Source organism: Mesoplodon bidens (assembly GCF_964165515.1).
Source record: "Mesoplodon bidens genome assembly, chromosome: 6".
NCBI classification, from domain to species: domain Eukaryota; kingdom Metazoa; phylum Chordata; class Mammalia; order Artiodactyla; family Ziphiidae; genus Mesoplodon; species Mesoplodon bidens.
The window spans coordinates 106,070,142-106,142,230 of record NC_138162.1 but is presented as its reverse complement, the minus strand read 5'-3'; positions in this window follow the sequence as shown (position 1 = coordinate 106,142,230).

The window sequence follows — 72,089 nt, the reverse complement described above, 5'->3', positions numbered from 1 at the left end:
AACCTTAAATGGACATCATTGCTGACAGAGTTCTCAGGTCATGCCTCTCCTTGGGGGTTTCTCCTGATCAGCTCTATCCTTAGCCCTTGGCTTGGCACCAGGTACTGTGGCCAGTCCACCCTCCCCAGTGGGGTTGTCTTGACCATGCCCACCTCATCAGGGTTGTTTTTTTCTATGGCCTAAAGAGAGAGAAAAAACTTCTATCCATTTCAGGGCCTCCTCCCACCCAGCCTGATAAAAATCTGCAGAAATGCAATTCTGCACACATGAAAACACAGCAATAGGGCTCCATGTATTCTCAAACTTTCCATTTCTGAGCAGGCAGTGGGCTTTACTTCTTAACCAAAAGGTCCTCCAAATTGAGTTCCCAAATCCTCCTCGAACAAAAGAGCAGAAAACTTCTCCCGGTTTTATTTATTTAGTTAGTTTCCTTTTTTTTTTGGCCACGCGGCATGTGGGATCTTAGTTCCCTGACCAGGGATCGAACCCATGTCCACTGCATTGGAATCACAGAGAGAGCCTTAACCATTGGACCGCCAGGGAATTTCCTCTCCCAGTTTCAGATTTGCAGGTTTCAGAAAAATTGAGATTCGTTGATATTCTTTGAGGCTCTTTGTTGTGGTGCTTGGACTTCTCTCTAGTTGTGGCACGTGGGCTTAGTTGCCCTACAGTACGTGGGATCTTAGTTCCCTGACCAGGGATTGAACCCACGTCCTCTGCATTGGAAGGTGGATTCTTTACCACTGGGCCACCAGGGAAGTCCCTAAAATCCATAGGCTTTTAAGACAAAATTTCTGCTTTCAAACATATGTAACCTATTTGAGGAGCAATGACTTACTCACAAAATACAGCAGGTTTGAAGATGTTTTTCCCCCTATGTGCTGGTACTTCACATTTGTACCTATTTCCAATTGGCTCTTGCTTCTCAAAAAATAAGTTTTAAATAATAACAGCCCAGGGGCCTCCCTGGTGGCGCAGTGGTTGAGAGTCCGCCTGCCGATGCAGGGGATACGGGTTCGTGCCCCGGTCTGGGAGGATCCCATATGCCGCGGAGCGGCTGGGCCCGTGAGCCATGGCCGCTGAGCCTGCGCATCCGGAGCCTGTGCCCCGCAACGGGAGAGGCCACAACAGTGAGAGGCCCGCGTACCGCAAAAAAAAAAAAAAAAATAATAATAATAATAATAATAATAACAGCCCACTTTGCTAAGGCATTAGATAGAGACAATAATTTCACATAGTGATACAGAGGCTGACCCATGTGACCCCCATTTTCAAAGGTCAGATCACATGGGCCCTGGCCCATCCCTAGTTTTTTTTTTTTTTTTTTTTTTTTTGCAGTATGCGGGCCTCTCACTGCCGCGGCCTCTCCCGTTGCGGAGCACAGGCTCCGGACGCGCAGGCTCAGCGGCCATGGCTCATGGGCCCAGCCGCTCCACAGCATGTGGAATCTTTCCAGACTGGGGCACGAACCCGTGTCCCCTGCATCGGCAGGCGGACTCTCAACCACTGCACCACCAGGGACGCCCCATCCCTAGTTTTTGAGATCTGCTGGTAACTGTTCCCATTAAATGGCTGCATCACTATAAAATGGTTAATTTGAGTGAATATTTCCCTTCTGTATAAAACAATTTTGGAGGTAACCTAGGTCAGGTGGATGACTCAAGTTCCAATACCATTAGTGTTTTTGTTTTTTTTTTGAGAGATCCCATTCATGCTCATGGCTTCAATATTTATCTATAGTAACGTCAAGTCTTATTTCCAGCTCAAATCTCCCCCCTGAGCTCCAGATTGTTTTCAGTTCAGATTCCAAACAAGAATGGTATATAACACTTATATGTGAAACCTAAAAGAAAACTCAAACTCATAGATACAGAGATCAGATTGGTGGTTGTCAGAGGTGGAGGATGGTAGGTGGGTAAAATGGATGGAGGGGATCAAGAGGTAAAAAACTTCCAGTTCTAAGATAAGTAAGTCCTGGGGATGTAATGCACAGCAATGGTGATGATACTTAACAATAGTGTATTGCATTTTTGAAAGATGCTAAAAGAGTAGATCTTAAGTGCTCATCACAATAAAAAAGATTTGTAACCGTGGACGGTGATGTATGTTAACGAAACTTATTGCGGTGATCATTTTGTAATATATACATAGAGAAAATCATTATGTTGTACACCTAGAACTAATATGATGTTGTAAGTCAATTATATCTCAATTTTTAAAATAAAAAACATTTAATTTAATATCTCAGAAAAGTCATCTCCCATGTAAAACTTTGTTTCCATAAATAACATGAGTAAATTCATCTCTTGATACTGTTAAAAAAAATGATACTACAATCCATCCAGTTCCCTTAGCCATAAATTTGAATGTCACCCAAGACCCTCTCCTATCCCTTAATAAGCATTGTTGATTCTTCCCATAAACCTCTCAAATACACCCCTTACCCTACAACTCTTCTTGGCACTGCCCAAGTTCAGGTACTCATCATGTCTTGCTTGAACTGTTATAATAACTTTGCTTTTAATCTCTCTGCCTATAATCTTCACCTTGTCTGATTTATCCTCCAATCCAGATTACCCTTTCTAACACTTAAATCTTAAATTCCTTCTCTACATTTTAATAGCTTCTATCTCTTACAAGCAGCGATTCTCAACTTTAGTAAGGGTATATCTTCTTGTAAGTTAAAAAAAAATAATTCCCATGTATTAATTTCCTAATGCTGCAAATTACCAGAGTTACAACTACAAACTACCACAAACTTGATGGCTTAAAACAACACTAATGTATTATCTTATGGTTCTGTAGGACAGAAGGCTGAAATTGGGTTTCTCTGGGCTAAAATCAAGGTGTCAGCAGAGCTGCCTTCCTTCCGGAGAGTCTAGGGAAGAATCCATTTCCTTGCCTTTTCCAGCTTCCAGAGCTGCCGCATTCCTTGGCTTTTGGCCCCTTCTGTTTTCAAAGCCAGCAATGGCCGTATTCCTCATGCTGCTCACTCTGGCCCACTGCTGTCATCACATTTCCTTCTCTAACTCTGACCCTCTTGCGTCTCTCTTTCATTTGTAAGCATCTTGTGATTACATTGGACTCACCAGATAATTCAAGATAATCTCTCCATCTCAAGATCTTTAATGTAATCAGGTCTGCAAAGTTCCTTTTGCCACATGTATTCGTTTGCTAGGGCTGCCATGACAAAAATGGCACAAACTGGATGGCTTAAAACCACACCACCTCGAGTGCTTGCTTATTTTAAAGACTAAACAAGGGCTTCCCTGGTGGCACGGTGGTTAAGAATTCGCCTGCCAATGCAGGGCACATGGGTTCAATCCCTGGTCTGGGAAGATCCCACATGCCGCAGAGCCACAACTACCGAGCCTGTGCTCTAGAGCTCTCAAGCCACAACTACTGAAGCCCACGTGCCACAACTACTGAAGCCCACGTGCCACAACTACTGAAGCCCACGCGCTTAGAGCCTGTGCTCTGCAACAAGAGAAGCCACCACAATGAGAAGCCCGCGCACCACAACGAAGAGTAGCCCCCGCTCACTGCAACTACAGACAGCCTGCACACAGCAATGAAGCAGCCAAAAAAATAAAAAAGACTACACAAGATAATTCATGACTTACTAGTGCCAAACACACAGTATATACTCAATAAATGACAGCAGATTAAAATATTTAAATGAAAATGTAAAACTAGAGTAATATGCTCTGATTCCCTACTTTATATTTGATTTAAGCTGTTCTTTGGGAGTGCTTTAGTACAAGCATTGGGTTGGCATAGAAGAGAAAGAGGAGAAATCTGAACCTTAAAAAAAAAAACCTTAAAGAGAAAGTATAGGTTTTCTTTCATCAGTTTTGGCCTAAGAAAGTGAAAAGCAGACTGAGACCTTCAAGATGGCGGAAGAGTAAGACGTGGAGATCACCTTCCTCCCCACAGATACATCAGAAATATATCTACACGGGGAACAACTGCTACAGAACACCTCCTGAACGCTGTCAGAAGACCTCAGACCTCCCAAAAGGCAAGTAACTCCCCACGTACCTGGGTAGGGCAAAAGCAAAAAGATAAACAGAGACAAAAAAATAGGCACGGTACCTGCACCAGTGGGAGGGAGCCGCGAAGGAGGAAAGGTTTCCACACACTAGAAGCCCCTTCGCGGGCGGAGACTGCGGGTGGCGGAGGGGGGAAAGCTTCGGAGTCGCGGAGGAGAGCACAGCAACAGGGGTGCGGAGGGCAAAGCGGAGAGATTCCCGCACAGAGGCTCGGTGCCGACCGGCACTCACCAGTCCGAGAGGCTTGTCTGCTCACCCGCCGGGGCGGGCGGGGCTGGGAGCTGAGGCTTCGGCTTCGGCTTCGGTCGAAGCGCAGGGAGAGGACTGGGGCTGGCGGCGTGAACACAGCCTGAAGGGGTTAGTGCACCACGGCTGGCCGGGAGGGAGTCCGGGAAAAAGTCTGGAGCTGCCGAAGAGGCAGGAGGCCATTGTTTCCTGGTGCGTGAGGAGAGGGGATTCAGAGCGCTGCTTAAAGGAGCTTCAGAGACGGGCGCGAGCGAGCCGCGGCTGTCAGCGCGGACCCCAGAGACCGGCATGAGACGTTAAGGCTGCTGCTGCCACCACCAAGAAGCCTGCGTGGGAGCACAGGTCACTCTTCACACTGCCCCTTCCGGGGAGCCTGTGCAGCCCGCCACTGGCAGGGTCCCGGGATCCAGGGATGGCTTCCCCGGGAGAACGCACGGCGCGCTTCACGCTGGTGCAACGTCACGCCGCCTCTGACGCCGCAAGCTCGCCCCGCCTCCGTACCTCTCCCTCCCCCCGGCCTGCGTGAGCCAGAGCCCCAGAATCAGCGGCTCTTTTAACCCCGTCCTGTCTGAGCGAAGAACAGGTGCCCTACACGCAGAGGCGGAGCTAAATCCAAAACTGAAACACAGGAGCAGTGCGAACAAAGAAGACAAAGGGAAATCTCTCCAAGCAGCCTCAGGAGAAGCAGATTAAATCTCCACAATCAACTTGATGTACCCTGCATCTGTGGAATCCCTGAATAGACAACGAATCATCCCAAAATTGAGGTGGTGGACTTTGGGAACAACTGTAGACTTGGGGTTTGCTGTATGCAACTGACTGGTGTCTGGTTTTATGTTTATCTTAGTTTAGTATTTAGAGTTTATTATCATCGGTAGATTTGTTTATAGATCTGGTTGCTCTCTTCCTCCTTTTTTTTATATATACATATTTTTTTTCCTTTTTCTCTTTTTGTGGGTGTGTATGTGTATGCTTCTTTGTGTGATTTTGTCTGTATAGCTTTGCTTTTACCCTTTGTCCTAGGATTCTGTCTGTCCATTTTGTTTGTTTGTTTATTAGTATTGTTTTTAGCACTTGTTATCATTGGTGGATTTGTTTTTTGGTCTAGTTACACTCTTCTTTCTTTCTTTTCTCTTTTTTTAAATTACTTTACAATTTTTTAATGTTTAATTTTTTAATTTTTTATTTTAATAACTTTATTACTTTTTAGTTTTTTGTTCTTTCTTTCTGGTTTCTCCCTTTTCTTCTGAGCCGTGTGCCTGACAGGGTCTTTGTGCTCCGGCTGGGTGTCAGTCCTGTGCCTCTGAGGTGGGAGAGCCAAGGTCAGGACATTGGTCCACCAGAGACCTCCCGGCTCCACGTAATATCAAACAGCAAAAGCTCTCCCAGAAATCTCCATCTCAATGCTAAGACCCACCTCCACTCAACAACCAGCAATTGCCAGACTCATCGAGAAAAAAAGGGAGAAAACTCAAATCGATAGAACTAGAAATAAAAAAGGGGAAGTAACAACTGACACCGCAGAAATACAAAGGATCATGAGAGATTACTACAAGCAACTATATACCAATAAAATGGACAACCTGGAAGAAATGGACAAATTCTTAGAAAAACGCAGCCTTCCAAGACTGAACCAGGAAGAAATAGAAAATATAAACAGACCAATCACGAGCACTGAAATTGAGACTGTGATTTAAAATCTTCCAACAAACAAAGGCCCAGGACCAGATGGCTTCACAGGCAAATTCTATCAAACATTTAGAGAAGAGCTAACACCTATCCTTCTCAAACTCTTCCACAATATAACAGAGGGAGGAACACTCCCAAACTCATGCTACAAGGCCACCATCACCCTGATACCAAAACCAGACAAAGATGTCACAAAGAAAGAAAGCTACAGGCCAATATCACTGATGAACATAGATGCAAAAATCCTCACAAAATTCTAGTGAGCAGAATCCAACGGCACACTAAAAGGATCATACAGGGCTTCTCTGGTGGCACAGTGGTTGAGAGTTTGCCTGCCGATGCAGGGGACACGAGTTCGTGCCCTGGTCCGGGAGGATCCCACATGCCTCGGAGCGGCTGGGCCCATGAGCCATCGCCGTTGAGCCTGTGCATCTGGAGCCTGTGCTCCGCAACGGAAGAGGCCGCAACAGTGAGAGGCCCGCATACCGCAAAAAAAAAAAAAAATAAATAAATAAATAAAATAAAAGGATCATACACCATGATCAAGTGGGGTTTATCCCAGGAATGCAAGGATTCTTCAATATATGCAAATCATTCAATGTGATAAACCATATTAACAAATTGAAGGAGAAAAACCATATGATCATCTCAATAGATGCAGAAAAAGCTTTCGACAAAATTCAACACCTATTTATGATAAAAACCCTCCAGAAAGTAGGCACAGAGGGAACTTACCTCAACAAAATAAAGGCCATATATGACAAACCCACAGCCAACATCGTTCTCAATGGTGAAAAACTGAAAGCATTTCCTCTAAGATCAGGAACAAGACAAGGATACCCACTCTCACCACTCTTATTCAACATAGTTTTGGAAGTTTTAGTCACAGCAATCAGAGAAGAAAAATAAAATGAATCCAAATAGGAAAAGAAGAAGTAAAGCTGTCACTGTTTGCAGATGACATGATACTATACATAGAGAATCCTAAAGATGCTACCAGAAAACTACTAGAGCTAATCAATGAATTTGGTAAAGTAGCAGGTTACAAAATTAATGCACAGAAATCTCTTGCATTCCTATACACTAATGATGACAAATCTGAAAGAGAAATTAAGGAAACACTCCCATTTACCATTGCAACAAAAAGAATAAAATACCTAGGAATAAACCTACCTAAGGAGACAAAAGACCTGTATGCAGAAAACTATAAGACACTGATGAAAGAAATTAAAGGTGATACAAACAGATGTTGAGATATACCATGTTCTTGGATTGGAATAATCAGCAATGTGAAAATGACTATAATACCCAAAGCAATCTACAGATTCAATGCAATCCCTATCAAACGACCAATGGGCATTTTTCACAGAGCTAGAAAAAAAAATTTCACAATTTGTGTGGAAACACAAAAGACCCCAAATAGCCAAAGCAATCTTGAGAAAGAGAAATGGAGCTGGAGGAATCAGGCTCCCTGACTTCAGACTATAGTACAAAGCTACAGTAATCAAGACAGTATGGTACAGGCACAAAAACAGAAATATAGATAAATGGAACAGGATAGAAAGCCCAGAGATAAACCCACACATATATGGTTACCTTATCTTTGAAAAAGGAGGCAAGAATATACAATGGAGAAAAGACAGCCTCTTCAATGAGTGGTGCTGGGAAAACTGGACAGCTACATGGAAAAGAATGAAATTAGAACACTCCCTAACACCATACACAAAAATAAACTCAAAATGGATTAAAGACCTAAATGAAAGGCCAGACACTATAAAACTCTTAGAGGAAAACATAGGCAGAACACTCCATGACATAAATCACAGCAAGATCCTTTTGACCCACCTCCTAGAGAAATGGAAATAAAAACAAAATGAAACAAATGGGACCTAATGAAACTTAAAAGCTTTTGCACAGTAAAGGAAAACATAAACAAGATGAAAGGACAACCCTCAGAATGGGAGAAAATACTTGCAAGTAAAGCAACGGATTAATCTCCAAAATTTACCTGCAGCTCATGCAGCTCAGGATCAAAAAAACAAACAACCCAATCCAAAAATGGGCAGAAGACCTAAATACACATTTCTCCAAAGGAGACATACAGATTGCCAACAAACACATGAAAGGATGCTCAACATCACTAATTGTTAGAGAAATGCAAATCAAAACTACAATGAGGTATCACCTCACACGGGTCAGAGTGGCCATCATCAAAAAATCTACAAACAGGGGGCTTCCCTGGTGGCGCAGTGGTTGAGAGTCTGCCTGCCAATGCAGGGGACACAGGTTTGTGCCCTGGTCTGGGAGGATCCCACATGCCACGGAGCAGCTGGGCCTGTGAGCCATGGCCGCTGGGCCTGCGCATCCGGAGCCTGTGCTCCGCAATGGGAGAGGCCACAACAGTGAGAAGCCCACATACTGCAAAAAAATAAAAAATAAATAAAAATAAAAAATCTACAAACAATAAATGCTGGAGAGGGTGTGGTGAAAATGGAACCCTCTTGCACTGTTGGTGGGAATGGAAATTAATACAGCCACTATGGAGAACAGTATGGAGGTTCCTCAAAAAATTAAAAATAGAACTACCATACGACCCAGCAATCCCACTCCTGGGCATATACCCTGAGAAAACCATAATTCAAAAAGAGTCATGTACCACAATGTTCATTGCAGCTCTATGTACAATAGCCAGGACATGGAAGCAACCTAAATGTCCATCAACAGATGAATGGATAAAGAAGATGTGGCACGTATATACAATGGAATATTACTCAGCCATTAAAAGAAATGAAATTGAGTTATTTCTCGTGAGGTGGATGGACCTAGAGACTGTCATACAGAGTGAATAAGTCAGAAAGAGAAAGACAAATACCGTATGCTAACACATATATACGGAATTTAAAAAAAAAATGTCATGAAGAACCTAGGGGCAAAACGAGAATAAAGACACAGACCTACTTGAGAATGGACTTGAGGATATGGGGAGGGGGAAGGGTAAGCTGTGACAAAGCGAAAGAGAGGCATGGACATATATACACTACCAAACGTAAGGTAGATAGATAGTGGGAAGCAGCCGCAGAGCACAGGGAGATCAGCTCGGTGCTTTGTGACCGCCTGGAGGGGTGGGATGGGGAGGGTGGGAGGGAGGGAGATGCATGAGGGAAGGGATGTGGGAACAGATGTATATGTATGACTGATTCACTTTGTTATAAAGCAGAAACTAATTAAAAAAAAAAAAAGAAATCTAGAAACAATAAATGCTGGAGAGGGTGTGGAGAAAAGGGAACACTCTTGCACTGCTGGTGGGAATGTGAATTGGTACAGCCACTATGGAGAACGGTATGGAGGTTCCTTAAAAAACTACAAATAGAACTACCATATGACCCAGCAATCCCACTACTGGGCATATACCCTGAGAAAACCATAATTCAAAAAGAGACATGTACCAAAATGTTCATTGCAGCTCTATTCACAATAGCCCGGAGCTGGAAACAACCTAAGTGTCCATCATCGGATGAATGGATAAAGAAGATGTGGCACATATATACAATGGAATATTACTCAGCCATAAAAAGAAACGAAACTGAGCTATTTGTAATGAGGTGGATAGACCTAGAGTCTGTCATACAGAGTGAAGTTAGTCAGAAAGAGAAAGACAAATACCGTATGCTAACACATATATACGGAATTTAAAAAAAAAATGTCATGAAGAACCTAGGGGCAAAACGGGAATGAAGACGCAGACCTACTTGAGAATGGACTTGAGGATATGGGGAGGGGGAAGGGTGGGCTGTGACAAGGCGAAAGAGAGGCATGGACGTGTATACACTACCAAACGTAAGGTAGATAGATAGTGGGAAGCAGCCGCAGAGCACAGGGAGATCAGCTCGGTGCTTTGTGACCGCCTGGAGGGGTGGGATGGGGAGGGTGGGAGGGAGGGAGATGCATGAGGGAAGGGATGTGGGAACAGATGTATATGTATGACTGATTCACTTTGTTATAAAGCAGAAACTAATTAAAAAAATAAATAAATAAACTTAAAAAAAAATGGAAAAAAAAAAAAAAAAAAAAAAGAGTCATGTACCACAATGTTCATTGCAGCTCTATGTACAATAGCCAGGACATGGAAGCAACCTAAATGTCCATCAACAGATGAATGGATAAAGAAGATGTGGCACGTATATACAATGGAATATTACTCAGCCATTAAAAGAAATGAAATTGAGTTATTTCTCGTGAGGTGGATGGACCTAGAGACTGTCATACAGAGTGAATAAGTCAGAAAGAGAAAAACAAATACCGTATGCTAACACATATATATAGAATCTAAAAAAAAAAAAAAAAAAAGTTCTGAAAAACCCAGGGGCAGAACAGGAGTAAAGACGCAGACGTAGAGAATGGACTTGAGGACACAGGGAGCGGGAAGGGTAAGCTGGGATGAAGTGAGAGAGTGGCATGAACATATATACACTACCAAATGTAAAATAGATAGCTAGTGGGAAGCAGCTGCATAGCACAGGGAGATCAGCTCGGTGCTCTGTGACCACCTAGAGGGGTGGGATAGGGAGGATGGGAGGGAGATGCAAGAGTGAGGAGATATGGTAATATATGTATATGTATAGCTGATTCACTTTGTTATAAAGCAGAAACTAACTTACTAGTATAAATGTAAAGCAATTATACTCCAATAAAGATGTTAAAGAAAAAAAAGTGAAAAGCAACATAAAGAATATGAAAAAATAAGCATCACTTTTGGTGTGATGGAACAGTTCTGTATCTTGTTTGTGGTGGTGGCTCCATGGGTATGTGATATCTATCAAAATTCATCAAGTTATGTACTTTAACTGGGTCCCATTTATTGTTTGTGAATTATTCCTCAACAAAAGGTGTTAATATCTACATATTTGTATCAAGGATTTAAATTATTTCGATGCTTAAAGACAATTATTTTCAGCCTATTAAAAATTGATAAAAATAATTCTGTGCAAAAACAAAAAATGGAATGCTACCGTGCCCATTAGGACTCTTCCCGTTGCAAGTGACTGAAATCCCAAGTCAAGCTGACTTGAGACAAAGGGATTGTATTGATTCAGGTAAATGAACCATGATTTCAGGCATAGCTGATTACAGGTTCAGCTGACATAACCAGGATCTGGTTTCTCTCTGTTCTCTCTTTAGTCTTAACTGGATGTGGACCAAGTCACCAAAAGTCAATACCATTACACAATGCATTGGGGAGCCAGGAAGCACACAGTTGAACTTTCTTTATGGTGCTAGCTGGAACACAAAATCAAACAAGTAAACTGAAACTAAACCACTAAAACAAGGAAGTAAATGTAGGAAAATGGTTATCTCATGTTATGGGCTGAATTGTGTCCCCTCAAAATTCATATGTTGAATTTCTCACTGCCTGTACCTCAGAATGTGACTATTTGGAAACAAGGCCTTTAATGAGGTAACTAAGGTAAAAGGAGGTTATATGAGAGAGTCCCAGTCCAATACGACTGGTGTCTTTATAAGAAGAGGAGATTAGGACACAGACACACACAGAGGGAAGACCATGTGAGGATACAGGGAGAAGACAGCTGTCTACAAGCCAAGGAGAGAGGCTTCAGGAAAAACCAGCCCTGCAGAATCTAGATCTCAGACTTCTAGTCTCTAGAATCATGGGAAAATAAATTTCTATCGTTTAACCAACCCAGTCGGTGGTTCTTTACTATGGCAGCCCTAGCAAACTAATACCTTTAGCAAACTGGCCATTTGGCCAATGTGCTGTCAGTGGTCACCTCATTCCTAGATGGGGTCTGCCTTCTGGCATCGAGATGGCTGCCAAAGACCCTGGGTACATCCTTCCCAGTTCACAGCCCAATTCCAGCTAGTCCTGACAGTCACTCTAACTAGAGGGCATAGATCACATGTGTCATGAAGTAATATTTTGCATTTATATTAAAATTACTTTTTTTAGTTATTCTTTCAATGCACACTTCTTTACTAAGCTTTTTTTATTTTCTTTTTTATTTATTTGGCTGCATCGGGTCTTAATTGCAGCACATGGGATCTTCATTGTGGCCAGTGGGCTCTTCATTATGGCACGCAGGCTTCTCTTTAGTTGTGGTGTGTGGGCTCAGTAGTTGCGGCGCTCAGGCTTAGTTGCCCCACGGCATGAGGGATCTTAGTTCCCTGACCAGGGATCGAACCCAAGTCCCCTGAGTTGGAAGGTGGATTCTTAACCACTGAACCACCAGGGAAGTCCCCTATATTCAAATTACTTTGGTTTGGTTTTTGGTTTGTGCTTTCTTGTTGGTGACCTCCCCACCTATTTTATAAGGAAGAATTGCAGTCCACTTTTTGACTTTCAAAAGAGGCTCTTGGAATCCATGGACCATCGTTGTAAAAAGTGAAGCTTTTGCTTTGCATGAGCCAGACATCATAGAAGGAAAGAATAAGGCTCTTTCCCTCTAAAGGCAAAGCTTGAAAGGAGTGGGGCATAACATTTATTTGCTAAACTAGACTGAATATAGAACTTCATAAAAAGCCATCCCTCCATGCTTGTGGGAGAAATTGAAGGTTTCCCTGGCTGGGAGGAAGGAAGATAGAAGAAGCAAGAAGAGGGGGGAGATTGGAGCTTCCTGAGCTGTGAGCACCACTTGGAGAGGTGTGGAGTCAATGTCAAGGACAACCAAACTCTGACAGGTGAACACCCTCAGTCCACAGCACCAGGAGGCTCAGGAGCGCTGTCTCAGAGACCACGGCCAGTCCAGGGGAGACCAACATGGTACCTGTTAGGGGCAGCATTATCAGTGCTGTCCTTCTTGTTCCAGGCAGAGAGGCCACAGGGACTGCCAATTGTGTAACAAAAGTGGCACCTCTTAGAGCTTCGGATTTTGGCCAGCTCGTGCAAACTTTACTTTAAGGACAATGTCCATTTCGGGATCATTTTAATCCCCCACCACCACCAAATAGAGGTGATGCCTTGGACACTCAGGGAAGGCAGAGATGTTAGGCAGAGATGTTCGTGACAGGAAGGTCCCAGAGCACATACTTTTCTGAGGCTGAATAAAACTAGCTGGAGATTTCTACCCCAACATCCTCACACAGCAAATCCCTTTATAGGGATGCACCACTGGCCCAGGAACTACTGCAGTGTCCTCATTCACTTGGGACTGGCCTTGTGCCCCACCAACCCTTTCCTCAGAATGGGGAGCAGATCTTCTAAGTGCAGGGACCAAGGATGGCGGAATCCCCAATGCCAAGGAGAGGCTGGTGATGGAATGAGGTAAATGACTACTTTAGCAGAAATGTAAGTTTAAGTGGCCAAAGCCACTGTGGTCCACTATACCCTGTAACCTCTTGTTCCTATATTTTAGATTTTCCCAGAAAAAGGAAACATTTTTCCCCCTCTGAGGTTCACACACACTGCCCAGGAGCTCTTGACTTTCCCTAAATCTTTGGTAAACAATTGCAGTCAGTGCACAGTAACTGCAAACCACAAATAAGATGCATTCCGATAGTTGGATAACAAGGTCAGAAAGGGTCAGTTTTATAAGGATTAACAGGAATTCGTACAAAGAAATGGAGTTAGCTATTTGTGTAAATATTTCCAGTGTGTCAACCCCATTAAATGATATTTTGCAAATATGACTAGGGAAATTAGTATGTCTTCCACAGATCTTCAAACTACCAAGGATGCCTGCCCCAAGTCTTGTCAAGAAGAAACAGATAAGATACATCATGGGTAGTGACTGGGAAAAGATATGAGGCCAGCTTGTGGGGTGCTGGTAATGTTCTGGTTTTGGATCTGGGTGTTAGTTATCAGATGTGTTCCATTTATGAAAAGTCTTTGAGCTGTACATTAAGACTGTGTCGTTTTCAGTATCTCAAAATAAATTTTAGAAAGAACTAGAGAGAGATAACCTTGTAAATTAAGCTACCATCCAATGTCTAAATATTTTGAAGGCGTTCCTCAAAGTTAGAAACTTTGGTCATTGGTAGGGAATATGGACACATAATGATTTCATAGTAGGAAAGTTTTAGGGTTTATCCAGGTCTTTGTATGGGAAAAACAGACTGACAGATTGAGTGGTCTGATTATAGAGTAGTCTCTGCTCCTACAAGAAAGGACGATTCTCCTGGATTCCTCACAACGAAGAGCCTCAACGAATATCCTGAGTGCCGCAACTAAGACTCATGGCAGCCAAAAAAAAAAAAAAAAAGCCTATGGATTTTCAAGCTGTTCTCCTATAGACTATTTTGTGACATGGGCTCAGATGTTTCATTCACATATTACTGGGGAAATTTCCCAATTCTTGGAAGAATTTAATCAATCAATAGAGTTTTTGCAAGTTTTTCTCTTATATTTTTACTAAAACTTTTGTACCTGCTACCTTTGTGGGATAAAATGAGTGAAAAAATAACACACACACATCCACACACACACAAAGCAAGAGACTCAGAAACACCTAATTAGTCTTTGTCTGAGGGCTTGTTTTGTTTTGGAAATAAGAGCTTATAGTTGTGATTTTTGTTTGTTTGTTTGTTTTTGCGGTATGCGGGCCTCTCACTGCTGTGGCCTCTCCCGTTGCGGAGCACGGGCTCCGGACGCGCAGGCTCAGCGGCCATGGCTCGCGGGCCCAGCTGCTCCGCGGCATGCGGGATCTTCCCGGACCGGGGCACGAACCCGCATCCCCTGCATCGGCAGGCGGACTCCCAACCACTGCGCCACCAGGGAAGCCCTATAGTTGTGATTTTTGATTATTATAATTAACAGTCATGTTTCCTGCTAATAAAGTTGCTCCCAGTTTAGAGGACGAAATTAAATCTATCCTTCAATATATACTTTGCAGCACACTAATTCCGTGGGATTTTTGTCTCACAGTCAAATAAGTCTGGAGAACACTGGATTAAACAAAGTTAAACTGTTTTCTCAGAGTCTGTAAAATGAGAATGCATCCATATATCTCCAGGAAAGAATGGAGTTACAACATTTCTCAAAATTATTTGACCTCCACTTTTTCTCCACTCTGTCCTGTGGAACTGATGTTGCATGGGACACATCTTTTGAAACATTGATATTGAGCATCTTACGTTCACATTTGGGTCATGATTCCCCGGTGCTTTACTTCCTCAAACAAGTTTGAGAATCACTGTTCTGTGTCACCCAGAAAAAGCCGAGAGATTACTAAACAATTGATGTAATATGGCAAAGACTGCTGATTTTCCCCCAGTATCCATTCTCACCCTCTCCCTTTGATAATAGAACTTGTGAATTTTAACTGTGAACAGAGCTGCCCAGAATACAGTCTGCCTTTCAAATCCTCTTTGTGCTAGGTGAGAACGTTGACTGCATTCTGGAGGAACTGATATGAGAAATTGCTATGTCATGCCCTCAAAAGAAAGGGGCATATTTTCAACTCCCTCCCTGTTTCCACTGGCTGGAGTACAGTTGTGATGGCAGGAGTCAGAGCAGCCATATTGGGATAGGAGATGAACACCTCAAGTTGAAGATGGCAGAAAAATATAATAGAAACAGCCTGGAACTCTTATGATTATGAAGACACTGTATCTGCCCTGCCTAGTGTTTTACATGAAAGACAAACTTTAATCTGGTTCAGGCCATTTTTTATTGTGGGAGTCTTTGTTATAGCAACTAAATTTATATCCTAACTAACCACTGAGTAAATGGATCAGGAGGAAAAATGAACATACAGAGAGTGTGACAAGCCTGGGTGCTAAACACACTTGGAACAGTTCTAGTTTGCTGGTTAAGGAGCTGTATGGGGTGCTTTTCTTTTCTGATTATGCATGCTTCTGTCTTATTGCCAAAACTTCCCCGTAAACAGTATGCATATTAGCTGTAACTTTTCTTTCTCCTGAGGCTGTTGTTAAGTTTATTGAAAGAATTCACTTACATTCACTTAAATTTCTTTTACAGCTCCTTTCTTCATAGTTCAAGGTGGATAATTTGACATACTGCTTTTTGGGGGTTTTTTGGGCAGCAAATGAATTCTTTTCTCAGACCAATTTTCAGAAGAAATAAAGAACAGTTAAGAAGTGTGAAAAACCTGAATTGTCATTCCCATTTTCATATCACCTGTGGCAGAAGTTCAATTAAGCATGCATCTATCAAAAAGCTATTATATACCCAGCTTTATGCTAGAAGCTGTGGAAGACAAAGGCCTCACCATCAGACTACAGACTGGTGTTCCTGCTCTGCATTCATGGGGCTTTTTTTTTTTTTTTTTTTTACACAGATGTGCTATATATGGCTCCCCTTTCCATGTACAATGTTTCCAACATGGGACTTAATCAGTCAACAAGTACTGGACATCTATTGTGTACCTAGTGTTGTGTAGGTATTATGGATGTTATGAGATACAGAAAACATGATCCTTTAAGCCTAATGAAAAGATCACATGTAACAATTAGCAAACAATATAATACAGTATATAATTAATTGGTCCTGATATGATGGCTGTGGGCATCCACATGGTCAGTGTCAGCCCAATGTATGACAGATTTCTAATAATCTCCCTGGCTAAAATTTCTGTAGTTCTCTGTCAAAGAATTAATTTCCTTATAGAGGAAAGAGTCAGGAAGAGTTAGGTGTGAGAGAAGATTGTGATGTGGGATGGAAAGTGTTTCCCCTACTCTTTACCCTCCAGGGCTCCCGTTTTGTTACAACCCATTTGTCATTTTCATTGTTTCCCGAGTTTGTAAAAGGACTTAATGGTGTCAGAACTTGTTCGGATTGGATCGTCAGAAAAGAGAAGGCAACCAGCTTTGATGGAGATAGATAAGCCCTTTCAATAAACAACTTGCTTGTGCCTGCTGGTGGTGTCTTTGTGATTTACTGAGATGTCTGCTCCAGGGCAAGACCCACATTTTCTAGATGAGGGAAGCTCATTTAATATTGACTGCATCACCTGGAGGCAGAAATAATCACAGATTCCTGCTTCATAGTCATTTATATCTCCCAGTCATCTCTAGTCACCAGGCATCCCGCAGATTTAAGGCAATTTTCCCTGGATTCTCATTTTTCACAAGATCGCTACAGATGTGTGGAGTTCCAGGATTCCAGGAAAGAAATGATGCAGCAGAATTTTAGATACAGAATTGCGATTTTTTTGAGGTTAAAGTTGACTCTTTTGTATCTCAAGAATGTGCACTGTGACTTTTCTCTCTTGGCTGCTGTTAAAGAAAAAATTATTTTGATTCTTGTGAAAACAGTAAGGCAGACTTTATTTAGGACTGTCGCCACTGGTGTAGGGACTACCGCAACGGGGTTTTGCAGTCAGGGAGAGAGATTGGGCTCAACTCCAAATATAACAAGGAAAAGTGGGGCCTTAGAGACGGGAACTGTAGGTGGGAGTAAGGGAAGGGACCGGTGGATGGAAAATTGCTAAGGGGTAGAGTAATTCTTTGCTAAACTGACCTAACAGGATTCTTACCGAAGGCAGGCCAGATGGTAGAGGGTGAGGAAGCTGATCAGATTCTGGCTGAACCGAGTTAGGAGGATTCTGGCTAAAACTGGGCTTCTGAGGACAATGCTCAAGGATGGGGACGGTCTGGAGTTTGATCAAGCAGTAGAATGCTGGGGACCAAGTAAGAACAAATAAGCGTAGCATGACTGGAGTCAGAGGTTTTATGAAAGGAAATGTGGAAAGAAAAGGCCTCTGAACATCCACTTTATGTCAGGCACAGACTTCTCTCCCATTTACTTCACTTAATCCTCACACGAAGTAGATCGCGTGATTTTTTTTAAATACATTTATTTATTTATGGCTACGTTGGGTTTTCATTGCTGCTAGGTGGCTTTCTCTAGTTGCGGCGAGCAGGGGCTACTCTTCGTTGCGGTGCGCGGGCTTCTCATTGCAGTGGCTTCTCTTGTTGTGGAGCACGGGCTCTAGGTGCATGGGCTTCAGTAGTTGTGGCATGTGGGATCAGTAGTTGTGGCACATGGGCTTAGTTGCTCCGCGGCATGTGAGATCTTCCTGGACCAGGGCTCGAACCCGTGTCCCCTGCATTGGCAGGTGGATTCTTAACCACTGCACCACCAGGGAAGCCCCAGATCGAGTGATTTTATGGTGTCAACCGAAGAGTGATGCAGAAAGTGACAAGTAAGAAAATACCTTATTTGGGGTCTTAAGAATTGCAATTTGGGAGGCAAGGAAAGAGCGTTCCGGGGGAGAGAAAGAGTCAGGGGCTTTTAAAGACAAAAAGCCACGAGGCTGTTAAAAGTTTCTTGCGAGAACTGTGGTTGACTCTGAGGTGAGTGAGGAAATATTTGTCCTTAAGGAATCACGAGTTGTTTTAGGGTAGGGGTCCAATAAGTAGATAGGCTCTCACGGGTTATTTTAGGGTAAGGCTCCGAGTTTCTGGCAGATGTTCTGGATGCCTTCATTAGGACAATAAGCGGTCCAAAAGTCAGATTCCACCCAGGCTAAGCGCGTAAGTCACCTTCCTCGATGGCCTCTTAGCTCCATTTTAGAGAGCTCTCTTAGCAATACTGATTCCATTTTGAGTTTCCTTCCACAGTGGAAAAGGAAATTGAGATTTAGGGAGATTAAGTATCTTGCCCAGCTGACAGAGGTGGGGTTCAAACCCTTGTCTGTCTGTATCCTGGACAATGAGCAAATCAGAGATGGCCTATTTGGGCTGAAAAAACGGGGGGGGGCACTTTTCTTACTGTCCTGTATTATCTAAGATCTCTTGAGACCTTCTCAAACAATAGGTTTTTTTTTTTTTTTTTTTTTTTTTTTTTTTTTTTTTGCGTTACGCGGGCTTCTCACTGCTGTGGCCTCTCCCGTTGCGGAGCACAGGCTCCGGATGCGCAGGCTCAGCGGCCATGGCGCACGGACCCAGCCGCTCCGCGGCATGTGGGATCTTCCCAGACCGGGGCACGAACCCGTGTCCCCTGCATCGGCAGGCGGACTCTCAACCACTGCGCCACCAGGGAAGCCCCAAACAATAGGTTTGAGAGCTGTACAGAGAGAACTCATATAATGACTGAAATAGAATTTTTCTGGCAATCTGAAGGGATGGTGGATCACATCAGATTTTTTTGGATTTAGCGGGGGAAAGGTGACATTTATTGCACACTGATGTTGTAGATTACAATTCAAACTGTAGTCATCATGAGTATTCACACAACGTCGGCGCCATCGTCAGGGAATAGCTGATCTTCCCCTTGTCAACTCTAGAGGTCACTCTAAGATCGTGAGTTAGATGCACCCAAATCACTGCAGAGGCCCTGGCTTCTCTGCATTCTTTTTAGCTGACTCATGCTGCAATTCTGTTTCAATCACAGCTATTTGAGGCAGGAACTGATGCAAAGGAAAATACCTGTTAACACAGCCGTTCCAGATACCCCTAAGAGTAAGATCAGGAAGTTGAGAGTTTTCATGGAGACTCACGTATCTGAGCTATTGCCCTGACTCCCACTAGGGAAGGTCAGCAGAGCACAAAACAGTTAGGGCTTTATGACCTGCAACCAGCTTTAACAGGGCAGGGCTTTTGTCCTGCAGACAAAAATTCTCTAAGAAAAAGATTCCTCTGAGAAAAAAACATTCCTGTAATGGTCACCGATGGTGTGATATATTTGCTTAACTTCATGGTAGGTTCATTCTGTGTTTTATCCTGGTGTGAATGCAGATACATGATAATGATGGAGATGAATAAAGATTCCTGAGATTCCTGGTTTCAGGGAATCAGTTCTTTGCCTCCGGTTCTGTTTTCAGGCACTTGCCTCGGCAAAGGTTGCTTCCTGCCACAGTAGCCAAAAGCAGACAGTTGGAGAGAGCATGAAAGGCCAAGTATAGGAGGGAAAGGGGACTGCTCAGCTTCCTCCTTCCCTCTATTCTTTACAGCCTATAAGTATTCTCAATATGGCAGGCAAAGGGTGCCTCTTCCTTATTCGCTGTGCACTATGGTCGTTTCAAATCCTCTCTTCTACTTTTTTTTTTTTTTTTGCACTGAATGTTTGGTTGAGAAGAACTGCAGCAGACTGCAAAAAATTTTGTTCTTTTGATTCACAAATGGGATGTTTTGAAGTTAGCATTGTGAATGTGTTCAAACAGTTTGCAAATTAGGACCTCGATGATGGAATAGCTGAAAACATTCTGGTAGCACCATTCTGCCTGGGATTTAGCTTAGAGTATAGAGCACACTAGTGGCTATAGGACCAGACTGGACAACACTGGGGTGGACCTAGGGGGATGGGGAGCTGTGAAGGAAGGCAAGGAATTTCTGTGAATTCTGGAGCAATTCAAACCCCTACAGCTTCAAAGATCACTAACAACTTCCTACGAACTAGATTTGCTGGAAAGTCTTACTTCTGAGACTTGAAATCATCCATACCACACAACTCCTTTACGTGAATGTAACTGTTATTCATCAGTCTTCACCACCATAACTTTCCTTGTCTCCTGTCTTCCTTAATGGAACCTCTATTCTAGAAACTCTTGCCCCATAAGATGAAAGTTGCAAATAACTTCACTGTAGGAATTTCGTGAAAAACCCATTTAAACGAACAGCAGACTGTTGGATTTTTCAATAGATAGCATCAAATCAGCATTCATTCTACAGGTCTCTTCAAAACCCTCACCTTTCAGTGTCCACCAATCCTAAACTATTGTATCATGATTCCTACCTAGTCCTAACACGACCCAGCATGGAAAGACCCACCTTAAATCAAATGCCAAATATCTTAGAGATTCTAACATGGCTCCACCCCCACTGAAATTAAGCAGTGTTCTTGCTCACAAATGAACTCAGCTTTGACTCATCAACAGTGTTTTGGTGGTGTTTTCTTGATGCCAGTAATGACCTTGATCTCTCAAATGCATCTGCTTACTGATCATTTCTTTTTTTTTTTTTTTTCTTTCTTTTGCAGTACGCGGGCCTCTCACTGTTGTGGCCTCTCCCGTTGCGGAGCCCAGGCTCCGGATGCACAGGCTTAGCGGCCATGGCTCACAGGCCCAGCCGCTCCACGGCATGTGGGATCTTCCCGGACCGGGGCATGAACCTGCGTCCTCTGCATCGGCAGGCAGACTCCCAACCACTGCACCACCAGGGAAGCCCGAAAAGTATGTATTTTAATTTACATTTTTTTTACCTATGAGTTTGTAACTCATGAAAGAGAAACACAGCTTTAATAAACCCCAAAACTGTGCTAAGTGCTATACTACACACTTGGGGGAGACTTGTGGAGAGACTCAGAAAGGGGTGTTTTAGGAAAAATAAAAATAGTGAAAAAAAAAAAAAAAAAAAAAAAATAGTGGTCATTGACCTAAACTGACTTATAATCTTACCGGGGAGACAGAATTTATTTCTGAACTAATTAGACCACAGTTATATTCTAAACCAAAGAATCTTAGAACTGACTTTCAATATAATTGGCTTCCTATTATTTTATGGAATTGAGAGATTATGAGATGGGGTTCACAGGCTTCACCAGACTGTCCCCCACCCCTGCCCAAGGAAAAGAGAGAGAAAAAAACAAAGGTTAGTATTGGGTCATGACTTAAGTGTTCATTCTAATATGGGTTCAGGTGGGTTGGTGTTTTGGGAAATGCTCACCCTCCCTTCCTTTCGAATCTAGAATCTAAAGATATTGAAGTCAGTTTCCCTGCGTCTACTAAGCTGAGACCGAAACATAGCAGAGCTTCCTTCCAGAAATAGCAACATTTAGCGGACAACACTGCTCCCTCTTTCTCCCCCCGAACCTGAATGCAGTTGATTCAGTCTTAGCCCCTTTCGGCTTTGAGTGCAAAGCTGCCATGAAGGATGTACTGCCATTGCAGCAGCAGCTTGAGCTGTACCCTCCCAGGCTGAGCGAGATGAAACAGTTGCTAAGCGGTAGCAGCTGAGACTGGAGACCACTCTCTACTCCCTGCAGGGAAGAAACAGGAAAGGAAAGAATGGGAAAATGATTCTGGCAACAGCCAAGGATTCCTGAGTTTGAAGGCCGGCCTCCCACTTCTGCCCCTGTGTCCTCCTCCATGCTGAGGAAAAAAAAGAAAAAAAGAAAGAAAGCTCTAGCTGTCTCTAATCACTGCAGAATTGGTAGCAGACCTCCTCCTGTCAGCAGGAGAAAGCATTTTCTTTTCCATCACAACGTTCAGATAACCTGGTTTGTGCCCTACAATAGTGCCATCTTGTCCAGTGACAAATAGATTTCAATTGTCATTGACCTGAGCTGCATGTTAAAATGAAATTCAAGGGACTGTAGGCAGAAGCCCCTCCTATCTTCCCAGAGAGAGGCTGCGGTGAATGCTGGGTGTTCTGTGTTTGTGTCTCCCTTCCCGGGTAGTTTTGCATCTTTAGCTGAGGATTGTGCTCCTATCCATGGGCAGAGGTGTCTATTTTGGCCAGGATAAAGTAAGTGGTGTTTGGGACTAGGATATCTGAAGGCTGAGGGGAGAGGCAGATACGTGGGCTGCTCTGGCTGCTAGCCGTCAAACACACTTCGCCCCTGAGATGTCTCACAATATTCAACAACAGCGTTCCCATGTGCCGTGACAGTCCTGAGTATCACCGTGTCTTGAGGGCTGGTGAAGTCCAAGTCCCCTGCTAACTCACATCTAAAGGGTTCAACATCCCAAAGTCAGAGCTGGGGTCAAGTCTACCCACGCTCAGAGAGAGATATTAGCCAAACTGTGGTAACCATTTTCTTCCCCCAGCTTAAGTAAGTACATCTGGTCAGTGTGGGGAATTCATATTCATGTACCTTGGAGAGGTGCGTTGCCTTTTTTTGAGCTTTAATGTGCCAGCTGCTTTTAAACTTCTCTTGTTGAATGAGTACTACATGTTGAGTCTGACCATTGTACAAAAGTGAAAATCTCCTGATTATACCTTTCCCCACTTGCCTCCTAATCTTTAGTTCAGATCCCAGCTCTTTCACTCATTAGCTGGTTAACTTGTTCCATCACTTAACTGCTCTGAATCTTCATTTTCTCTATGTGAAAACAAGGACAACAGTCTCCCTCTCTTATCAGGGTTTTGGGATGTGAAAGGAAAAGGTGTATCTGAAAACGCCCACCAGCATCCAGTATCTAGAAGGCACTCAGATGTTAGTCCTTTTCGTACCTACCAGTCTAAAGCCACATCATAAATCCATGATAATTTGGGAGAGATGGAAAAGAAAATTATTGCACAGACCAGATTCCTGACTCAGGAGACACTATAAAACAAACAAACAAACACACAAACACCTTAGTTCCAAAGACAGTAAACTGGAGAAATTTGACTTTTGGTATCTGTTCCTTTTACTGTCACAATTTAATTATATTTAGTGTGAATAAAGTTTTACGATATGTGTTATAGTAACCATTATTGCTCCTGTGAAGTTGTAGATAATCAGATGTAGGGCGGTCTAAATCGTCTCCGAGTTAAAATAAATCATGCCTTTGGTAAGCTGTTCAACTTGTGTGTCTGTGTAACATTGTACCCAGCAGGAACTCAATATCTTTGCCTCCTTTTTGGTACATTTCTCTCAAGATGTAATTGGTAGTAACCTAATACACAGCAGCTGACACGAATCCACCTCTATTTTCTTCTCATTTATTTATTTAGGCTGTGCTGGTCTTAGTTGCGGCATGTGGGATCTTTTTTTAGTTGTGGCGTGCTTACTCTTAGTTGTGGCATGCATGCAGGATCTAGTTCCCCGACCAGGGATCGAACCCAGGCCCCCTGCATTGGGAGCAAGGAGTCTTACCCACTGGACCACCAGGGAAGTCCCCCACCTATAGTTTCTTTTCAACCCAGCTTAGAAGGAGAACAGACATTGTCTTGATTTGTTCAGTCTCTCCATTAAGATCATAAACTGAGTGATTAAACATCTCAACATCTGCTTAATGACAAAGACAAAACCCAGATCTAGTTTTTCCTGATGAGCTGAGCTGTCTATTTCTTTAATTACAATTTACAGAGGGAATCAATAATCTTTCCTCAACAGACTTGGAAAAATATGCTGAAACATACTGTGTTCTTAATACCACTTTGGTATGTGAACTCGGTGGAGGAGGACATCAATATCCTTTGAATAGTTTTGGTCCAAGAGAGAAGTCTGTTAGGTTATTTAAGAATAGCAAGCCCCTGCTTTGGGCTTTGCCATGGTGTGATTTGACCATAAGGGGGCAGGATCCTCCACATAGTAAATCTAGGTTGAAAAGGAGGCATTGACAGCGTTTGTGTGAGTATCATACATACGTGCAAGCATACTAAGCCCTCTCATTCTTTTGCCTCTTATTCTAAGGATACTCTAGCCACTTATAGACTGAATCCCCTGAAGACAAATGCTCCAATAAAGTAAAAGTCTGTGGGACCCTCATCTTTTCCCTTTCTACCTAAGTTTTGCTTCCACCATAAAGGAGTACGTAGGGGAGGAGTGTATGTGAGAGCCTCCTGCAATGGGCTGGAACTTTCAGCTCTTCTGTGATGATTGTTCCACAAGCTAACTTAGGAGCCAACTGGAACGGGGACATATTAATATCTTTGTTTCCTTTTCTGAGGGTATCTCTCAGGGTGTAATATGCAGTAAAGTCATATATAGCAGCCTACGTGGGGCTATCATAGAGACGTGCTATTTTAAATTGCTTGATGGGGCTTGTCCTCTTTGTTAGAGCTGCTGTATAACAAATTTAAAGAGGGGAGGAAAGGCACTTAATTGGTGCTGTGCTCTATATATCCTTATGTAACAGCAGCCTCTTGAAAAAGGGGAAATCTTAAATAAAGAATGTAGGAAGACTGATCAAGTGAAGATCCAGGCCAGTCCTGCAAATGCACACCAGCTGTGCTAGAACTACCGCTAACATGGCAGTGGTGTTATGAACAAGAACCTCTTTCTAGAAGCTCTGTGTGTCTTACAATCTTTTTAAAAAATCTTTTTACATAAAGTTCCTTCTTTTAATTGAAGTGTAGTTGACTTATAAAATTGTGTTAGTTTCAGATGTACAGAAAAGTGACTTGGTTATACATATATATGTATATAGCTATATTATTATTTTTTTACATCTTTATTGGAGTATAATTGCTTAACAATGGTGTGTTAGTTTCTGTTTTATAACAAAGTGAATCAGTTATACATATACATATGTTCCCATATCCCCTCCCTCTTGCGTCTCCCTCCCACCCTCCCTATCCCACCCCTCCAGGCGGTCACAAAGCACCGAGCTGATCTCCCTGTGCTATGCGGCTGCTTCCCACTATATATTATTTTTTATTCTATTCCATTATAGGTTATTACAAGATATTGAATACAGTTCCCTGTGCTATACAGTTAAATCCTCGTTCTCATAATCTTGACATAATCTTCACATTCTTTAAACAAGCAGAGTTTTTGCTATGAAAAGGTTAAACAGGGGCTTCCCTAGTGGCGCAGTGGTTGAGAGTCTGCCTGCCGATGCAGGGGACACAGGTTCATGCCCCGGTCTGGGAAGATGCCACAGGCCGTGGAGCGGCTGGGCCCGTGAGCCATGGCCGCTGAGCCTGCGCGTCCGGAGCCTGTGCTCCGCAACGGGAGAGGCCACAGCAGTGAGAGGCCCGCATACCGCAAAAAAAAAAAAAAAAAAAAAAAAGTTAAACAAACCCTCACAAAACAGCAGTGTAGGAGAAGAAAATCTTCCCAAAGTGTGAAAAAAATCAATAAGGCAACCCATTTGCATTCAGGGCTTAAGCTTGAAAATTCTGTCAAAACACAGTGCCGTGCATATCTGAAAGCAGCTCTGATCTAAGCTGTAGAAATTACTTGTTCCCCAATTAAGACTTTGCCCATAATTAATTGTTTCAAGTCGGGAGCCTTGTCTAAGGAAACCAGAGTTTATGCCGTTCCTTATGCACATCTTAATCTGTAGACATTAGGAGCTCAGGGCATAGCCAAGGCTGAGCAGCTCACGGTGGGGGGGGGGCGCTGCTGTTGTTGGCTGTAAGGGCTGTCACCTCTGGGCTGGGGCTCAGCCTTGGCATTGGGACAGCATCCGCCCAACACACACACCCTCCCCAAACATCCGGAGCTCACTGCAGTGGAGACTGCAGCACGGAGGGCTGCACGCCCTGTTAAAGGCACAGCCCCGGATTCCCACCAGCCAGGCTCTATTGTTGGCTGCGTCTGGAAGAATGCAGCCCCGTCAGACAGGGGTTCCAGTGGGGCGCAGCCTCCAGGGCCACAGTCTATGTGGGACCGAAAGGTCACAGTTTTAGGTTCCATTTCTTCTTAGATTTCTTAGTTATGCCCTGATTGCTCTAATAAAAACCCAGTTTCATTTACAAGGGGAAAGGCTTCCTGCACTTCCCCCTGTGTATATCACGCTCATTTTAACCTTTCCAGGAACTTTGGGCTGGATATGCAGTGCCGGTGACCAGCAGGTCCCAGAGGATAAGATCCCCGCATTCTTTGATAACGTGTCTCCTGATGGAGGAGGAGCCTGGCGAGTGCATTCCATCCACCCAGGGAGCCATTTGGGCCCTGGTACTTGCAGTGCACCTGCTGCCTTAGAAACACCCGATAAACCTGTTCATGGCCAACTCCCAGGCATTTAGCTGCTCTTCTTGCAAAGGCCTTTCGATTTTAAAAGAAGAAAGACTGGAAACAAGTTTCCATCCCTCAGTAGCGGATTAGGTAAATAAATGATGGTATATTTATACAACGTGCTATGTAACCATTGAAAAGAACGAAACAGCTCTGCATTAAATTGAGGAAGATACCACTCCTGCCTTTCCAGCCCACAAGGCCATGATAAGAGCTAATACTTATGTAGCACTGACAGTGGGGCAGGACCTGCTTTAAGGATGATATTAATTTATTACATATTAACTTGTCAAATCCACACCATAACCTTGTAAAAGAGGTACTAGTATTATTTCCATTTTGCAGATGAGATAAATGAAACACGGAGAGGTTAAGGAACTTGCTCAAGGTCGCTCAGTTAGTGAGTGCCGAACTGGGATTCCAACTCAGGCAGCCTGGTGCCAGACCGGAGTCAGAGTCTACTTAGCTGCTATGCAATTCTGTTTCCACACAAATAACTAGACTTTGAGGTGAAAGAGAGTCTATGCCAGGAAAGAGTAAAGTACTATGAGATGTCAAGGAGGGGAGAAATGATATCTAGTGGAAAGAGATTAAAACAAAAAAAACCTAGCATTTGGGCTTCCCTGGTGGCGCAGTGGTTGGGGGTCCGCCTGCCGATGCAGGGGACACGGGTTCGTGCCCCGGTCTGGGAAGATCCCACATGCCGCGGAGCGGCTGGGCCCGTGAGCCATGGCCGCTGAGCCTGTGTGTCTGGAGCCTGTGCTCGGCAACGGGAGAGGCCACAACAGTGAGAGGCCCGCGTACTGCAAAAACAAAACAAAACAAAAAAACTAGCATTTGAGGTGGTCCCTGAAGGATGGGAGGCTTTGCTCTAGGCAGGTTGGAGGGAAAATATTCCAGACAGAGAAAAAAAGCGTATGCAAATTCATCCTCAATGCTCTCCTCAGATGTTACCATACAAATGTTTGTTAGGAAAGTACCAATTTTTTTCTATGCCAGTTTTATCCCATTCATTCATTCATTCATTCATACAGTGTTTTTGAGCACTTACTATATGCCAAGCATTTTTCTGGACAGGACGTTCCAAATATGAGCATAGCCTTTTCCTTCATTTTTCTCTGTGAACAAAGATAAATACTTAAATGCTCCCATCCAACGTAATGAGCATTAATCTAACGTCTTACCTCCTAGACTTAGTAAGGAGGACTTCAAGGTGGAGGAGAAAGGAAAAAACTTGAATTTAGGAGAAAAAAAAGGAAGGCCAAAAATCATCCCCGGTTTGACTGAGTTAATTCCCGTGAGGTGTCAAGAGGCGGGAAGACAGGGTCAGATCCCTCATCGTGGAAGCATTGGGAGAGGAAAGTTGCTTTTTTTTTTTTTTTTTTAAATTTTGTGATACGCGGGCCTCTCACTGTTGCGGCCTCTCCCGTTGCGAAGCACGGGCTCTGGACGCGCAGGTTCAGCGGCCATGGCTCATGGGCCCAGCCGCTCCGCGGCATGTGGGATCTTCCCGGACCGGGGCACGAACCCATGTCCCCCGCATCGGCAGGCGGACTCTCAACCACTGCGCCACCAGAGAAGCCCGTGATTTTGTTTTTTAAATGCAGCTATCTGGAACGAGTGTATGGCTCTGCCTTTATTCACTGGCAAGCACCAAGCCCCCGCATGCCTCAGTTGCCTCATCAGTAAAATGGGGTTAATAATAACGCGCATGCTCATAGAACTGTTTGGAGAGCGGAACGAAGTAATACCTGTGAAGTGCTTTGCATAGTGCCTGGCACGTGTGGGTCCCTCAATATAGGTGATTTGATAGAAGAGAGGCAAGAGGAGGGGCTTACTAAAGGGAGAGGTGAAGGATGCTGAGTTCAATTTTCTTTTCACCTACCGCATCCTGTTGGGAGTCAGGCGCCACATAAAACCACCGTGCGCTCCAGTGCAGAGAAGCTCTGAGACTGGGCAAGTGCAGTGGGCTTCTGAACCCCTGCTGTGGGATTTTAGCCAGACAGCTCATTTCTCTGCACCCCAGTTCCCTTCCATGCAAAAGCAGGGATGATAATATTCCTTTCACAGAATTATTGTGAGGGTTAAATGAAGCAACACATCTTAGAGGTTCTAGCGCTAGGCCAGGGACCCCCCAAAGAAATCAATGCATCACAGTCCTCTTCCTTCCTGACCCCAGGCCAGGGGCCTAAGGAAGCTGGAAGCAGTCCCTAGCCCAGAATCTTCTTCCCAGGAGTGGGTGTGGTTACAGCAGCAGCCCTGGGAAGTTCCAGATGTAGGCTCAGCCCTGTGGCACACAGGATGGGCAGTGGCAGTTTCAAATACTCTCTATGTAGGGAGAATGGTTTTGGGGAGGGAAGGAGGCAGCTGTGGGAACCCAGAAAATCACTTTATCACTGCAGGTTCTCGCATGGGGAGCATCAGCAGAGGACTGAGGTGGTGCTGTTTGGCCAAGAGTGAGCTGCAAGGGCAGAAACCTGGCCTGTGATTGGGTCAGGAGAGGAGGTCCCAGGCCCCTGCTGTTAGGATGGGAAGAGGTTTAGGAGAAAAAGAGAAAGAACCACCCAGAAAGGTGACCTGCATTCAGCAGGCAGAGTGACAGCTCCTACACCCGCTGAAGGGGAAGAAAAGTGAGCCTGGTGATGAAGAGAATGATGTGTCTTGTGGTGAAATCCTTTTAGGCTCAGACAGGCCCAGAACCACATTCCAGTCCAGGCTCTTACTGGCTCCACGACTTCAGAGAATCCCCTTGACTGCTCTGAGCATGGAGAAAAGGAGGTCCACACCCAGCTCTCCAGTTCAGAGGTTTTTGAGAGGATGAAGTGAAACAATCTATGCTCAAGGTTCTGTGACAGACGCTACAGTGTGTGGCACATAGTAGGCTCTCAATAATGGGGCCACTAGTAGAAATGGTTGTTGTCTGTACTGTTATGTGTTTTGTACTAATATACCTCTATTTAACATAATGATCTGCCTCTCTCAGGCTGTGAATGCTCAGAGGACAGAGGATGTATGTTGCAGGGGTACAGTTGTGAATGTTGACTAAAAAAAGAAGAAATTTAATTCACAAAAGCACAGTAGGTTATGTACATTTTAGAGGCGTATATTCACTGACAGCCAACTTTCTACCCAGACCTGAGCTAGAAGGTAGCACGGCTCTTGCCTTGAGGTAGCTCATAACCTTGTTAGGGGTGATAAAATTTCCACATGTGGGACAAAGAATGTGCTCTACACGCCATATTGTGTTTTTACTCATACATTGAATATATATTACAGAAATATGTGTGTACAAAATATATACTACAGAAAATATGAGTGTGTTATGTATGTAGGGACTCTTGGAGGATAAGAGATTAAAGAGACAAAGTCTGGATAGAACTAGTTGCAAAGGCTTATGAACTAGATGAGGGAGTGAGGAAAGCTCAGGGAGGAAAGGATTGGAACCCACAGATGAGGGTAAAGGCCGAGCAGGGTAGGGAGAGGCAGGGGTGCTGCAAATACTGGCCGGGTTGGAGGTGAGATTCTGTGTTGTCATGTTGTCATAGGTCACAGAGGACTCTGAATGTCAGAATGAGGATTTTTATTCTTTATTGCTATATATCCTTCAGCCAAGAGGGTGACATAATAAAAGCGATGCTTTTAGACAATTAATCTGGCACTGTAATGCAGGATGGATTCAAGAGGAAAAGAAACCCAATCAGTTAAGAAATTATTGCAGCAGCCTAGACAGGAGATACGTGAGTCCAAAAATACGGTATGTTCAACGTCGGTCTACTTTCTGACCACCTGCTACGTCCCCAGAACTATATTAGGTGCAGTTACACAGTGATCTTTTAAAATTTAACAACCTGCAAGGATGAGTCTTTATCCGTCTTTCACAGATGAAGAAATTCAGGCTCCAAGAGCTTATGTAACTTGTGACAGTTCTTACAGTTTACAAATAGCAGATGGGAGAGATTGGATGTTGGGTCTTCTAATTCCTGACCCAGTATTTTCCATGTTATACAGGAGTTGACTTTTCTATTAGAAGTTCTGTTGCAGGCGAGGGAGGGACTCAGAGAAAAGTATGTAATTCATTTTAAGGATCAGAAGAGGGTATCAGGAACTCAATACCCATATTGATCTGGGAGAGGCAAGCATTTCCACTGTAGAATCTAGGAAAGTAAGTGGGCTTAAAAGGTATTTTTAATCAAATACAAAGACTTGGAAGCTGCCTGAGAAGAAGACTTTTCACTTCGGAGCACCCATGAAAAGATGACCTGAAGATAAACATTTGAGAAAGAATTAGACTCTTTTTGGGGTAACCCATTGGAATTGGATGTTCAAAGAAAAAAAAGGCAAATAAGAAATAAATCTAATGTTTGAATAATAGCATCATAAGAATGGAAGTTTAAACATTTTTAAGACATGTAGAGTGCACTCTAGAAAAGTGTTTCTAATAAAAAGATTTCATGAGTGGAAATGAGATGCTCTAAGAAGCGGTGGTGAAGAAAACTGTATATTGACTAGTTTTTGCTTAGAAAAAAATTTAAACATAAATACTTATTTACCATGTAAAGCCACCAATTGTGGACCTACGGGTTTGAATTTTCTTCTATGATACAAAATATAATTTAAATCATGTTTCTTCAGAATTTAAGTGTGCTCCCACTAATTGTTATTTCAGGCTCAACGCACTCAAAGAAGAAAGATTGATGCTGGCAGGGCAACTGAAATGTTGTCCCATCTCTTCAGAGATAAAGGATTTCGTGTCAAATGAAAGTGATGGATATGGTCAGTTGATCTGAAAGCTGAGGTATGAATTTACAGTGTGCCCTTAAGTCACTAAAAACCAGAAATACCAGAGGTTTTTGGACTCACTTCCTCTGCTTTATACCTGAAATTTTATTGGTTGAACAGATACATGCTTATCGAGTCTCTCATATGTATGTTAGGTTTGTATGGAATGCATGAGGCTTGCACCAATCTTCCAAGATTGTCAGTTGGCTAGAAAGCCCCAACGGGCAGGTAAATCTCAGGTGACAGGGATGGGGACTCTGAGGTCTAGGTCCCACCTGCACTCCACATAGAGTTCTTCTGCATTTGCGATACTGAGGAATTGAGATTTGATTTTCATTAAGGCAGTTGGAAATTACCAAGGATGCCTACACAATATCACTTAATATGATCAACTAATATGACCGTTATATTTTTAAAAAAATCAACTCTGGACCCAACACTGTACCCACCCCTCACTCCCCAGCTAAAACAGCTTGGTGTTCTAGGGTTCTGCCGTGTCTGGACTCCTCATGTGCAGTGTCTGGCCCCCAGGCTCCTCTCTGCCTGAAAGGCACGGTGCCCTCTGGCCCAGCAAGGCGGAAAGATTCAAAGACCCAGCTCTGCAGCTCCTGTTTCTTCTCCAGCCTGGGTTTGCTGCATTTCCTAACCTTACTTAACTTAATATGGCTTTCCTGGGTTTCCATGGAATTTCCCTGTCATGTGAATTATGAGATAACTTGAGTAACTTGAAATCGAAGAGACTAGAGTAGAAGGAAAGCCGAGGGAGTCTTTACCCTGTACTGTCTAATCTTTCTGAGGCATAATAGGAAGCATGTTAAGTTCATCTTCTGGAATCAAAGTGGCGGGGGAGAATGGGAGATGGGCTGCCCTGAAAGACCCCTCCCTTTGGCAGATGACACTCTGGGTATTTATCAGACACAGAGTATGTGCCAGGAGTTTACCAGGTAACATCTGGTTTGATGTGGTCCTTACAATATTCCTAGGTGATGAACTCAAAAGGGACAGGAAACATCTCAGTCTTGTCTGCATTTTGAATGCCTGCCACTCAGTGACTCTTAATAAATACTTGTTGATTGAAAGTGCATAATGAAAGTTGGAAGTTGGGTTTTTATCCCAGTAGTTACAGACAACAAAACAGGGTTTCAGGGAGGCTTAAGGAACTTGCTAATAGTGGAAGCTACTTGCCAATAGTAACTTGCTAGCGATGGCATACCTGGAATTCCACCCAGCCACCTGACCCAGGTTAGTCCACTTCCATTGCACCACGATGCATTTTCATGTTACCTTACGATGAAACTTCTGAGGTATATTTTTCCCATTGAATGAGCTTCTAAGAACTGGGCTAACCCTCAGAGCACCAGAAGAGCATTAGTTCAGAGGAAAATTGCAAGGTAAATGCAGAAATGTTAAAGTAGAACTGCAGAAACCTCGATGAAACCTCTGAGGACTGTTTTACATGGTCATTTATATTTAATCCTAACAACTACCCTCTAAAATTGGAATTGTCATTCCCATTGTACAACGGAAAAAACTGAGGCACCTTGCAGTTAAGTAACTCGCCCAAGGTTTCCAAGCAGTGGCTGAGTTGCAATTTGAGTTCTGGCCTCTCTGACTTCAAGACTTTTACCATTTCTAATGCAATGAAGTATTATAGCACTAAAACAGCATGTCTAGGCTTTGACTTTGACCGAAGGATTCAACTCAATCCAACAAATAATTACCGAGCCCCCAATGACTGTGGATTAGACGGTAGAAAATAAGAAAATGAAACTGCCTTCAGGGAGGTTCCAATATGGTGTTCGGCATGTAATAGTGTTCGATAGTATTAGCTGGATCAAATAGCACATGATGAATGAATGGTATAGCTGACTGTTTAGAAGAATTTCTATTACAGAATCGCAGATTGAAATGTGTGCGAGGAAATGCATTATAGCTCTAAGCTAATGTATCTAGGAGGGATCTTAAAGATCCTATAGTGTCCAAGGTCACACAGGCAGCTAACAGCAGAGCGTAGACTAACGAAGTCTTCCAAAGAATTCAGTGCTTTGTGATTGTTTTCCCTTTACCGTCTTTCACAGAGCCGAAATCCTATTTCTGTCTTCTCTCTATATATAATCATGAAAGAGCTATTGTTATGTCCTTCCTTGGAGAGAACCTCTTTATCTTCCCAGACCATGAGGGGGATGTATACGTTAGCTGACAGGAATTGACTACCTATCCATCATGAAGAGAAGATTCTTTGGAAGAAATGAGTCATTTCTGAGGACTGAACTTTTAAGACGTAAAGCTCATTGATTTGCTCTTATGATTCTCCTGATACCTCAGAACACATGTGTATACACACACACACACACACACACACACAAGCTGCCTAACAGTGCATCTGTACTGAGGTCAGCTGTACAGAAAATCAGGGATATTGGAGGTACAGGATTATACTGCAGCAGGCATCAATGAAACTGTTCAAGCAAACAGTTGACTCATTCAAGAAATCATTATAACTCTATCATCTTTTCCTTTTCTTCCTCACATATCAGTTCTCTTGCTATATTACCCTCTCATACATGGTACTCTGTCAACCTCCATCATTCCCCTTTCATCCTAATTAAGATGCTATTATTGGAGGTGTCTAGGAGTAGCATTTCAGTAACACCGTCTCCAATACTTTTTTTCTTTCCACCACCTGACAGCTGAGACACTCAGCATAATAATATTCTTTTCCCTAAGTATCCGCACTAAATCTCTTCTTCAAGGAAATGACTGGTGCTTTTAAAAGTGACTTCCCCACTGTTTATCATCTGATCTATAAAACTGCTTCCTGTGATGAAAAGCCTGAGGACCAAGTACAGTCAAACCACTTATTAAAATAGGTTAGACATTCCAGATGAGACAGGTGTAATAACCCATGCTAAAGAGCCAAAGCCGTGGATGCAAAGTTATAAAAGAATCACATTTTTTTTTTTTTTGCGGTACGCGGGCCTTTCACTGTTGGGGCCTCTCCCGTTGCGGAGCACAGGCTCCGGACGCGCAGGCTCAGCGGTCATGGCTCACGGGCCCAGCCGCTCCGTGGCATGTGGGCCAAGAATCACATTTTTATTTCAATTCTTTAGTCGTCAGCACTCTTCATAAAAGGTTTTCTCGATTATACATAAATGCCATTCAGCGTATATTCACTGACACGCTGTTCTGTGGCTTTGCCCTTAATGATCTTATAGTCTGATTAAGAGAAGACCTATAAACAATTTCAATATCATGGGTTAGGTACTTGGATATCAGCATACTCAGCATGTTTATCCAGTTAGCCAGCAGGTGGCGGAAGGTAGGGGATTTGCAGAGCTGTGATTCCTCCATGGAAACTGTTCCCTTCCAGCAAACATACAGAGAGCACACTTCTCCTTATACATGCACGGGTGGCAGGGTTCTCCCTTCCACCCTTTAGGAAGGAGCAAGGGTTGCGCCATTCATTGCACCAGGGGGCAGAAGACTCTGGCCCTGGACCTGCTGTGTCACTTTCTCATTCATAAAATAGGAACAAAGTCTTTGTTCTGTCTACCTCCAAAAGGATAACCTGAGACACTACGCATTTAAGAAAAAGGTAACAACAGAAATTGCCTCTAGCAGGTGAGACCTTCTAGACTTGGTCCTTCCTCTTAGCTTTGTACAAGATCACATTTACATCATCCCATACAGATAACTTTAGTTAATTAAAGAACCTCAAGAAAGAAGGCTCTGAAACCCCTTTTACAAAGGGTAGGGGGAACAGCATCAGCCCTGGAGTCAGAGGCCAGTTTCCATGATGTTCCCTGGGGCAAACGACTTAACTTCTCTGGGCTGGTTGTCATTTCTAAAAAATAAAGGAGGGGCTTCCCTGGTGGCGCAGTGGTTGAGAGTCAGCCTGCCGATGCGGGGGACACGGGTTCGTGCCCCGGTCCGGGAGGGTCCCGCGTGCCGCGGAGCGGCTGGGCCCATGGGCCATGGCTGCTGGGCCTGCGCGTCCAGAGCCTGTGCTCCGCAACGGGAGGGGCCGCGGCGGTGGGAGGCCCGCGTACCGCAAAAAAAAAATAAAAAAAATAAAAAAATAAAGGAGCTAGAGTGGATGATCAAAACTTTTCTTTTAACCCTTGACATCTATTGATTCAAAGATGTCATAGACCCAGAAATTATAAGTCACGGGATTCCACAGAGAGGTGATAAAAGAGGAGATAAATCCAAGGCATTATGAAAAGAGAACTCCATTGTGAGCCCCCAAAATGTGAATTCTCACAGGAGTTGAAAACCTGTCTCCACACAGAAAAACTGCACACGGATGTTTGTAGCAGCTTTATTCATGATTGCCAGAACTTGGAAGCAACCAAGATGCCCTTCAGTAGGTGAATGGATTAAGAATAGTGGTACATCCAGGTAATGGAATAGTATTCAGTGCTAAAACAAAAGTTATGAAAGGACATGGCAGAAAACTAATGCATATAACCAAGTGAAATAAGCCCATCTGAAAATGCTACATACTGTGTGATTTCAAATATATTACATTCTTGAAAAGACAAAACTATACAAACAGTAAAAAGACCAGTGGTTGCCAGGGGTTGGGGAAAAGAGGAAGAGCACAGAGCATTTTGGGGGGCAGTGGAAATATTCTGTATGGTGCTGAAATCAACGGTCAATACATTTGTCCAAATCCATGGAATGTAAACACCAAGAATGAACCCTAATGTAAATTATGGGCTATGGGTGATCGTGATGTGTCAGTGTGGGTTCATCAGTTGTAACAAAGGTACCACTCTGGTAAGTGATGCTATACATGTATGTTATGGGAAGTCTCTGTACCTTCTCAGTTTTGCTGTGAACCCACAACTGCTCTAAAAAATAAAGTCTACTACAAAAAAAACTGGTTCCAGTCCTTGATTCTGCTACTAGTCCTTGTTTCACTGGTCGACCTAAAGCCCAGCCAACTGGGATTCTAAGTTGCTGGCTCCTCATCTGTGCCCCAGCTCCATGGCCTACCCTACCTCCCTCTCTTAGGCTTGATAAGATTCTCTACTCCAATAAAGGACTATATTGCTAGGACATCCCCCCTAAGCCCTTTGTACTCAAGGCTTCTAGGCAATGCAGAGTCACCTCATTATCTGAAAAACGCTAGGAATTTCTGCCACTGGCTCCTGTGCATATGCTATCATGAGCACGCTTTTCATGGGTTTGAGTGTTTCATCTGCCATCTAGAAGCAGGCATTCAAGGCACTACCCACAAGCAGCAACATGAATGTGAGTTCACTCATGCAAGTCATTAGGCATCATGCAAGTCCCTGTCTCCCTCACGGAATGTCCTCAGGGCCATTGATGAAGCCAAGTGACTCAACCTCAGAGGGCGTGCAATTCTGCCTGCCGACAAAGTTTCCAGGAGGAGAACGCTCTAAGTAAGCTGGCGGATGCTGTACTTCAGAATGATGGAGTTAATTGATTTTTTCAAGGCAATTAGCTTAATTCTGCCTGGAGATATTGATGGCCTGAGGATGGCACCATATTACTTCGGATGTTTAATTGCCTTCACTGGAGACGGTCAGAAATATGGAGGAAAAATATCAGCTCCACAGAAATGAAACTCGTCTGGATCAGAGGCTTTGGGCACAGATGGTGACTTGTGTTTAAAATTTAGTTGGTTAGAGCAAGACAGGCATTGTTTCATCCCCTTAGGACTGTAATTTACCACATTCAGAACAAAAAGGCTTGATGGAGTTTTCCAGAAGGCTCCCTATCTTTATGGCCTCTAAATGCTTTCAGACCGCAGTGTCTTCTCTAGAGAGCCCTACGAATCCATCAGGTTCTGTCTCCTTTCCTTTTTCCTTTATTAAGAAATAATCTAATAACCAATCTCCTGTTAGGCCCACATAATGGTTAATCATATGTGGGAAGGAGACCAGTTGGCCTAGATGAACATAATTCATCTTTAAATCATACATATTCAGAAGGCTCTAAGAAGCATCTGGGTATCTTTTAAAAAATTGTTAGTGAGATGATCAAATTGATACCAGAATAACAAATTAGACCGACAGCTGCTTATTTTAAAAGAGGGCCATCCTCCCTAAAAAGGATGTCTGTAAAAGATGGTAAACCCCATTAGATCTAAGAAAAAAATTCTTTGGTGGAATTAATTGTCAAGAATGGCATATTTGCTGGAGATTAGAGTCCTTTGCTAGGACTTCCAGATTCAGCTGAGTACATTTGTAAGTGGTGAATATTTTAAAGGGCTTTTCTACAGCATCATTGGAACAGAAAAATAAACCATAGGCAGCCATGTCTGAATCTTCAGTTTCCCAAGAATTCAGGAGACTGTGTACTGCATTTTTTTAGGCTGATTCATCCATACTAATCAAATTACCTAGATTCGCTTGACTTCATGCTGTTTAGACCCAGGCTTATTAACATCAAAGGCTCTTTTATCAATTCTGCTAGGTACTGAAAATAGAAAGGAGTTTATTCATCATAAAGCTTAAGCTGGTAGGGACCCACAGCAAAAGGCCAGATGGAGGCCCAGACTACCCTCCCAGGTCTTATGAATTTGTATCCTTTTATCCATCCTCATACCCACAGGTTTGAAGCAAAAGGCAAACAGAAATGTGGCCATGAGCATTCACCCTTGTTTTCACTACTTATTATCTGCCAAGAACAAGACTTTGGGTGATACAGGCTATTAGCTAATAGCTCCTGTGATCCATCACATTCTTCAAGCCAAAGTCAATTCCTCTTAACAAATTGAAATTTCAGCATGGCCTCTGCTGCGCGTGGGACCCAGTCTGCAGGAGATCTGCTACTGAATGCTAATGGATGCGGCAAAACACTGCTGCAGGGCGGAGGTTGTAAAGTAGCAGCTGGGAGAGACTGTGGCTTTTGTTCAGAACACAATTCAAAGGAGCCCTGCCTTAGAGGTTAACTCCTCTGTAAGTAAAAGTGGTTCATCTCTGTATTAAATAGCACTTTCCCTGGGATGCCATTTACAGAGGATTCTTAAGTCTAAGAGAAATTTAAATAAAGCAGAGTCTCAGTTATCTTTTTATATACAATGCCTATATGTTTTAAGTATATCATGTATGGGTATTGAATTATAAGCCCATTTTACCTGGACAATGTGACATTTAAACAGACAAGTCGACTCTAGCGATCTAAACCTGGCAGGGACCTCAGAGATAGAGTCCACGCGCTTGAACTGTAGAGAGGAGGGAACTGAGGCCAGACTGGTTAAGTGACTGATTGACAATTACACAGCAGATTGTCCCCAATGTCTGGTCTCCCAGATCTTGGTGCAGGACTCTCTCTTCTTCACCTAGAATGAAAGTAGGCATCACCCAGTCTCTAAATTTAAGACTTAAACATGGGTGGACATAGAGATTATCATACTAATTGAACATAGAGATGATCATACTAAGTGAAGTAACTCAGACAGAGAAAGATAAATACCATATGATATCACTTATATGTGGAATCTAGAATACGACACAAAAGAATTTATAGATGAGACAGAAACAGACTCACAGACATAGAGGACAGACTGTGGTTGCCAAGGGGGAGAACAGGTAGAGGAGGGATGGAGTGGGAGTTTGGGGTTAGCAGATGCAAACTAGTATATATAAGATGGATAAACAACAGGTCCTACCGTATAGCACAGGGAACTATATTCAATATCCTGTAATAAACCGTAAAGGTAAAGAATATGGAAAAGAATGTATATATATGTATAACTGAATCACTTTGCTATACAGCAGAAATTAACACAACAATGTAAATCAACTATACTTCAATTAATAAAAAAGACTTACGCCAGCAGGTAGCATGTGATACATGTGCAGACATATATAGGAATAAAGGGATTTACACCCAGTGAGGTGTTGTCTTTAGATGGAAGTGACTTTTAACCTTGTACTGTGCTATTCTGTATCCAGCTTTTTGATAACGAAGGTATTGTGAGAACTCTAAAGAAAACAACAAATCACATTAAAATCGAGACTGAGGGCTTCCCTGGTGGCGCAGTGGTTGAGAGTCCGCCTGCCGATGCAGGGGACGTGGGTTCGTGCCCCGGTCCGGGAAGATCCCACATGCCGCGGAGCGGCTGGGCCCGTGAGCCATGGCCGCTGAGCCTGCGCATCCGGAGCCTGTGCTCCGCAACGGGAGAGGCCACAACAGTAAGAGGCCTGCGTACCGCCAAAAAAAAAAAAAAATTGAGACTGATTCTAAGAATCCCCTAAGTGTCTGTCTGTCTCATTAGTCCAGAGGCTCCCAGAGGGCAGCGGCCAAGTCTCCCTAAGCTTCTTAAATCCTCCTTTGTGATAGGAGTTTGCCTGTGAAGGAGGTTTGTTAAATAAGTCAGTGAAAGAACTCGTGAATAAATGTCATCAGACGAAAGAATGACTGTCCTCACTTGTCACGTTCACCGTTGCCCTCAAGGCTCTTCCCTTCATTATCAGAGCTCCTACCCCAGCCAGAAGGAGGCTTTGTGCTCATAATTGCCTTTATATGGCATAAAGATCAGACTCCTCAAAAAGGATGCTCTAAGTTGCATGAGAAGAGCCTCTCTCTGGAAGCTAATATCACTTGTTTTCTCATTCTTGGAAGGGATACATACCCCTGGACTCCTATTAGGCTGAGGGGGACCCTTGGTCTCACCCTACCTTTAGCTGGGGATATTCTTCAGAGCACCCTGGTCATCCCTAAGAAGACCCTACATGAATCCAGCTTCAGGATCTTAGAATAATTTTTTCTTACAGCCCCAGAATAAGGTTCTCATATACAGATAAGCCAGACCCAAGTTATCCATAATAAATATTTCATTTCTCCTGAAACCTGCTGTATATTTTTAGTCCCTCTGAGTTCTTTTACCTTCATTTGGCCTGACAACTCATTTGGCGAATGACATACAGATGAGGGGACTAGATCCTAGAGATGGTGAGGAATTGCACACAAGGCAAATGCAGGAGGAGCTATACACCGGGAACATCTTGTTTTGAGGCCACCCAGCACATTATTTTCTTTCTATAATAGAAGAGTTAAGCTGTAAACTATTTAGGAAGCCTATTCCTGGACTGTGGTCTGGTCATTTTAAAAGGAAATACCAGAAGGGTAGGCCAATTTGTGGTTTTAAATTAAGTACTACAGTAAAGAATATATACCTTTTTGTCTCACCTGGTCCGTGCTAATTCTTTTTATTCTCCTCCCAGCTTTACAAAGAAAATTGCTGAGTCTTTCCATTCTTCTCACTGTCTCCAGGATGAGAGAGTATAAATAATTTACATTCAGATATCAAGACAAGCAGTGGTTTTGAATTTTTTTCCATTCCTGGCCTGAATTGTTTTTGTGACACTGAATTAAACTCAAAAGACCACAGATGACTGCTGTAAGCTTTTAGTACAGGCAAAACAAGTCCATTTGCTGCAAAGTCCTAGGCTTGAAGGTTAAATAAATATTTCATAGTGCCTCTATGCCTCACACATAGTTGGATGTGTGAGCGTAGACATTTTCAAGGACCAAGACTGGAATTTAAATGGAGATTCTGGACCGGTTTTGAATAAAAAAGCCCAGGTCAGCATAAGGGACCACACATATGGTTAAACTGTTGGCTTATCTGTTATCTGTGAAAGGTACATGTCTTAGTTAAGATTCAAGCGGGTCTTAGTTACTGACGGGAGGAATTCTTTTTTTTTTTTTTTTTTTTTTGGCCATACTGCACAGCACGTGGGATCTTAGTTCCCCAACTAGGGATCGAACCTGTGCCGCCTGCAGTGAGTGGAAGCTAAGCTTGGAGTCCTAACCACTGGACTGCCAGGAGGAATTTTTTTTAATGCAGTTGTCATGTGACTTTGATGTCCTCTGAGACATAGGGAGTTCTACAGATAGCTGCAAGATGGTCTGGAACATGCCTTGTGGACCCCAGGCTGCCAAATCCAGACTGAAAGCAGGAGAGGAGAAAATAAGAGAAGACTTGAGGAAGAAAAAAAATGGGAAGAGGATAGAGACCCACCTTCCTCTGTTTCCCTTTATATTTCTGCCCCTTTCCTTTATCTGTTCATCTCTCTCTCTCTCTCTCTCTCTCTCTCTCTCTCTCTCTCTCATATCTCTCTCTACTCCACCCTCTTGTTACTCCCTATGCTTTTCCAGTTTCATTTCCAGACTCTTTTTTATTCATTTGCTGTTTTCTATCATGAGACTATTTTGCATTTGTAACACAGACTTTTGCCTCAACTAAACTTACTGTGTAGAATGGATAAAGAGCAAATTTTCTAGTGTAATTGTTTTCATGCATCTTCCATCATAAGAGATAATCATTTCGTAGGAAGGTAGAAGATGGGAACCATCAGTGCTACGAGATCCCCTTATAAGGGCCAGGTCCAAAGTTGCTAATCAAAATGTACCCTTTCTTGACAAGCCTCAGAATCTTTCTTAACACTGCACACTTAATAGCCACAACCAACTTACCATAGCTGGCACATGAGATGAAGCCAATTTGTTAACCTTAATTTAGCAATTTTGGTGAAACTGCATGGGTTGATTTCACGTGTCAGCTTTTAAACCACTCAGGGGCATCACTGGGTGTTTTAATCAAGGTAGTGGCAGCACAGAACACAAACAATCGATTGCACTGGATAAGCATGGACCCATATGATGATTTGCTAATTGTTCTGACTGCTTGTGCTTCTATTGAGCTTGTTTTATAGAGACAATGATACTTATTTCTTGGAGTCCTCAAACTGCTTTGTAAACAGCTAAGCAGTACTTGTTTAGTTTTCGTAGCCTGGGTTATTGTCTTCACTTGTCCTCCAGAGATCAAATCCTTTGGTTCAGTCTCTTGGTACCACCACCCTAGACTATTACACACCTTCAGGGGTATCTCCTCTCAGGGGTTATAGTCTGGGTGTGTTCTATTCCCCACAAAACCCCAAATGTGGCAGGCCTCTGCACTCCCATTCTCAGCCTACTTGATGATCAAGTCTTCTGCGACAGGATGTGCATCTCTCTCCCTGTCTCATTCTTAAACTTTAATTCTCAGCCCCTGGGTTTCATTTCTGTTACTCCATTAAAGCAACTCTTTTGGATGCTCAGTGGTGTTTTATAAATCAAATGGTCTGTTCTTAGCTCTTCATTATCGTGGAGTCTCTGCTGAAGTTGACAGTATGGATGGTTCTCCTTCCCACATCCCTCCCCCATCTCTGGCCACTCCCTGTCCCTGTGAAACTCCATCTTCCTTTGGCTCTCACTACATTTCACTCTCTGGCTCTCCCACTGCTCTTCTGAGTGTCCCTCAGTCTCCTGAAGCGATTCTTTGCTCAGCTCATTCCATTCTCCTCACTTTGGTTGACATTGCTACTCCATTGATCCTAAACACATAAATTGTGTTTCACATGTATCTCTATATTCTATTCCATCCAAAGGTAACGTACAGAACACCTAGCTGCAGAAAGTTCTATGTGAAATGCTTGTAACTCCAAGTCAGTTTTCTTACCCAAACTCCAGTTCTTTATCTCCAAGAGCCTATGGGTCATTCCACTTGGATTATTCACTTGCACCCCAGTCTCATCAGACTATAATCATTGCCCTCTTCTGCCAAACAGATCCAATCTCTTTGTCTTCACTCTGTCAGTTGTATCACCATTTTGCCAGTTACTCAGATTGAGTGATCTAAAACTTCCTGTGACATAATCCTATTTTTTCTTCACCACATCTCATGTCCTTCCCCTCCATTCCCACACTACTCCTCAGGCTTCCTTCCCACTTGCCCAGATTGCTGTAACTTCCTTTGCTGCCCTGTCACATTCTTACCTCTTTATCTCTTATCTTACCTGGACACATTTCATCATGTCACTTCACTGGAAAGGCACATTCAAGAGATCTGTGTATATCATTGCTTCATTACTTCATGTCGAAGCTTATCTGATGTTTAGGGACATCTGCCAACATTTCCATTGTTATCTCCCACTCTTCCTCTACTCATATCACCTGATTTTTCTGGTGGTCTGGCAGTCTGGCGGTCTGGCAGCCCCACCAGCTTTCCATGCTTGGTGTTATTTCCACATTGTGTAATATCATTGTCCTCACCCAGAATGTCCTTCCCACTATTGACCCTCGAGTCAATTTTTTTTTTTGGCTGCGTTGGGTCCTCGTTGCGCATGGGCTTTCTCTAGTTATGGCTAGTAGGGGCTACTCTTCGTTGTGGTGTGCGGGCTTCTCATCTTGGTGGCTTTTCTTGTTGTAGAACACGGGCTCTAGGCACGTGGGCTTCAGGAGTTGCAGCACTCGGGCTCAGTAGTTGTGGCTCGAGGGATCTAGAGCACAGGCTCAGTAGTTGTGGTGCATGGGCTTAGTTGTTCCATGGCATGTGGGATCTTCCCGGACCAGGGATTGAACCCGTGTCCCCTGCATTGGCAGGCGGATTCTTAACCACTGCGCCACCAGGGAAGTCCCAGATCATCTTAATAAAACACTCTTGTCCACTTTCACATAGCAAGGACCTGAACATCAATGAATACTGAGCATCCTTCTTTTTGGCTAATGAACCATTTTATTCTATGAAAAATAAATGTAGATGTGTTACTATATCATAGGTGTCATTACAGTTCCAGTCAATGAAATACCAGTAATGGGAAGGACATTCATATTCATACAATGCACTTTAAAATGCCTGATCTCTGCACTATGTAAATGCCCTGAAAGGGTTCCTAAGCCCTATGCTGTGATTTCTCAGTAACAGAGGCCAGGGGCCATAACTGTTTGGGATATTTCGGGCAAAAGTTTCTAATCTTTATCTGTGTGGTTTTCTGTTTATATTCTCCTCCAATAACTACACTGATAATGTTGATGGTAATTCCACATAACAGACATCACACAGTACTTTACACGGTGTCTCGATAAGTACTTCATGATAATGGCAAACGATAATTTTCATACAAGCATCCTATTAATTTAATACAAAGCCGTGCTGTATTTTCACATAGAATGTCTATCCTAAATGTTAGGACTGGTTTGGGGGAAACCGAAATCAGATATAGCATATATTTTTGCTACTTGTCCATGCAATTTTTGCTACTTTTCCACAATAGAGAAAACATATAACTAGTACGCTATCACCCTTTACTTTCAAAATAGAAAACAAAAATAGAGAAAAGGAAGTCGCAAAGAAAGAAGGAGGAAGAGAACCAATGATCGATCATCCATGTGTCAGATATTATTTATACAAATTATTTTATTTAATCGTTTCACTAATCCTGTGCTGTGAGGAAATTCCAGAAGTGTGGAAATGGAGACTCACAAAGGAAATTGGCCAAAGTGACAAAGCAGGTAAAAGGACAGAGCTTAGCTTGGCTGTGACACCAGGTCACCTTCCACAGCACTGGTATCTACTGCATTCTGATGGCAATGCACTGAAAAGGCACGCTGCTGTGCAGACTGTCGCCCTGTCACAGTTTCTGCAATTTCCTTCTCTTCTATACTCTGGCTGTGCTCCTGAGCGGAGGGTGCTTTCAGTGTGCAGGCGTCACAGTATAAAGGAAGGAGCAATTAGAAAGTTCAAAGTCAGGCACCTCGACTCCTGCCCAGGCTCTGCTACCAGCTAGGAGTAGGATGGGGGACAAGTAAGTCACACCCTGTCTCTGAGTCTCTGTTTTCTCAACAACAAAATGAGTAAATCGGTTTGTTTTCCAAGATTTCCAACCAGCTCTAACACTCAGCGATTAGAAAATGACAGGTTTATTTTGGTCCCTAGGAGAGTAAATTATCCTAACAGTGAGTCCATTGGGATTATCAAGGAGGTGGGCCGTTCCTGCGGAGCTGATGTTTTACTTGATGGCCCGTGTACCCTGCAACCGGCCACGAACCGGGACTTGATTGCTGCCAGGACTGCGGCAGAGATGCTGCAAGGAGAACGGCAGATGCAGAAACGCCTGAGTCACACTTGTCAGGGGTCAGGCATCAAAGAGGCCCAGAAGAGACAAAGCAGCCTCCAGACTCTAACAGCACAGAGACGCCAACTCCTCCTGTGCGCCTAATCCCCAGATCAACCACACCCTGTTTCTGCTATTCATGGAAAGTCAGGGAACAGTGTGTGTGCTGGAGTGGGGGACCCTACTAGCAGCTTCCGTGGGAGAGAAAGTTCAACGCTTATGGAATCACAGACTTCTGGATTGAAAGACATTTTCTACTAACTCCCTCACGTAAAGATGGGAAGGCTGAGGGCAAGACTGCAGTCCTATAGCCGAGACTAGAAGCCAGCCTGAGGCGTTCTTTGCAAAACACCGGTGGACAGCGTTTACTCACTGGCTATTCTTTACCCAGTCCCCAGTGTAACCCACCATTGCCACCCACCCCCAACCACTAAAAACAAGTAACTTGTAGTGAGGGGGTGGGGGTAGGAAGAGAAAAATCAGAGATAATAACCAAGACTTTGGGAAATTTTGTTTTTTTTTTTTTGCTTAGAAACTAAAGTTTTAAGAGTTCTCTGTGAAGCAATAGTGAATCCTTATGATCAATGAAAAGAAAAATAGGACATGAACAGCCACGCTGTACTTCCTGTATAGTCCAAGAAAAAAAAGAGATTTGGACTCTTCTCTAAATTCTCTTTTAATCAGTTTGCAAACCAAAATGGATGATGGAGCTCTGAGGCGTTTTTTCAGCCCTAAGCGCATTACAGTCCTCCCTCGTTTAGAAATAAGAGACTATTAGTTATATCAAGAAGGCCTACCTTTAATGTAATTGCTGTCTCAGAATATGGGCTGATTATTAATGCATAATTCTGCTTTCCTCAGAAACATGATTAGGCTTTCCATCTGGAATTTTCACCCCAATTCTGGTAAATAGATATTTGCTTTTAAGATTCTTTCAACCAGAGATCAGGAATGATTAAAGGACCCGTCTCCATCATAAAGCACTGATTTAAATGCACAGTCATTGCCCAAAGGAGCAATGGAAGAATTTTACTTTCTGTTTTTCTCCCTCGCTAGGTGGTTCTGAATAAAAAGACAAGGGATGTGGAATAACCCATTGGAGTCTGTTACACAATAGCTGAGTGCTTAGGAGGAATATTAAATGGAAATCAGATGCAAGAAACAGTCATGGCTTATCAGGCAAGTGGGTCCCCTGCATTTACAGCATGAAGCGCCTTTTCACTTTCGAGTTGCCCATGAAGAGCCTTTTAATTAGAAAAGATCTTCTCTAACAGCTTAAACAAGAGAACCAAGATGTTGACCTTTGCCTGTCCTGTGTTTCTCTTTTCCTTACTGAAGAAGTGTTTATCCACTTTTCCCCCTCAAGTCTCCAGTTCATGGTTCTGGGTGTGAGAACAGCAAAGTGGGCCTCTGAGCTGGTGACCTTGGTTTCCATCTGGGGTCCAGCATTCCCTTTTGGTCAAGTTCTTGGTGGTACCATCCCAGGCGTTGGTCCTGGGGTTTAACACTCTGGGGCATTGCTTTAGGGTCCATATCTTGGTGAGTCTTCTGGTAGCTGGGTAATGACTCTGATAGACCATGGATAAGACAACCTAGGATCTGCCTGCTGCAGCTGAAACACACCAAACACACACACGTACAGGTGCCATCTGCCAGGGAACCTCCTTCATCTCAGGTAAAGGAGGTGGGCATAGCCATCCATCCACCAGTACTCACTCTTTTGTGAGTTGCTTCTCCCTGTTCATGATGACTTGGTCTCTTCTGGACAAGTATGAGAATGGGGTGTGGGTAGAGAGGGTAGGAAGGAGGGGAGGAGTGGGCCCGGTGGGGTGGAGGAACAAGACAGTCTCCTCTTTGTTCTCGGCCACAACCAAGTGAAATGCAAAGGGGGATTTGACCTCCTAAATTCTCTGTCTGCCTGCTGCAGGGGCTTTGCACCCCTTCTCTCTCTCTACTTGCTCATCACTTAGGATTTTTCTCCCATCCTCAGTTTCTGGAACGAATCTGGACGTAACCTAAAGCACAGAGTATTTAAGCAGCTCCCATGTTCGAGACTCAGCCTCTGGTGAGTCCTAACCTTGGACCCCACTCGAGGGAAATGACTTCTACCGTCAGTTCTGCCCCTCTTCCCATCTGGGCAGCCTGTTGAGCACCGCATGCCTTTCCTTGGATGGGTCCTGCCTTACTCTTGCTGTTCCCCTTTCCTCATTCAATAGTGAGTGTCTGGTACACTGAACACTTTTCCCTTAATTTAATACGACTGGTGTCCTTATAAAAAGGGGACGTTTGGACAAATTTGTACCCAGACACACACACAGGGAGAATGCCATGTGAAGATGAAGGTAGAGATCAGGTGACACTTTTTCTACAGGTCAGAGAATACCAAAGATCATCAGCAAAGCACCAGAAGCGAGGGGAGAGGCAGGGGACAGATTCTCGCTCACACTCCTCAGAATGAACCAGCCCTCCTGACACCTCCATTTCAGACTTTTAGCCTCCAGACCTGTCAGAAAAAAAGTTTTTGTTGGGAGAGGGGATTGACCTATACACACTACTATATAAAAAATAGATAATAAGGACCTACTGTAGAGCACAGGGAACTCTACTCAATACTCTGTAATGGCCTATATGGGAAAAGAATCTAAAAAAGAGTGGATACGTATATATATGTATAACTGATTCACTTTGCTGTACACCTGAAACTAACACAACATTGCAAATCAACTAGACTCCAGTAAAAATTTTAAAAAAAGAAAAAAAGTTTTTGTTGTTTAAGCCACTTAGTTTGTGGTCCTTTGTCATGACAGCCCTAATGGACCAATACAACGGCTGACTATGGTTATTCATACTAATTCATTTTCATGATTCATAGCTTCAGGGCTTTCCCATCTTCTATAGGACATATGCTTCTAGAATATTTCATTATAGTTTTATGAATCAAAATTCCACGAATGGGGAGTTATAAGATTATAGGTGTGGAATGGCTCTTAGAGACCATCTTCTGGCAGATACAGAAATTGAGGCCCTGGGAGATGAGGTGACTGACTTCAGGTCACATAGGAAGTTTCATTTGTTTGTTTTTTCATGCTACTTGCCCTTGGACTCTACTGGGCCACACTGATGTTCTCTTTTTTGGCCTATTTAGAGAAGAGCCTATCAATGGTACAGCTCTCTCTCCAGGAAGAAGCACATAGTGGCCTTTGTGTTAGGACCAATCCCTGCTCCATTCTTTCCCGTGTTTGCTAGAGCTCCCTGAGATGGACAGAAAATGCAGATCTCATTACTCTAGCACCAGCTACCATGGACCTTTGGAGATCATCATGTTTCCATACAATAAACTCCTCTACTGCCCTGGGAGAGAATTCTCTTAATTCCTATGTCCTCGGCCTTGAGATCTGATGGACTTTTCCAGCAGTATGGTACTAGGTATGCATTGCTTTACTTGTAATGTAGCAATTAGTCTCTGAGGAAGCACATAAAGCCTCTTTTTCTAAGCATAACCTGAGAATGTCTGATGAGTGTGTAAGCAGCTCTTTGCAGGAAACCGCCCTCAGCAGGAAGCCCCTGTTCTTGTCACTTTAGCAAAGCTATATCGTAACTAACTTTTAAATCAGGCAGCCCCATGCCCTACTCATCTCTGGCCCAAGCACACCTTTCATATCTTTTGATCACACAATACCTTGCCTAGTTTGTCAGTTCTTTCTGTAGATGAAAGAAGCAGAAATGAAGAACAAGTAATTAACAGATGACCTGACATCTCCCTAGCTTCCCCTTCAGTAGTCTCCCGAACAAACTGTGTGAACAAGGTAACATCCTGAGGGAGGTCAGGAGGAGTTGACAAGCGTGCACACAAGCCGGCACACAGTGGGGGATGATTAACTGAGATTACTTCTCTCCTTTCCCTTAAAACTTTCATAGCCAAGCAGAATCTTTGGAGGTGGTTTCTGGGGGACGCTGAGTCCACCATCTCCCCAGATGGCTGGCATTCTGATTAAAGGCGCCTTTCCCTTTTTCAGGTTGTGAGTATGTAATTGATTTTGTAAGCAGCAAGCAGCAGGACCCAATGCATTCGGTAACAATTCTCCTCTGTTAAGAATCTCTGAACGGAACTGCTAGGGGTTTTGGTTGTCTCCAGCCTGCAGTACAAATACCCCTGTTGGGCTCTCTGTGGAATGCATCCAGGGGTCAAGAATAGCAGCTCTGTGGTCCTGGACTGCAGAAGTCAGTGCTTGGAGGTGCAAGGGGGATGGTCAAGCAAATCTGGGGTTGAGATGCTTAACTGTCCCCTCTGTTCTCAGGAAGCCCTGTGGGCTGGCTCCACACCACCTCAGTGGTTACCTTACCTAGTTAGTCACCTTATCAACAAATCACTCACACCAAAGGCAGAGGAGGCGTGTCCTCACACCTTCTCCTGCTCTTCTACATCCCCTAGGAATGGCCCCATGACTCCAAGTTTGAAGCCAGATACTTCATACCTATTGAGTAAGGTATGAATTGGGTGTGAGGTTTTACAATTTTTCAATGGGGTAAGTTACACGAAAATATTGGCCTAAAATAAAAATCCATCAATTACAGTTTATTTCTGAGACTTGGGGAAAAACACATGTGCAAAAGCAAAATGTTGAAGAATGGAAGCATCTTGCTCCAAACTGTTGTCTGACTGTTGAAATGTCACCACTGTTGTTTCATCCACGTATTAAAAATACACACACCCTTCCCTGGGGGAAATCTCAATATAAGTTACTTACATCCTTGCATGACTAAGGGATGTGAGAGGAAGAAGGCTCTTTTCAGCTGAAGCCTAGGCAAGTTGGACTGATGCTCAGTCCATGTTATGTATTCTGTACCTGTTCCTGCCTTCGTCATTTACTTGATGGTAAGAGGCAACATCAAAGAAGGGGAGGCTGGTGACTTCCCTGGTGGCGCAGTGGTTAAAAATCTGCCTGCCAACGCAGGGGACACGGGTTCGAGCCCTGCCCCAGGAAGATCCCACATGCTGCGGAGCAACTAAGCCCGTGTGCCACAACTATTGAGCCTGTGCTCTAGACCCTGTGAGCCACAACTACTGAAGCCCATGCACCTAGAGCTGGTGCTCCGCAACAAGAGAAGCCACCACAATGAGAAGCCCCCGCACCGCAACAAAGAGTAGCCCCCGCGCGCCGCAACTAGAGAAAGCCTGTGTGCGGCAACGAAGATCCAACGCAGCCAAAACTTAATAAAATAAATAAATAAATAAATGAAAGCGTTAAAAAAAAAAAAGAAGAGGAGGCTGGAGGGTTACAGATACATATTCCTGAAGCCACAACTTTACTATGGCCTGCTGCAAAATGAGAGGGGTGTGGGAAGTCTGGACCATCTTCCATCTCCCGACTGCCTTGCAAGCTTGTGGGTGAAGGGACAATGGGTACCAGAAGGAAAGTCAAAAGAATATGTTCAATTAGTCATTAAGTATGCGTTAAACATTTCCTCTGGGGACTTACCTGGTGGTCCAGTGGTTAGGACTCCATGCTTCCACTGCAGGGAGGTGCAGGTTCCATCGCTGGTTGGGGAACTAAGATCCCGCATGCCTCGCGGCATGGCCAAAAAATTTAAAAACAACAACAACAAAAATTTCCTCTGTGCACAGAACTTTACTACACACTGTTGGTATTTTTAAAATATCCAATATATGGTTTCCTCCCTGGAGGCACCTACACTTTAGTTGGGGAGATAAGATTTCTGCAGAACCTCTCTTTCCAGAAGCCTTCATAAAGGTGGAGTGGTTCTTAGCTGCCTGAGAATACATAAATGCCTGGAAAGCACAGGAATGGTCTCCACGGAGTCACAAGGTCCTTTCCAAACACAGGAACCCTGAGATCTGCTGGATGTGAACATCGGTACCTGGAGGGTTGCCTTTCTCCTGAGACGTGGTCAACCAGTTGGGTCAGCTGACTCCAGGGTCTCTAAATGTTTTTTCCAGCTACCCAAATAAACTCCTCCATTGGTCCAGCCACAAACCTAAGAGGGCCACATACTCCTCCACCATTTTTTCTTTCTTTTGAGAGTATAATGGCTTGAAAATGAAGCCAATCTGCTCTTGGTATATTTTGGGAATTTTCAACCCTTCTCAGAGTTCAGATTCCATCCCAAAGGGAAGAGACTTAGTCTCTCTCCCCATGGATAGAAAGTGACCCAGACACAGGTAACAAAGTTGAGAGATAGGAGCAAGCTTTTGGCAAGAGTGGAGCCAATGAGCTTTCACTAGGCCGAGGAGAAAGTTGGATGAAGAAAGCAAAAGTTGTGTTACTTCACAACCTGGCTCGAGTTAGACCAAGACATTTTCCCTTGTAGGCAGGTTGGCCATTCCTTTCTCCCTTGGTGTCATTTATTCCCTAGTAAGAAACTAATTATAACAGACCCATAACTCAGCAATTAAGAATAAGGTATGTTCCTTTCCCAAGGGAGAATGAATCAAGTATCCCAGGCAGGGTCCTTTTATCATTTTGTTAGCTACATAAGAAGCAGGGAACTCCTTTCATCCAAGCTGCCGTAAATATCACGGGGTCTGCTCTGTAGCCCGGGGCAGTAAATAGCTTCCATTTTGCACCAGATACATTTTGAGTTCTCTCTCTCTCTCTCTCTCTCTCTTTTTCATTTAAAAACAAAAGAAAAACAGAAAGAAACTTAAAAGCAGCAGGAACAGCACACTGTGCTGCCCTTGCTCATCACCTAATTATTCCTTCTGTCCTGGCATTCAACAGTAGATGGCAATAAAGAAAGCCCCGGGAGCGCAATATTCTTGGGATTGTATCAGGGTGGGAGATTAAACTCCTAAACCATTCAGGATGTCTCTGCTCTACCCCTCAACCAAGAGGCTCTTCTTGTTCTCCACACTGTTTTAGAATGAAATATATTTTTGCAGTGGTAGAGAGAATTTATGAGTAGCTCAAGGCTTCCTGTCTGAAGATTCTTTCTCTCAAAAAGAGGTAAAGGAGAGGGGAAAAAAACCCTCCACTGAAAATCAAAATAGACTTGCTTGGTATGATTTTATTTAAGAAAACGTGATACCTGTGCAAAGCCCACGTTGCCTGTTGTTGGCGTCTAAACTAGAACAAAAAAGAACTATAAAATTCCTAGTGAAGCAAAACTCGCATAGAATCGAAATGACTCTTTTTCTCTGAAGTGATGTGTCATTGTAATTGGGCGTCACGACTCATGCCAGAAAATTCTCCAGCCTCATTTTGACTACAAAAGTCAATTCTAATCAATCAGTTCCCAGCTTAAAATAACATGTCAAGTTTGGTGAAGATATTTGCAGATCAGTTTCTCTCTGCTTTGATCTAAATTTAAAGAAAAAAGCTTTCAGGTTTTAGATGATTCTTGAAATATTCTTGAAAGGTGAAAAGGAGATGCAGTATCCCATAATACTCCTCGAAACAGGAGAAATTTGGAATTGGAATGGAAGATGGGTTTGCTATGCGTAGGGGGAGGAAGGGCAAGAATATTAAATAAGTTTCTTGGCAGGTCCAGGAGCTACGAGCCACTGCAGTCCTCCAGGGGGTGCCCCCAGTGGAAGGAGGAAGCAAGATGAAAACCTTTACATTTCCACACGTAGGTCAAGTATTATCCATGTAAACACACCAGGAAACTACCATAGCTGACAGTTCCCAAATCAAGAGACGTGGTTCCCTATTGGAGACCCCAGATGTGCTGATTCCAGAATGAATGAGCACAGCTGGTTCACAAAGAGGCAGCCACTACCCCATGTGCTAGAAGTGCCAAAAGAGCTTTCTGTCCTCAGCATCTCCCCCACTGCTTGCCTTGGCACCCTCCCTATAGTGTTGAAATTATCTGCATCTGAATTACTTATAGGTAATTAAAAAAAAAAAGAACTCAAGGCAGCTGGTGCCTCACTGTGAGACCAATGATATAGCTGTTGATAATTCTCTAGCCCCTACAGTACTGGTTCTGACTGCTGAGGTTGCTAAAGACTGTTGAAAATCATATGCAACATATGGTTCCTCTTTCTAGAAAAATGCACAGATGCAGGGAAGTTTGTATGTAAGTTCAGATGGTTCACAAATCTCTCAAAGTCCACCTGTGAAGCCAACCCATCTCTCTGTTTTTCAGATTTGACTGCCCTCCCCTGTACTCATTCTCCACTTATGCTCAATCTCACCTCCTCCATGAAGTCTTCCACGGTTTCCCCCATCTAAACACCTCTAGCTCTCACCACCTGCACAGCTCGTTTGTGTTCTCTTAGAAGGTATGTTTTCTTTTCATTCACAAGGGTCTTGTCTTCCTGAAGGATCATATGCTCCTTGAAAGCAGGTAGGTTGTGTTCTTCAATTTTGTATCTCCAGAGCATTGGGTAGGAAAGAAGGACTCTGTTATGCCTCTTACCCAATACGCAATTTTTCCCTGCTATGATCAATTTCTGATAGATGCAACATTTCCCCTTAACATTAGAAAGCAGCAAATGACACGTTTTCCCCTCCTCTGGACAGAGACTGCCAAACCCAGGCGAGCATGAAGTGTGCTGGGGGACATTCAGCAGATGGAAGCTGACTCTTTACAAATAAACAATCAGTAAATGATGTGTCCATGGAAAGTTTGCATTGCTAACTTCACTACCATCCTGAGGGCTCATCTCATGATTCAAACAGCTGGTGTTAAAAATGACCAGAAGTTATGGAAACTCTTCCAGGTTAAGCCCCTGTTGACTCTTCTAACTGGGGCAATTTCAGTGTGATCTGTCTTCTCCCCTCTTCACACAGGCCCGTGTGGATTTCATTTAAATTTCTTTCCAAGTTAGAGCTGCTACCAAACATTCACAGGGTCATCTTCCTCAAGGCTTCCGAAGCATGGATTTACAGTGAGGTGATATCCTCTGTGACTTGCCTCCTCTTCCACCAATAGCAGTATACTTTTATTGCTAATATTAAAAGACAATGTATGTTGGGATAAATAGCAAAAATAATATAAATAACTTTCAGAAATATGAAAACTTTTCATTTATTTTTTCCTAGGATGATTTTGTAATTTAGTGGCTATGCACTTTGGTATCAGACCGACATGGATTTTAATACTACCAGCAGTATGAGGAAGTTACTTGACTTCTCAAAACCTCAGTTTCCTCATCTGTAAAATGGGAATAATTATGCCAACTTTATAGGTTTGTAGTAGGGATTGAGATGAAATCATGTATGCCACAATGTCTACCACATAGTAAGTACTCAGTGAATAAGTAATCCTAAATTCTTTGCTAGATGATACCTAGATGATTTCAGAAGCTATGGGGTCATGCTGAAGTTGATTAGTCTTATGTAGATCTGAAGCAGACTTGGATTGGAACCAGAGGACTCACACAATAACCTGCTAGGACCTGTTTCTGAATTTCAACTGTGGACCATGTCTGTTAAGAATAGTAATTTCTACCAGAGTGTTGATGTGTAAATTAAATTGGATTTTAGATAGAAAGCATCTAGCCTGCTGCCTAGTACATAGGAGGCACTCTATAAAAGCTAGTGCCCCCCCCCACCCCCGCAGCACTGTGACCAGCCAGACACTAAGGATAGCAACTACCTCTAAGGAGGCTTCTGTGAGAATGCAAGGAACCTTAGCTCCGTTTTTATTATTATTATTATTTTCACAGTCCAAGAAATACTTTAATTTTTGTTCATTCTTTTCCAAATTACATTAAAATGGTCCCTTTTGCACTTAAGTGATTTGTAAGAGTTTTATACTCATTTTAAAATGCTAGATTATATTCCTAGCTTTTATGTTTATTTTTCATTAATATTCTTAATTGGAGAAGAGTTGATTTACATTTCAGGTGTACAGCAAAGTGATTCAGTTATACATATGCATATATAAATTCTTTTCAGATTCTTTTCCATTATAGCTTATTACAAGATATTTAATATAGTTCTCTGTGCTATACAGGACCTTTTTGTTTATCTATTTTATATGTAGTAGTGTGTATCTGCTAATCCCAAATCCCTAATTTATCCATCCCCCTCCCCCCCTTTCCCTTTTGGTAACCATAAGTTTGTTGTCTGTGTCTGTGAGTCTATTTCTGTTTTGTAAGTAAATTCATTTGTATAATTTTTTTAGATTCCACATATAAGTGATATCATATGATATCTGTCTTTCTTTGTCTGACTTACTTCACTTAGTATGATAATCTCTAGGTCCATCCATGTTGCGTCAAATGGTATTATTTCATTCTTTTTTATGGCTGAGTAATGGTCCAGTGTGTGTGTGTGTGTGTGTGTGTGTGTGTGTGTGTGTGTGTGTGTGTGTGTGTGTGTGTGTGTGTGTGTATATATATATATATACACACACCACATCTTTATCCATTCATCTGTCGATGGACTTTGAGGTTGCTTCCATGTCTTGGCTATTGTTAATAGTTAGTTCCCTTTTATATCCATCTATTTATTTACCATTTGCAGAGTCTTCATTCCTTCCTAGACACCTTCTGTCTAGTATCATTCGCTCTTGGCCCTTTTTTTTAATTGGAATATAATTGCTTTGCAGTGTTGTGTTAGTTTTAAAACACATTTTTATTTTTAAAATAAATTTATTTATTTATTTATTTTTGGCCGCTTTGGGTCTTCGTTGCTGCGTGCGGGCTTTCTCTAGTTTTGGCGTGTGGGGGGCTACTCTTCGTTGCGGGTGTGCGGGCTTCTCATTGCGGTGGCTTCTCTTGTTGTGGAGCATGGGCTCTAGGCACGTGGGCTTCAGTAGTTGTGACACGTGGGCTCAGTAGCTGTGGCTCACGGGCTCTAGAGCGCAGGCTTAGGAGTTGTGGCGCACGGGCTTAGTTGCTCCGCAGCATGTGGGATCTTCCCGGACCAGGGCTCGAACCCATGTCCCCTGCGTTGGCAGGCGGATTCTTAACCACTGCAGCACCAGGGAAGTCCCCCCTTGGTTCTTTATAATTCTTATAATGCAGGTCTGCTGGCAACAAATTCTCTTAACTTTCATTTGTCAGACATGTCTTTATTTTACCCCCTCTCTTAAAGGAACTTTTTATTGGATATAGAATTATAAATAACTTGACTTTTTTTTCAACATTGAAAAGATGTCTTTTCATTGTCTTCTGGCCTCTGTTTCTGACAAGAAATCAGTGGTAATCCTTATCTTTTTTTTTTTTTTTTCCGGTACACAGGCCTCTCACTGTGGTGGCCTCTCCCGTTGTGGGGCACAGGCTCCGGACGCGCAGGCTCAGCGGCCATGGCTCACGGGCCCAGCTGCTCCGCGGCATGGGGGATCTTCCCGGACCGGGGCACGAACCCGCGTCCCCTGCAACGGCAGGCGGACTCTCAACCACTGCGCCACCAGCGAAGCCCCATCCTTATCTTTGTGTGTAAGTAATGTGTCTTTCTCTCTGCCTGCTTCAAGACCTTCTCTTCATCTTTGATTTTCAGCCATTTTACTTGATATGCTTGCGTGTGGTTTTTAAAAATATTTATTCCTTTTGGCATTTGCCAAGCCTCTTGGATCTGTAATATTTTTCATCAGTTTTGAGAAGTTTTGCCATTATTTCCTCAAAATATCTTTTTCTGCTCAACATTAATCTCTTCTCTTTCTGAAGTTCCAATTACATGCATGTTAGACTGTTTGATATTGTCCCACAGGTCCTTTGAGTTTCTGTTCACTTTTCTTCAATCTTTTTTCTGTTATTTCTTCATATTGAATACTTCCAATTAATCCATTTTCAAGTTTACTGATTCTCTTTTCTTGCCATCTCCAATAAGCGATTAAACGCATTAGTGAATTTTTCATTTCAGCTGTAGTTTTTAAGTTCTAAAATTTTGATTTCCTTCTTTTTTTAAAAGTTTTTATTTCTCTGCTGGGATTTCCTATCTCTTCATTTGTTAGACCACGTTTTTTCTTTCCTTCTTTGCACGTATTTTCATTCAGTTCTTTGAACCTATTTATCATAGCTGATTGAAAACCTTTGTCTACTCAATCCAACAACTAAGCCACTTCAGACTGGTTGGTACTGACTGTTATTTTTTTGGTTCTGGATCACATTTTCCCACGTTTTAGTTTGTCTAGTAATGTTTGATTGAATACTGGATATTTTGAATAGTATGTTGTAAAGATTCTGAGTTCTGTTATCTTCCTCTGAAGAGTGTTAATTCTTGTTTTAGAAGGCAGCTCGGTTACTGGCTGATCACCTTTAACTTGAATAACCTTAGTCTGGTACTTTGTTATAGAATCTGTGGAAAGCACAAGGTATTTCCCAAGCTCCTCTACCCTGATAGGCCACAATCTTCAAATTCTGTCTCCCCTGAGATTTTGTCAGGGTTTAGTTTTAGGCTTTGTTAATGCAGGTCTGGAATAGGTCTTACTATAGTGCATGTGTGGATCCTCGGGCCAATCCTACCTACCTGTTTTTGAAAATAAAGTTTTATTGGAACACAGTCATGCTATTCATTTACATATTGTCTAGGACTGGTTTTGTGCTACCATGGCAGAACTGAGTAGCTGCAATAGAAACTGTATGGCCTGCACAGGCAAAAATATTTACCATACAGTAAAGTCCCCTACATACGAACCTTCAAGTTGCGAACTTTCAAAGATGTGAATGTACGTTCGTATGTCCAGTCACGTAATTTAGTTCACGTGTCTGGCATACATGTCACACATATATGTGACAACCACCACTACAAGTGGTTGTAGTTTTGTATACTTTACTGCACAGTACCGTATAGAGTACAGTAATACAGTATCTTTATTTCTTGCCTGTTCACTCGGTGCCAGACCCTGTATGCCAGCTGTTGTACTGTACTACTGTACTTTCCAAGGTACTCTACTATAAGATTAAAAGTGTTTTCTTTATTTTTTGTGTTTATTTTTCATGTATTATTTGTGTGAAAAATATTATAAACCTATTACAGTACAGTACTATATAGCTGATTGTGTTAGTTGGGTATCTAGGTTAATTTTGTTAGACTTAATGAACAAATTGGACTTATGAAACGCTTGCTTGGAATGGAACTCATTTGTATGTAGGGGACTTACTCTATTGCCTTTTACAGAAAAAGTTTACTGAATCCTGCTTTAGAGTATAGTCTTTACTCCTATGAAAAGTTCTTTCTGGTGTCTTAGCTGGATTCCAGGGGTGTTAACAAAGTGTTACTGAGACTTTGGGTTCAAAAGTCCAAAGTCTTTGGGAACTGCTTTTCCACCAGCATTGCTAGTAACTGTTCATTTTCAACCCCGTAGTAGCTGCTATCTGATGAGCCCCTGATGGTCTCTTCCTGTTCATTTACAGCCCAGTTCTCAGTCGTGGTCTCATGAGGGACCCCCTCCCCCCCACCCCTACCCCATACAGACTGTTGGGAAGCCCTCTCTGCAGAGCTCCCTCTTTGCTGATGCCCAATAATGCAGATTCCAGTTGTTTCAGCTCTGCTACATTCTGTTCTCTGTCTCTTCATCTCTCCGTCCAAGAACTGCTTGGACTTCAGTGCTGTAGTTAGACACTTGTCTCCCAGTAGAGAGCTGGATGATTTGGGGATTTACCTTTAAGTTTTTGTCTGTCAGGGATAAACAGTCTTGGGCTGCCTATGGTCCATTGCCTATAAACGGCTGCCTCAAATATTTTCACCCAGTTTCATAGCTGTTTACGGCTGGAGGACTAGTCTGGTACCAGTTACTCCATCATGGCCAGAAGTATAAATCCCTCTAGTTCTTTTGAAAATCTTATCACCCTCTTGGCAGATGATAGCTTTCAGAGTCTGTGGCTCCATTTCTCTTTGCTCTTCCAACTCTCAGCTTAATGCATTTCTGTGCTTCAAAAAGAAGCCAGGTTCTCTTTGGGATCTGCTGGTAATTTTCTATCTTCTCTCTCAGGGACACCTGCAGTTCACAGCCCATTTGCAAAATAAACCAACCAACACCCCCTGAATGCAGTGAGGGGTAGAGCCCTTTTAGACTCTGGTAACTAGCTCCACCCACCACATTTTGTTCCCTAGGATGATTCAGGACGCTGCTCACTCACCCTTCATGGTTATGGGGTTTTAGAATGATCCTTTACAACAGAAAATTATATTAACATTAATCGAATGCACATTTCCATGTACAGAAGAAGAGGAATTGGCCACAGGCTCACATACCAAATAATCAATAGATAACCCAGTCAATTCTCATCATGACAAAGGAAAGAGGGAAAGTAAACCTTCATTTATGGAGAAACAGTGATGGGTCCGGCACTCTGCCAAGCACTTTCACATATATCATGTCATTGGATTCTTACTGCAGCCTTGAAGAGGTGGTATTATTATCCCCATTTTGAAGAAACAAAAAACGGTAGGCTTTGAGAAATTAAATAGTTTGTGCCAGCTCCCATCAGTCCCTGGTGAAGCCCCAAAGCCAGGGATGTCTGCATGACTTTGGAATTCTTTTCCAGAGAACAGAGAGCCACACCAAAGAGGAGACCTGGCCTCTGCCTTCTTATAGGTGCACAATTTACAGGGCTAACCGTTTGTGACATACTCTTTTAAATCTGTCCTTGGTTTAAACTGATTTTACTTGCATACAAAGGTTGAGGGAAGGGAAAACAGTACACAGTATGATTTTCCTTATGCTGAAATTAGCCTATCTGCATCGAAGAGGAGAAGCTAAGAACGGAAAGAGTAGAAGTGTTAGTTTAGGAAGCCAATTTTTCACTCACCCTTCTTTGTATTTATTTTTTTAATTTATTGTTGTGAAGTATAGTTGATTTACAATGTTGCATTAGTTTCTGGTTCACTCACCCTTCTTTGATCTTAATATTTCTAAGTACTAACATCAATTAAGCACCTTCTGTTTGCCCCTGTCCTAAGTATTGGAAACACATCTAATTAAATTCCCTCAGCGAAACTGTGAGGTGTGTATTACTGTTTTGCCTCATCTTCACATTACAATAATAAAGTCTAAGGAGATAAGCAGTTTCTAGCAGACGGTAATTAGCAGACTCAGAGTCTAACCTAGTCTATAAAACTTCAGTCTGTACTTCCAACCCCTATGCTGTACTCTCTTCCAACTGCCTCTGTCCTAAACAATTTGATTCCATAATCCCAGAATTCCTGGAATTAGAAATAATTCCTAATAGTCTTGACCTCTTAGCCTCCATGACCCAAACTCTCTTCCTAGACAATGACAAAGGCTTTGAAATAGGTTTGGGTTCAAATCCAGACCTTGGTACCCTCTATAAAATTGAGGAAAATGGGGAATTCACTGGGGGTCCAGTGGTTAGGACTCTGTGCTTCCACAGCAGGGGTCCCGGGTCCGGGAACTATCCGTCAAGCTAAGGTGCAGCAAACAAACAAACAAACAAAGACCCTGAAGAAAATCATTCCTCTTTTGCCAGGGCTGTGAGGGTTAAAAACTTGTGAGCACAGAGACGGTGGTCAAATGTTCATTACTTGTATGATTACAGTAATAAGCAAGCGTCCTGAAGATACAGCTATGACCCTCTATTTTATTTTATCTACCCCCGGCTGATATGCGCCAGTGACTCTGCTCTCAGATAAAAGACCTTCATGTTTTATGGAATAAGGCCGCCTAATCGCTCAAGAACAAAGATAAGGCAACCAACCACACACAGCTAAAGAGTAGCCCTGCCCTCCACAATGCCAAAGTAAATAATACAAAGTAAATAACACAGCCTGCCTTGGGGGCTGTGCAAAAAAACCATGGGGAAAATGTAAAGTCAATTGTGTAAGTCTGATAAGAAAAGCAGAAAAACGGATTCCTGGAACAGAGAGAAGAGCTTTAAACCGCGAGAGTATGGATCTTATTCCAAAGAGCTTCGAGGATGAGCGATTAATATCGAGCCCTGTTCAATCGACCAGCAAAAAGTGAAGCAAAGGCTCTGGAAGACCAGACCAACCGGATAGGAGTGGAATAGTGGAGACATGGGATCGCGAGCCTGGAAATGCTGGGGCTGCATGCCCCACCCCCTTGCCCCCTAGCGCCCACCTCCGCTCCAGCAGCTCGCGCTCTCTGCTGTGGGCACTGCTCCTTGGTTTAAAAGGATCCGGCTAATCTGGAAGGGCTGGGCAGTTTAGGATACAGTGAGGACAGTACGCGTCGCCCGTGGATACCCAAGAAGAGAGTCTACCCACACCCTGCTCAAAAAGTGTAGGGTCACCCTGGTCCTCAGGCCTGGCGCTTGGGCTGCGGCGTCCGTATTAACGAGGCACTGTAATATATGCAATACAAGTGCTTTTAGGACCGGCTGTTTCGTTCCACCCACAGTCCTCATCTCGCTGTTCCGCCACGGGAAGCTGCCATCAGGAAGAATAGAAACTCCACAAAGTTCCTTAAAAGCCAAACCACTAAGAGGTTCCAAAAGAAGTGTTGTGTGTGTGTGTGTGTGTGTGTGTGTGTGTGTGTCCGGGCTCGTTACTGCAGCATTTTGCACAAAACAGCACACGTTTTCCAGGTTGTTTCCGGTGCCTGCGGCAGTAACCCGTGTGGCGAAAGGGTGGGGCACTCTGAAGAGAGAACAGAGGGTCTGGGAATGGCAGAGGAATTCTCTATAGGGAAATCGCAGAAATAACTTTTAAAATGCTCAGGGAAGATGCTTCTGGCAAACCATGGAGGGAAGTAATTAGATGGGGAGAGGGACAGAGTCCAGGGAGTTTCTGGATGTCAAAATGCAAAAGCTAGAGCATTAGTGTAAAAGCGCACGGGAGACCCGGGGCTTGGGGAAGCCCTTTCCCCCTTCTGCGCACCGTTTGCCAAACTGTGAAACAAATGGATTGCTCCAAGCAGCCAAATCTGAGGCCCTTTTGGAGTCAAGAACGCCTTTAGAAGGCAGTGAAAGTTAGGTATTTTCTCCCGAGAAACGCGCCAGTGCACGAACACACATCAGGTGGGGCGCATTCTCAGGCGGTTCCTGCACAGCCCCCCAGCTGGCCTACGATGCAGAGGCGGGGCCCTGGACGATAGCTGGGACGCCTTTCCCTCTCCTAACGGGAAGAAGAGGGGGCGCGCTCGCGCTGCGAAGGAGGAGGAATGACTCAGCGTCCTCCGTGGCCAGGAACGCGGGAGGGGGGCAGGCACCGCCCTGAAGACGAGCGCCCCTGCGCTTGGCGTTTTGGGGTGCCACCCCTAACTTCAATGTCTCTTTTGACCAAGGAACGTCTCTTCTCCCTCTGGCCCTGCACACCACGGGCTCCGGATGCAGCCTCCGGATCATCCACGCTGCGCCCCTGGGTCCAATGCAAACTGGCTGGCCCCGCCCTGCTGCAGTCTGCACCCCGGATCACTAAAGGGGAGTTAAAATACAGTACGAATGCCCCTCTTGTTCGAGGGATTGCTCTTCACCCCTCTGCGGCGCCCTCTGGCTCGTTCTCCCTCCCACCCGCCTGCTCTCCGCTCTTTTTTACCAGAAAAGTTGCAGCAGTATTGAACTTGTGCCCGAAAGGATGCTGCAATGGCAGCTTGCCCGGGGGCCCGCGCAGGGGAGAAGGCTTGGGTACCCACGCAGGCCTCCCACCCGGCTGGAAGGGGGAGGTAGTGTGAAACAAAGATTTCTCGCACATATTTTGCACGGAACAGCGCAATGCTGGGGACCCCAACTCACTGCACAAACGGAAGGCGACGCCCTAGGAGGCCGGTCCTCGCCTTGGGCGTCTGCTGTCCCCGCTTCGGCGCGCTGCTCCGTCTCACCAGCAGAGGCGCTGTCGCAGCGGGCAAAGCGCGGCCCCAGGAGTGGGCCGCCGACATTGCTGCGGCCTCGAGTTCTTCTAAACAAGGGCGGCGGCCAGCGTGGCCCAGAGCGTTCTTTGTACAACTGCACAGCTTCAGGGAAGAGGGAACCTGAAAAGCTTTTCCAAAAGAAAGGCCCTGGAGACAAGTAGTTAAGTCTCTCTTTTTGATTTTCATTGGTTGTCAGGCTGAAAGTTTAATTAGCCCAGTTAATAGAAAATATCATATGTAAATAAGGGCCACGTCTTTCCTTCTAAATTATGACACTTTGTATCCCAACCTATTTAAATATTTATCCCAAATTCTTGGTGCAGCCAATAATCTATAGAAAAAGTCTATTAACTCCTTTCCTATCCAGATCCCTGTGTGTCCCCCTACCCCATTCCTGTGACTTGTTCTCCCTTTCTTTCAGGGTGCGGTCTCAGGCCTCATGACACCACTCCACCACGAGTTGCCTTCTAATGCTTTGTATTGTCTCCTTCGCCCTATGCCTAGCAGGGAAAGGCTGATTTATTCACTCATTTTTACATGCATTGGGCATTCCCTTTGCAATCCATACCCTCAAGTCCTTTTACAATATAGAAATGTGGATTCTTTTTTTTTCTGTCACTACCTTGGGTATTCTGTGGTGCTCTGATTGTTTTCATTCCTTTCTGCCTTGAATTGGTTAATCGAAAAATCTTCTTTCCTGTGTCTCTTTGGAAAGTTTGCCTAAGGACATAGCAGAACTATAAACTAAATGGGTGTCAGTGACAAAGCAGATTCTCAGTGCTTGGGAGAATCTTAATGAGACAGAATTTGGGCCTCTGGCGAGACCTGCCAATGAGATAATGTCTCTGGCGGAAAAGATGAACTTGGGCTGTAACCTGTTAATGGCCGGACCAACCTCAGATCTCTTTGTGGACTCTTGCTGGCACAACTCTGAGACACATTGGTGTCTGCTTTCTCCTGATGGGGTCTGATCGAAAGATGTGCCATTTGAATACAGTCAAGTTGCAAATTTGACCCATCAGAAGTTCAAGAGAGACCAGGCACCTGGGTCATAGGCAGACATTAAGTCCTTTGCCAGTGCTACACAGTAAAGACAAAGTACTGCAGAAAGGACTCCGGGCTTCTAATACGCCTCCCTTTAGCCTGAAATATGACCGAAGACTTTGGAGAACTGGTCCAATTATCTCCTTTTCTGAATAGGAAACAAGAGCCAGGAAAGTTAAGGGGCTTGCTAAATTTATTTAATTCTAGCTTTAGAACCTAAGACTCCATTCTCTGTGTTGTGTCTTTTCTACTACTCAGTTTTTTCTTTCCCAATTATGGCCCAGGATGCTCTTTTATCTCTCTCTCTCTGTCCCTCTTGCTGTCTCTCTCTCTCTCACGCACACGCACACATATCTTTGGGAAGATTGATGCGTTAATTTTTTTTTTTTTTTTTTTTTGCGGTACGCGGGCCTCTCACTGTTGCGGCCTCTCCCGTTGCGAAGCACAGGCTCCGGACGCACAGGCTCAGCGGCCATGGCTCACGGGCCCAGCCGCTCCGTGGCACGTGGGATCCTCCCGGACCGGGGCACGAACCCGTGTCCCCTACATCGGCGGGCGGATTCTCAACCACTGCACCACCAGGGAAGCCCGCGTTAATATTTTTTAGCCCTATCTTTTAATACTTTTAATAGTTAAGGAATGTGAATTCTTTTACTATATTACAAGTCAGTAAGTTAATCATCAGGAAATGTCTTGAAGGAAGGAAAGAGCTGCACGGGGGTGGGAGTGGGAGGGGTCGTGAAAAAATCGCCGCAGTGGAGCCTCTTGGGTATCCAGTTGACATCTCAGGGCAACTGGGGGCAGCTGGTAGGTCAAGAGTCAGGAAGACCGTCCTGTCTAATGTGCAGTCTGGCTGGAAAGCAGACACATAGCGGTCCCCGTTCCAGTCTGTGTACTGCTCAGACAATTGCTTTAGACACGCTGAGATGAACTGCTTATGATCCTTCACCCACTTTGTCTCTCTTCTGGCCGCTGAGGAGTGGAGTGGTGGAGTGGGCCGTCATTATGTGGCAGGGAGCTACACACTTAGGTAAATAGCCCTAGCTCTCAATTTAAACTGTCTGAGTGTCTGACGTTTTAATCCATCTAAAAGCTTTCTTCAGAAACGAGCCGGCTACTGGCCGTCACTTGTCAGCTTTAAGGGGGTGAGCTGAGCTAAGAGGCGCTGCTGGAATAAACGCAGTTGTGTCTAGATTTGCAAAGCGGGAGCTATGCAGAGCAGCTGCGGTGGGCCAACGAGGAAAATGGCAGTTGGGCTTTTCCCTAGTCCTTTGCTGACTTTTTCCTAGTCTTTTGTGTACTTTTACATTGTTTTGACGAATTAGAGTTTTACGTGCAATAATGCACTGTCAGCCGTGTGACTTTATGGAATCAAAGAGAGACTGTGAGAGTCTCTCATAATTTAAGAAATAGTGGCACCTTGACCACTTACTTTTTCTTTCTTTTTAAATAATAAGCATAAAGACAGTACACCAATAAATCAAAGATGTTTATCCCATAGTCATGGCTCCTGCAGTCCCCTTGAGTCTTGTAATGTCAACCCTCTGGCTAAAAGAATACATTTGCCCCTGAATGATGTCTTAAATTTTACCATAATTCCGTGCTTTGTAATGCATAGGTTGTATTATGGGAGGAGAAGGGAAACAAATAAACCAAGTTGAATGTATAATACAGCCATTAAGTTTGTTCAGATTTGGTTTGGGCTAGAAGTGTTAAACATAAAAGCCCTTTGATGATTTTGTGTTGTCAAACATAGAACCAGAGACTCAACATACTTAATTATGACTGTTTCCAGAAAGAACATCAAGAAATGAAAATTATGTGTGTCGGGAGCAGCACAAAGAAGAGGGAATATTAAATCAAATCTTTTTTCTCTATATTTTTATTTTAGTAAAAATGCCACTTTTAAGAAGTGAAAGATTTTAATTAAGGAATCTAATTCAAGAGTTTGGGAGTATGATCCATAAAAATACTGACTCACTATGCTGTACACCTGAAACTAACATTGTAATTTAACTATAGTAAAAAAATTTTTAATTAAAAAAAATTTAAAGTGTTCGATGTCCTATTAATTAAGAGGAAAAATAAAAGCCAAATAAGGTAGAAATAGATTTTCTCTTCCCTGTTAATTCTTATTTTTTTTTAAAAAAAATTTATTTATTTATTTATTTATGGCTGCGTTGGCTCTTCATTGCTGCACACGGGCTTTCGCAGGCTTCTCATTGCGGTGGCTTCTCTTGTTGTGGAGCACGGGCTCTAGGGCACACAGGCTTTAGTAGTTGTGGCGCACGGGCTTAGTCGCTTCTCGGCATGTGGGATCCTCCCGGACCAGCTCGAACCCGTGTCTCCTGCATTAGCAGGTGGATTCTTAACCACTGCGCCACCAGGGAAACCCTTCCCTGTTAATTCTTCATACAGCAAATTGTCAGTTTGGTTCTAATACGTCCTAAAAAATGGTATATCCTATTCAGGGCAGTTCAAAGCAAGTTTGTGGAATTGTCAAGATTTAAAAAAATTTTTGGAGTTCACTGGCTCTTCTAATCTGTCCTTCTTCTGCCCTTTATTCCCTCACACTCTTCCCCTCGCCCAGCCAAAACTTTTCCCTGGAAAGAATCTGATAACTGTCACTTACACCTTCATGGGAACATACGTCAAAATAGAAACTCCACCAGGGGCAGTGACATTTTAAGACATATCTAAGTTTGAAATGAAAAGGCTTGGATTTCAAAATACAAAATATTCTGAATCATAAGAGGAAATAGAGAAGGTATTTGGGGAGCAGAAATTCCTTCCAGAACACCTTTGAAATAATCCAGGCTGGGCAAGTGATGGAAGTGTGGTCTCATCTGAGGACAAGTTATTATGAATGCATGGCTATATCTGTGTAGCTGTTAGGAGCCTGGGTGCTGGTGTCAGAGCTGCAGAGTCCCAATTCTATCCTGTACTCATATGAATTTGGGCAGGACTCCGTCTTCTTATTTGTAATAAGTTACTCATAATGGTGCCAACACCATCCAGGCTGGTGGGAGGATGAGAAAATATCCTGCATGCTTAGCACAGTGTATAGGGCATGGTCAGCCCTCAGTACATCTTAACCATTATTATTTTTCCTGTGACAAGTAAACACAAACCTAGGCTTTAGGAGACTAGGCTTCCTGTTTATATACTTATTTTGCCTGGTTTTTATTTATTGAAGAATTTTCCCTAGCAGGGGATTTCCCTGGTGGTGCAGTGGTTAAGAATCTACCTGCCAATGCCAGGGACACGGGTTCGAGCCCTGGTCCGGGAAGATCCCACATGCCGTGGAGCAACTAAGCCCGTGGGCCACAACTACTGAGCCCGCGTGCCACAACTACTGAAGCCTGTGTGCCTAGAGCCCATGCTCCGCAACAGGAGAAGCCACTGCAGTGAGAAGCCCGTGCACTGCAATGAAGAGTAGCCCCTGCTTGCCTCAACTAGAGAAAGCCCGTGGACAGCAACAAAGACCCAAGGCAGCCAAAAATAAATAAATAAATAAATTTATTAAAAAAAAAAAAATTTTCCCTGGCAGTCCAGTCTTACTCTGCGCTTTCACTGAGGAGGCCCGGGTTCAATCCCTGGTTGGAAAACGAAGTTTCCGCAAGCTGCACGGCAGAAAAAAAAAAAAAAAAGTGGTTTTAAAAAAAAAGTTTCTCAAGTCATTTGGAAAATATCATTACAGTGTCCCCAGTGCTTGTGCCTGTAACTGCAGTAAATTACACTCTAGGGAAGGACCTTAAGATTAGGGAAAGAACAGAGGGCCTTAATCTTGCCAGGCTGGAATTTAAAGCCTTGTAGCTGACATTACTTTTATTTACCCTCCCTTAATTTCAAATTCAGCACACATTATTACGTGCCTGTTTACTGAGGTCCTAGGCTAGGAACATTACTTCGCTTAACCATCACGCAGTAATGTAAGACCCAAGGCAGCCAAAAATAAAGAAATACTTATTTATTATTGTCTGGACTTTTTTTTTTTTTTTTTTTTTTTGTGGTACGCGGGCCTCTCACTGCCGCGGCCTCTCCCGTTGCGGAGCACAGGCTCCGGACGCGCAGGCTCAGCGGCCATGGCTCACGGGCCCAGCTGCTCTGCGGCATGTGGGATCCTCCCGGACCGGGGCACAAACCCGTGTCCCCTAAATCCGCAGGCGGACTCCCAACCACTGTGCCACCAGGGAAGCCCTATTGTCTGGACTTTTAAAAAGAGGAAACCAAGCTTAATAAGAGCTGAGGTCCTTGTCTAAATCACCCAATAGTATTTGGTTAAGACTGAGAACTTAGGCATTGTTTTCTTTAGATTGAAATCTAGTCATTGATTTTTTTAAGGTTCTCTTGGAAGACCAGTTCCCAGTTTCGAATACTTGAGTTTCCCCCAATCTTTTAGTTCTCAAAAGAATAAAAACGATCTCTCATTGTATCATATCCAAACACAGGAGGGAATACATGGCAGAGTGTGGTACCGCATTAAGTTGGCTCCAGATGGTTTAATGGAATAAAAACGCCCCTAGATGCACGCAGTTACCCGCGGATGGAGATGTAGGTGCGTGCTCGAGTGCACATGCTGAGGTCTTGCCTAAGCCTCAAAGGGGAGGGAAAGGTACACATTTATCTCGGCTTCTTGAGGGTGGGGAAACTGAGTCTTTGCTCATTTGAAAACAATTTCCAAAGCAAGCAGGAGTTAATACCAAAGGATTGGGTTCGTTGGGTTCAGTCAGTGTGTGTGTGTGTGTGCGCACGCGCGGGCGCGCCCGCGCACATATACTTCTTTTAATAGATAATCACAAAGATGTATCTTATCTCAGCGCGAGGCAGGACATCCTGAATGTAAAAGCCATAAAATGAATCGCAAAGGGAAAATACTTGTCCATTTATAAGTTAATTATTTGCCACAAATATAAGAGGAACTTTAGAACTTGATAAGACGTAAGCTAGCAATCCAAGAGAAGGGCGAGGACACAAATGCACTATTTCCAGAAAAAAGGCACAATGGCCAAAAAATTAAAACAAAACAAAAAACCACTCTTTAGCTTCCTATTAATCAGACAACTACAAGTCAAAGCTGTGACAATATGTACTTGGCTTATCAAATAACAAAGATTTAAATAATGATTATGTTCAACATTAATGAAGATCTGGAGAATTGGCTGTTGTCACACTGATGGAGGGAGTGTGGTCTTAAAAATTGTTCATATACACGGAACAAAATAAGGTATAGGGACATATTTTCTTTTTTTGGCCACACATGCATGCCATGATCTTAGTTCCCTGATCAGGGATGGAGCCCACGCCCCCTCCATTGGAAGCTCAGAGTCTTAACTACTGGACCACCAGGGAAGTCACAGGGACATATTTTAAGGAAATATTACAGTAAGGGACAAAAATTTATGTATAGGAATATTTATTGCCATATTATTAATACTAATAATAAGGAACCGGAAATCTAGTCACATGTCCAACAAGATGAGATAAACACATTCTAATTCATACATGTGAAAGAATATTAAGAAGTTTTTCAAATGAGTCGTGGAATATTTAATGACTTGAAAGTATGCTTTTAAAATATATACTATTCAATTAAAAACAGGATGTAATATTACATAGACATGATCCCAATTTAGGTAAAATGTCCCATGAACATGTATGCATGCGTTGAAAAGTCTGGAACAGAATATGCTAAGATATTAACAGCAAATTTCTTCGGTGATTTTCTAAGGATTTTACTAGTGTAAAATTGTTTTGACTTTTCTACACTAGGCATGTTTGACCCTGAAGCCACCCCCACCCACCTCCTCATTCACCCCTCACCATCCTTTGTAACTTTGAAAGAGTCTGGAAGGATCTTCATGACCATTCACTTAGTTTTTATTAGGCATGTGTATGGGTGTGACACCTACACCAGCTTCTGACCTGGGCCTTATTTCTGGTTCAGAGAGCTGGCTGCTTGTTTGTTTGTTTTTTCTTGCTGTTGTTGGTTTTGTGCCTCAGTGGGGCATTCATTTTTCCAGATTTTTACTATTGAGCTTTCTAGACACGAGACCTGATGACGTCTTCATTTAGAGGGCTTGTCTGTAGGAGATTGTGTATTTCCTTTGTCCTGAGTCTCTGCTGAGAGAAAGTAAATGGTACTTTCAGCTACAGCACACACAACTGGCTGTCTACTGTCACTGAAGTCATAACTAATAGCATCCTGTGATTACATGTGTTGGGATTTTTCTGCCTTCAGCCTCATTTGCTCTAAGTATACTTTATGAACTTTAAGAAAGGCTTGTGACATCATAGAATGTCAGACATATGAGGAAACACCATCTCTATAAAAGAAACTTATATAAACATTATAAAAATCTCAGGTTATATGTTTTACTGAGAACCACCTTCAACCTCGAAAACTACTATCTTTGATGAAAAAATGGACCTATAATATCTATCTCCTTCTTTTCCCCTCACCCTCAGTTTTGGTATCATTTGGATGGATGGAAACTGTAGGGTCTCAAATATAATTACTTTATAAATAATGAATAAGGTACTACTATTATTACTTTTAAAAAAATCCCATTTTGGAATGTCTCTTGATAGCTGAAGTTTAATTTAGCCAAATAACTGTTCTGCATTAGCTAATGCAGCCCATTATTTTTAGGCTCGGAAGATATTTCCAGCTGTACTGAAACAGTGGTGATCTATCACTCTTTCTGGGGCCACTTTCTTGGCCTGCCGGTGATGTATCTAGACTTATTACTTTCCGGTGCCAGTAAGGTTAAGATGAGTTTAATATTATCCAAGTATCCATGGGAGAGCCTAGGCGATTCAATTCAATGCTATCTTCTCTTGAACTCTTTTTTTAGAGTTCAAGTACTAAATAAACTCCTTTTTAATACTTTCGGTAAGAAGTCAAGTGAATATACCACACATAGATAGTATAGACTTGCTCACTATGTAAATAGCCTATGTAAATAGCTCTAGCTGACTATAATATACATATATTTAAAGAAAACCTACCAAAATGAACTGTGATTATTTCTGTGTGAAGATTTATGAAAATCATAATATATTTTCTTCTGTATACATTTTTGTAACTTCTAAAGTAGGCATCTATCATTTCTGCAACCAGAAAAAAAGAGTTGGTTGAAACAGAATGTGTGTCTTTTTGAAGGCTTTGCCCTGATCTCACAGAATGCATTATGAGACATTTCAACCGTACACAGAGGGATTTCAATTTGATGACCTGGCTCCTATTATACCATTAAAAATAATTGACTGAAAATGCAATCCTGGGAGCTTTATTACTTCTATTCTGGCCTCTGTGGTTCACAGCAGGGAAACTGATACTTAGGTAATTAGAGGGCACCTAATATCCTGATCCCAGACACACTGTAAGACTCGTTCCACTGTGAGCAAGAACCCACATGACATAAATCCAGCCAGAAGATGCAAAATCTAAACAGATAGCAGGGGCTTCCATTTTTTCTCAGAAGTATCTTTAGTATTTCCTCTCTAGATAGTAAACCGCATGCTGAAAAATACCAAGTTCAGCCTCCATATTGCCCATCAATTCAAAAGCAGAAGCCCTAGAAGTAGCCCTCTACTGTCCACTAACATGGTTTGCAGCCACAGAATAGTAACTTGGTTTAGATTAAAATGTCATCCATCCCTTAGCCCAGATGGTTCTCAGGCATTCATGGTGTGAACATGAGCACTTGAATGTCCGAAGCCCTTTGGACCAGGAGCTAGGGCGCTAAGCACCTGGTCTGGAGGATGCCTGGAGTTTCTCCGTACCTCTCCTCTCTCTATCCCCATCTCTGGGCGCTGATGCTCAAGGAGCACTTCTTTGCCCCCAGTTGAAAAAATAGCCCCATTCTTTCTTGTCACTTTAACTAATGGAATTCCAGTAAGGCTCTGCATTCCCAACACATTTTACTTTACCCTTCCAAAGCTCCATCCTTAAGCTCCTAGAAAATCCTCTTTGTGTTAGAAAGCATGTCTAGAACTGGACTCCCATGTAGCCTTGATCTCTGATGCTCAGGACTTCAGCTTCTGCTCTCAGTTTGAATCATAACCGTGTTAGCAGCAACCCCCTAATAATGATATCTCTCCTTTTAGCCTTAAAAGTTTTCTTTCCGGCACTTTTTCCTAAAAATGGTA